Source organism: Danaus plexippus (assembly GCF_018135715.1).
Source record: "Danaus plexippus chromosome 3 unlocalized genomic scaffold, MEX_DaPlex mxdp_34, whole genome shotgun sequence".
Taxonomy (NCBI): Eukaryota; Metazoa; Arthropoda; class Insecta; order Lepidoptera; family Nymphalidae; genus Danaus; species Danaus plexippus.
This window is the reverse complement of record NW_026869846.1, coordinates 2,194,284-2,255,231: the sequence shown is the minus strand read 5'-3', so window position 1 is coordinate 2,255,231 and position 60,948 is coordinate 2,194,284. Positions and strand designations below refer to the sequence as shown.

At 32.6% G+C, this 60,948-nt stretch overlaps 4 protein-coding genes across 6 annotated transcripts; 1 reads left to right on the top strand and 3 right to left on the bottom strand.

Annotated features, from left to right (window-relative positions):
- Window positions 1-1,980: 1,980 nt before the first annotated feature.
- Window positions 1,981-7,847, bottom strand: LOC116767726 (leucine-rich repeat-containing protein 40). Of its 2 annotated transcripts, none has more exons than XM_032658183.2 (4): window positions 7,518-7,847; window positions 3,838-3,981; window positions 3,502-3,669; window positions 1,981-3,292 (listed from the first exon to the last, which is right to left on the bottom strand). In XM_032658183.2, exons 1-4 carry the CDS (start codon window positions 7,675-7,677, stop codon window positions 3,126-3,128), a joined length of 639 nt encoding a protein of 212 aa, XP_032514074.1. In that variant the 5' UTR covers window positions 7,678-7,847; the 3' UTR covers window positions 1,981-3,125. The 2 variants fall into 2 exon arrangements, with proteins under 2 accessions (XP_032514074.1, XP_032514082.1); XM_032658191.2 differs by lacking the exon at window positions 7,518-7,847 and adding an exon at window positions 4,057-4,366.
- A 2,384-nt stretch (window positions 7,848-10,231) lies between these two features.
- On the bottom strand, window positions 10,232-25,444 carry LOC116766748 (PDZ domain-containing protein 8). 2 transcript variants are annotated; one of them, XM_061527050.1, is made up of 15 exons: window positions 25,274-25,444; window positions 22,767-22,934; window positions 19,932-20,114; window positions 19,442-19,634; window positions 19,062-19,272; window positions 18,628-18,793; window positions 18,109-18,309; window positions 17,840-18,037; window positions 17,142-17,773; window positions 16,865-17,072; window positions 16,466-16,574; window positions 13,496-13,618; window positions 11,793-11,916; window positions 11,112-11,301; window positions 10,232-10,414 (listed from the first exon to the last, which is right to left on the bottom strand). In XM_061527050.1, the coding sequence occupies exons 2-15, from the start codon at window positions 22,917-22,919 to the stop codon at window positions 10,256-10,258; spliced, it is 2,850 nt and encodes a 949-aa protein (XP_061383034.1). In that variant the 5' UTR covers window positions 22,920-22,934; window positions 25,274-25,444; the 3' UTR covers window positions 10,232-10,255. The 2 variants fall into 2 exon arrangements, 1 of the variants encoding a protein (XP_061383034.1); XR_009753554.1 differs by lacking the exons at window positions 10,232-10,414; window positions 11,112-11,301 and adding an exon at window positions 13,159-13,237.
- A 565-nt stretch (window positions 25,445-26,009) lies between these two features.
- On the bottom strand, window positions 26,010-31,651 carry LOC116766800 (phosphoglycerate kinase). Its single transcript, XM_032656912.2, has 10 exons — window positions 31,492-31,651; window positions 31,211-31,414; window positions 30,843-31,069; window positions 30,654-30,771; window positions 30,444-30,582; window positions 29,995-30,129; window positions 29,762-29,883; window positions 29,590-29,690; window positions 29,238-29,336; window positions 26,010-26,190 (listed from the first exon to the last, which is right to left on the bottom strand). The coding sequence occupies exons 1-10, from the start codon at window positions 31,551-31,553 to the stop codon at window positions 26,150-26,152; spliced, it is 1,248 nt and encodes a 415-aa protein (XP_032512803.1). The 5' UTR covers window positions 31,554-31,651; the 3' UTR covers window positions 26,010-26,149.
- Window positions 31,652-32,035: 384 nt separating this feature from the next.
- Window positions 32,036-42,151, top strand: LOC116779251 (WD repeat-containing protein 5). Its single transcript, XM_032673500.2, has 8 exons — window positions 32,036-32,384; window positions 32,510-32,606; window positions 33,133-33,278; window positions 33,828-33,972; window positions 34,277-34,379; window positions 35,576-35,807; window positions 35,889-36,085; window positions 41,851-42,151. Exons 1-7 carry the CDS (start codon window positions 32,256-32,258, stop codon window positions 36,075-36,077), a joined length of 1,041 nt encoding a protein of 346 aa, XP_032529391.1. The 5' UTR covers window positions 32,036-32,255; the 3' UTR covers window positions 36,078-36,085; window positions 41,851-42,151.
- The last annotated feature ends 18,797 nt before the right edge of the window (window positions 42,152-60,948 follow it).

Below are 60,948 nucleotides of genomic sequence, written 5' to 3'. Positions count from 1 at the left end.
AAATAATAGCAGAAGAATAAAGTCGTTATCAAATAAATATGATTTTATAATTTGTTACATAAGAAGAAATGCCAAAATATCCAAAAAAAAACGATGAAAATGTCAATTTTGTCGTTGTCCAGTAACATATTATATCATAGGTTTTACTAAATACTTTTTTTAACAACTGATAATAATATGTAGTATTAAACGTTGTAACTTTTGTCGTAAGACGTTAAAAACTTAGTTTTGAAAGATATATATTTCCTAAATATCTTACTTCTTCACCTATTGTAGGTTTTACATGTTTTATACAATATGCTGTTACTAATTGACTTTAACCTAACAGTTACCAAATTGAAATAAATATACTTTATTTTATTAACATTCTTCCTAAACCGAAAACCTTAACTTTTCACTCCTTATCTCCTGTTAAATACGACGTAAAAACGTTTATTAGCCATAATATCTAAGGTGATTACTAACGACGGTATATGGAGTAACGTGATATAATATACCATACAGCACCGTATACAGCCCAATTATTATAAAATTTTCCTTGAATTAGTGAAATTTTCCCACTATATCTTCCAATCTCAATGTTACCTTCATATTGAAGATTATCTAATAATATTAATTTGTTCACAATTTTTTTTTACAATCATTTACAGTAAATAATCTTGGTTAGGCATTGGAATCAGATTTTAAACCCTGACATAGCATAACAATGCCTTGATTAAAGGTTACGGAGGATATCACACAAGGTATTGAAGACCACCGAGTGACCAATCACATTTCGATCAACTTCAGCAATTCTTTTATTGATGCTTGATGACATATGCTACTGTAAATTACCATTATAATGTGGTGACATCTCCAAAGACGCCAACAGGTTGTTCTGATTATGGTCACTCACTTTAGTCCAATATAGTTTTTAGCGTTTCTCAGGGTAGTATAATGTATCCTCATTTTTTTTAGCTCCATTCCATCTATTGAATATTGACAATACGGAATACCATCCGCACGTCTATGACTTGCAGCTTTATAAGCAACCTGATGTCGTGAGTGTCATCTAGCGGTAGCAGTAATGAACTCAACCCTGAACATTATCTCAAACTGGACTGGCGAATGCGGTAAAAGTATTCGGGCAAGTCTAGGGTGATAACTAAGGATTAAGGTTCAGAAAACCAACTTATTTCTAATATCTGTTGTTGATTAAGGTGACGAATGACTACCGGACCTTAATGAAGCACACGGTAGTAAATATAATCATATGCTCTAAGTATTTTCTTTAGCCATATTAAGATAAAATTGGATCACATATTGTTATTTTATTTTAATAGGTAGACCTACTTATATATCTATCAATAGGTAAAAGGCATCCTATTGACCCCGATGACAATAACAACAAACGACACCACAGACATGAATGCCGCCAGTACAAACAATAACAACACCAACACACACCCTTCGCCGCCGAAGATGAGGTGACGATACATACACGTCGCTCCGGCGTTCTACTGTCGAAGGTGTCATGAAGTCCATCACCCAATGCCATCCCAACTTCAACGACATCCTAAGCCGAGGTCCGGCTTCTTAGAGGCACCGTCTGAACAGGCGGACCCCCCCGAGGCCTTTCAGGCCCGTATTTAACGGGTAGGTCCCATCGGGCCACCCACCCCTCCTGGTGACGCTGTCAAAACCATTAAGGCTAACAGCTACAGTCAAGTCGAAAGTAAAAAAATTATATACCTAATAAGTAATTGTTTATACTTGGCTTTACAACAGTTTGATTTCCATCAAAGCACTAAACTAGAGGAAGTAGTTGGCGAAAATGTAGAAAGTCTACTTGGAACTTGATAGATTCAATAATATGTTACCCATTCTAGCTTCTAAAATTGAAATAAATTAAGTATAAACATATCAACACCGCTTCTAGTTCAGGAATGAAACGTTTCGATATTGTAAAATAAGCTGTGAAAAAAAAAATAAAGTCTTCCAAATAGTGTAAAATATGTAATTGATATTAATTTTTCATACAAATTTTTAGTTTTGAAGCAAAAAAAAACTTTTTTATGCTCCTCCTTTAGACACAGCAATCATACATTTTAGAAAACGCTTAGACATTACATTTCATTTCATTCTAGAGAATTTATCAAGTTATGATTAACTCCAGAACAGAACGAAAACTTCAAAATACCCATATTGTGAATACACACACAGAATAAAAATGTAATCCTTCTTTTTAAGTTGGTATATTTTAAATAGTTCGACATTCTAATAAATAACAATATTTTTTTTAATTTGACATTTAAAAAGGTTGATAGTATCAATGTGCTCCATTATTGCTCTTACTTAAAAAAAACTTAAAGGAATTTAAATTAAAAGAAAAATTTTAAATATATTTATTATATTTTGCTGTTTTTTATCGTAACATAAATTTTATTTTGATAATTTGCTTTACTAAAGCTCTCCGAAATCGAATTAAGTAGTTGAACTCAAGATATGTTACAAAAAATCATCTTTTATATTTCATAGACAAATTCAGAGTTCAAAATATACAAAATAAGAAAATAATTATTTGCAAATAATCTTGAAAAAAAAAAAACTAAAGCACTACAATAGAAAACTATAACTTAACTATTTAAATAAAAAATATAATAAAAGTACAAAAAGTATACACATATCTATATTTTTAAAGATACAATAATTCCTATGTCAACGTTAGAATGTTAGGTTGTGGCAAACACATTAGACTAATTATAGTAATGGACTAGTATTAAAAAATATTTACGTTAATATTATTCTATTCTTTACTTGTATATCAATCAAAATTATTAATATTGATTAATGTCCTGTAACATTCACAGTTATGTATAAAAGTAATAAAAAAACCATTTCCAATTAATCGTTCAAAATTATTTATGTATATAAAAATTCTTGAGCATTAATTATTTATTCTTGATGAGGCTATATATAAATCATATAATCTCTAAGATCTCATCCATTTTTAATGTAGGTAAATAATGACCTGTACAAGGCTTCATCACAGTTAAGTTAGGACCATTAATATTTACCCCCAATATAGGTGCAGCAACAGTCTTAATACTTATGGTAACCTATTATACTTAGTCTTGTACAATTGCTTATAGTATAAGATCTTCCTCCCAATCTTCCTTTCCCCTTTCAGAAATGGATATTGTTGGTCTTGTAAGCTGCTTCAATTCTTCATAGGTTCTAGGAGGTATGGGATTTTCACTGAGGTCAACATACTCCAAAGCACGAGATCTGGCTAATCTGTCGACATCCACTTCTGTGAAGTTCAAAATGAAGTGGTTAACAAAATGTTACATTTTTCATTTCATGTAACCAAAATAACATTTAATATACTAATGATCGAGGAATTTTTAAAATGTTGTATTTATTTGTATATAGCTATTGTCTATAGTCTATACAATAGAATTCAATTAATAATTTGTCTGTAAAAAATTTACCTTTACAAAAAAATAAAAAGTCAAGTACCAATAATTTGATTGTGGTGTGCTAATAAGGTGTGCAGACTGGGGCATTGAAAGGCAATAGGTGGGAGAGCCACAAATGTGTTGTGTGAAATGTCGAGCCGCTGCAGGCAGGCCAGTGTACACATTTCATCTGGTAACCTTCCCATTTGGTTGTTAGATAAGTTTAGATCTGGAAAAGAATATAAGAGAAAACTATAGTATGATAGACAACAAAGCAATAATACACAATAATTTTAATTGTATGAACATAGAGTATATTGACACTTAATTAAGGTAAAAGCACATAATTCTAAGTACTAGGAAAGAAAACTGAAGATGTAATGACATGCATTCTTACCTGTAATTAAACTAAATTTAACTGTAAATTTAGGTGGAATTTTTGTAATGACATTGCCACTGAGATCACAGCTTTTGAGTTCTGTGTGTCGCATCAGGTGATATACCGCGTCTGGAACCTGCATTAGCTGGCACTCTGATAAATCTGAAACATGTATGTATATTATAAAACCCTTACTAATAAGATGTACTGTTCACAGCCATTAGGTTAGATCGTTACCTAATTCTTGAGTTTCTTGTGCATTTTCACATCTTAAAATCACTTTTGTCACCGCGAGGGCCATTTTTTTTAATGTTGATTTTTAAAATATAAAAAAATGTGCAAGTTAAAACTTTGAAATGGTAAAGAAATCGTAGAATTTGTACATATAATTTTAGTCTTGCTTCACAGCCCGCACAGTCCAAAATGAGTCTATTTATAGGTTGGAGCGTATATACTACGAAGTTATAAGAGAAGCGATTCTAATATAAAATATCTACACGTTTTAGTGTTCTATGATTATAGTGGTGACATGTAAATGGTAAATATATAAAATTAAACTTTTTAAAATATCTAACTTTAACTAACTAACAAAGAATAATTAATTAACGGCCTTATACTAAACATTGCATTATCACCGTGTTTACATAATAAGAATAACAATATTTTTATAATTGTCAAAAGTGACAACTTTTAAAATTTACCAAAAAAAATGTGTAGTTAAATAAGCTTTATATGTATGTGACACAGAGTCTTTTAAGCCGTTGGGTTTTAGTTCACTGACACAAATCATTTAATTATTATTATTTATCTATTCCACTAATAGGATAATTCTAAAATGTATTTTTTTTTTATTTAAAAACCTATCAGCAAAGTAATGTTATGAACTATCTATTGACATTTTATCATTTTATTTTAATCTTCTCAGTTCGTATAATGTTACAAATATATTTCTTTCACACATTTTTTAAATAAGGAAGTTAAATAGACAAGTGACCTCAGTTTAGCTTTATATGGAATAAAATAAGTTGGTAAGCCGTAAGGCCAACTCGTTCTCTGTCGTCAACTAAAGTCAGTACATTTCATGTTTGTGACTAATTCCTTACTAGTGAATAGTGATGTTCTATATCGAGCCGTCACAGTTTAAACACATGTATCGAGTAACGAGGCATATTCGATTCGAACACGTAATAAATCCAAGTGATTGAACGCCTTCCGCGTGTTAGTACATTCATTGTGCTAACTTTGTCTTCCGGGAGTCGATATGGATGTTATGTGGTATGAGGAAAACTAAAAATCTTTAGCTCGTAGCCAATTAGTTTGCTTAAAAATACATTAAATATTTATTCAAACTGCAATTGTATTTGACAATAATAGATACCTACTCTATATTATACGGATAGTAATATTTATTTAATCAAAATAAAAAAATTAATGCCAAGGATAAATTATATATTTTTTACAATTACGCTCACGCAATCGAAATCCCTAAGTTCCTTTGCATTTATTGCACAAGAGTACCTTGAGGAGCAGAATCGAGTATTGCCTAAAATTTAACAGAACCTACATAATACGTAAGTAATGTCGAAGACTAATTAGAAACATTGATGATAACTTTTTAGTGTGAATAAATTTAAACATTTCAATATCTCAAACAAAGACATTAATAAAAATGTGACGAACTGACCTCGCACAGACTACTGTTTCACAATTGGTAGGTAAGTACGCGATATCTTCGTGAAGTTTGCGAAAGATGAATGAAAGAGAAACACTTGTTGCTTTCACAACTCGAAAGCAATCGTACTTGTAGTATAGATGGTCAAATGACCGGAAGATTTAAGCTTTTTCTATAACATTTCCCAGATGAATTTTCTTGTGGTCCACTAATTATGAGCTAACTAGTAACTGACAAAAGCAAAAGCTGGTGGAAAGTCGTCGTTACGTGATTGTCGCTGTTAACAGTCATTATGGCGCAAAATGAGGAAGTCGGACTAATTTTATTCTCATTAGAAGCACTTATGTCATAAAAAAATATCTTACACAATACAATATGTTATCATAAATTATAATTTACTAATTACGTATAAGTAATATAAAAAAAATAATTACGTAAGTAATTATAATATAAAACTCCCGATTTTTTTTCATAATGTTTGTGAACAGAACCAATATTTAGAAAGTATATCAAGTGTTAAGGTCAATGACACGATATTTGAATATTAGTCACTCTTATGAGTCTCAAAAGGGAAAACCATAGTAATAAAGATTTAATTTCTTCATGACTCAGATGTTGTGGAACCACTCGCAAGACTTTCAATCTACATATAATAACGAAATCTTAACAAATTCGCTACTCATATAATACGATCGTGTGAAGTAATGTTATGGTAAACATAATGTTGTAATATTCTGTGTTTTCATCATCAAACAAATTAAATATGTAATATGCACGAGTTGCCACATTTTTCTAAAATCCATGTATAATTTATACTTTACATAACCGTGGTGGATATAATTTGGTCCACAAGATATTTTTAAACATTTCTAATAAAGCTAACAGGCGTAATAAGTATTCAAACCTTTCATATAATAGCTATATTGAAAAAGTCTTTTGTATCATTATAAAAACGAATGATATATAGTCTTAAGTAACAGAATTTTTTAATAAGTTTCTGTCAAACACTTTTATTATTATTATATATTAAAAATTTAATAATATTTTAGTTTTTTTTTTTTAATATCTTCAGATCACTCTTAGTTTCTATAAATCTACATTTATATTTCTTAATTTATTCAATTCAGAAGTAAAGGATGAATGTTAAGGAAAAGTTTAATAAAATTGCTAGTTTATTTATTAAAAAAGTTATCATATATATTACCTATATCGTTGTATTCACCGAAGACATTTACGCTTAGTCATGTTGGTTAGTTTCCTTTTGCAAAGCTTTTAAGGAACTGCGCCTTGACAGATGCTACCTTGTAATTTAACTCTATTTATATACCTACTAAGATAGAATAATAAGTTAATAAAATATATAATATACTAAATAATTAATTGATTTTAGAACTGTTGGTAAGAAAATAAGCTAGTTTTCTATTGAATGCTGATTATATGATTATTAGTGATCGTGTACCTAACGACATTTCATGGAACATATTTGATGTTATCAATAACATAGTTTTGTATATCATTATGTTGTCGAAAAGATTATTAAATTTATCATTCAAAATTCAAATATTGTAAGAGATAAAAAAAAAATATATACTTTTTTTTTTAACAAAAGTTTTATATACATTTTATAAAATATTTTTATTGTGTATGTGTTTAAAATATTATTTATCCTGTGTTCCGTTTTTTGACAATTACCTTAACATTAATATTATTGTCTTTGTTTATGTTTATCTTGGTTCAATTATAACTACGCATTTACAATGATAAGATAGCCATTTTTAGGTGGTGTTTAAAGTGGATCACTATGATTTGTTAGAACTATAACCGTGTTTTATAATGAACCTACTAAGCCCGCAAATACAGAGCAGCAGTGAATTTATTAAATTTTCTGTGAAAACTATTTAACTTAAAAGTAAATTGAATAGTTGGGTAGTTTATATTGTAAATAAAAATGTTATTGCAATGAAAATAAATTACCCAAATTATTGTGTATTTTATTTTTAACAATGAATAATGAACAAATACGAACCTAATTCTCTATTCTCTTGTGCGTCTTCACATCTTCCGACAACCCTGATAATGGCTCTTCCAGCTAATCTAGCACAAATCATCATCGCTGGTGCTCTAGGATCTCCTTCCTCAGCTTCAGCTGGCAACCTCGAGTTATCATATTCCGTGGGAGGCCTCATCACTGCACTTTTATTCACTGCACTCCTAAGTTCAGTGATCACTGTATTTCACGACCGTGTTTCAGCTTCCAGTAAGTGCACTTGTTTTTTTTATATTATATATATTTTATTATATTTCAAAATCCGCTCCGAAACGCAAAAGCGCCTGGGTGGACGGCGACACTTGAAAATTTGCACACCGCGGTCTCGGCCAGCCTTTATATCGTCGCCACAACAAAGAAGCATGGCGAGTGAACGAGACGGCAACAACAACAAACACGTCTCTCGCTCGCACCGACTGCGCAGTTGACGAAAGATTGCTTTTCTTACGGAAGCACGTGGAAAATAAATGGTTGACAGGATTTATGGTTGTACTTTCTGATAAACAAAGCTTTCCTTTTTATTTAAAATTGTGTATTATGGATTCTGATTCCAACAAGGGTATTTAAAACAGTTGGATTACAAAAGATGATAAATTGCTTCAAAATTCTATTCATTTTTAAATGTGGTCATTATAAAAGGATGAGTTGGTCAGTCGAATAATAATTTCCAGCCCAATTCACAGTGCTCCATCATGTGGATACGGACCATTGTCGTAATTCATTGCGAAATTTGCATTCAAAAATTGTTTAATTCTATAGTAGCTTCCTAATATATTAAAAAGAAGGTTGTAAATTACAAATACACGTTATATAGAAAATGCGATTTTATTCTCTGACGTTATTTTAAAACTGGGTTGGTGTTTGGCAAACATGTTTTGGTTACTTTAATAAATTACTTTACCTACATGAAGTCTTAATATCATTTGCGACCTTGTAAAAATATTATTCTTTTAAACATTCCATCATTCAATTACACTTTCGTGTCGGCAACTAATTTCTATAATTGCATCATAATTTCTCAATGTTATTTGCAACTGCTAAGTTCAAGAAAGCATTTTTCTGCAATTCGGATATATAAAACTTATTAAAAATATAATCCTTTATTGTCAGTTTGTTGTATAAATAAAAGCACATGACTTGCGTCAGTAGACTTTGACGTTGATCAGGCGTCCGTTGAACGGAGTGTTTTCAACGGTTGGCCAAACAGAGACGCAGATTTTCATACTCAATAACCTTGAACACGAGCCAAAATCATTCCCAAGTCCCGTGCCCTGATTAAAATCTATTTATTATATCAAAATAAACAGGAAAAACATTTAATTATAGATATATAATTTATTTAGTGTTTAATAATACGTAAAACAATGCAAATGATTGATTTCTTATTAAAATTATTTAAAATCAATAACTTGCGGTGAGATAGAAGGCAAGTTATAAAGAATATAAAACTACCTTACGCCGTTGTAACTTGTCATTCATGTTGTGCACATTTAACGTCTACACAGGATATTCATTTCAAAAACCTTTGTTAATAAATATTTGCATAAAAAACATTAAAATTTGATTTGATTACAGTAACAAAAGATAACCTTGTATCTATGAAAGTATCTACCCCTTCTCGTGACCCACTTAGAAACGTATTTATTAAGGAAATAAAGTATGTGCTGTCGTTTCGACATTGTTCAGAAGCACGACGAATGTTTACAACATTTTGAAATTTTGGCTCAATCTTCGTGAAAGCCGAACGTTACTCACGATAATTACTACTGTAATAGCCTAAAATATAATACAAGTTTACGGATAATTGTATTATTCCTATGTTTTTTAATTATGGTTCGAGATTTTTATTAAACGATTGTTTCATTATCAACGCTACTAGATTAAAGATAAACATAATTTATTTGTTTCAAACGCGTGTCGGGGAGTTTTTATTTAAAAACTTATATGATAATTTCACAAAAAGCTATTATAAGGGAATATTTATAATTACACACGTTCTATTAGAGTTTTGTTTGTAGCTTTGCAACAATATTGTTTAGTTGTGGCATGTTTTATTTCCGTTGTGAACGTTTCTCCGTGACCGAGCACTTTGTTAATGACGCACCAAATTTTCCGCCATACAGATGTTTCGCAGAAGTTTTTTTCATCAGTGAGGTCGATCCTTTGTGCTATTTCAGGAGATTTTGGAAAACTTCCAATATACTCTCTAAACGCATATACGACGCAGTTCAAAATTGTCTTCGGTTATACATATATCATCATGAGAACAAAAGAAAAAGAGCTTTATTAACTGTTATGAGGATTGAAATTAATTCAAAACATATTTTGGTTAGACAACGTTCAAATCGGATCACTAGCTGAAGTCCTAGCTATAAACCTTATTTATTATGATTGCTATGATAGCTATTTGGTACAGTATTTATAAACTGGTATTGTCGTGTCTAGAGCGAACAAACATGTTTATTTATCAAATTTTCCTTAAAAAAATATTAGTTTCTATGTAGATGGTATTTATCTAATAGCTATCTATTTAGGAATATCAGACACAATTGCTTTTAAAATGTTTATGTTTGAATTCTTATCGTGCATTATATATTTCAGTATAACACGAAGAGTTGGAGTGCGATATATTATATATATATATATATATGTACATAGTACTGAGTGTTATTTTTTCTGAATAAAAGTCATCATAAAGACGAATACGTTTATTAACATCAAGTGTTGAGTTGTTCAGCCGCACGTTGCTGTGCGACTTGTGCCGCGGCACAGCAGTGCAGCATGAGAGCAGTGAGGGCGCAGGCTCGACCCTCGCCGCCGTCGGGACCCTCCTCGCACGTGTCCATCGCGGACAACTCCTCGCGGACAGCTTGTAACTGATGATATATTGTCTTATCATATCATTAGTGAATTAACGTGATTGGCTGTTACATTTAGCCACATCCATATGTATATCATCTATACTACAAATTATCAACTACTCTTAATATATATCAATTAATTATTAATGATACATACATTTGCGGAGAACATTGTTACTATTTGTAATTGGTTGCTAATGGTTATGTATAACCCTTTGTATTCCACTCTTCATTGTAATAGAAAATATAGAGTAAAAAAGAGTGAATTTATTGACATATTCAAGGGGTGTATATAAATTGAGAAACTGATAATATAGAAAGTAATACATCGTTTCTCCCATTATTAACAGATGACCAAACGACTTTTGTCACAAATTTTAAATTTTACAATCAGTGCATGAACATGTTTGAAACCTCTGGCAGAATACGTTATAATGGAACGAATTTGAATTCTGAAATTTTTTATTACTACCCTACATTAATTACATTTCAAGCTATTTTTGTTTGTTTTATTATTTATTGTATAACATTTCTTTTTCTCTATAAGTCTATCTCTTTCTTCTGATATAACCGTTTATAATATGATATTATTATCAGTTTTCCTGTACATATATAAATAGAAGTAAAAATACATTGGCGGAATATTCCATACCCATTGTGAAAGTGCAAAATAAAGAAAAAATTACATGACAAGCATTATCATTTTACGTACCATCTCATGTATTTGCGTGGGCGTGAGTCGGGCCGCGAGGTCTGGTGCGGAGTCCCGAGCAGCGGCCAGCAACGCGTCGGGGGGCAGAGCACTGCGGAGCGCTGGTTGTAACATAGCGGTCACTCCGCCGCGGGACAACCACGTCGCTCCGCAACCAGCAAACGGGTTGGCCGACTCTAAAGACTGTTTTCTGTGGATGTATTTCATATATTTCTTTGGATTTCCTGACATCTGTTTAATTTAATTGAGGATTGTTTATGGAAAGGTTTTGCTATAGAAAAGAAGAATTTAACTATTCCTTAAGTGTGCTAAGTTTTGAAATATGTATTGTCAAAATAAAATTATGATGTTGGTTTAAATTGCTTGCAGGACTGGACTTTATTAGTTTCATGTACGTCGTTAATATAATATTATCATTATAATGTATTAAATATTTAAATTAAGTTTTAAATAGAAAATATCATGTCTCGGTTGTTTTGCAGAGTAAGCTATGATGTTGTATCTAGAATCGGCAAATGAAGCATTCTATGTAACTCATTACGTCAGTTATTAGGTTTTCTCACGAAACAGCTGTAACTTTTTTTGTAAGTAACGTCCATAAAGCATAATTCCTATATTTTGTAAAAAGATTAAACCTAATGCTCGCCTGATCAATTAATTTCTTTGTCTGCTTTTTTTTACCTGGGTGTGTGACTTGGAGATGGTGGTAAAGATCGTGATGAAGCATTGTTCCGTGGCGCGGACAAGGAGTGCGCGGAACCAGCTCGTCGAAGACCAGCCACCAGCGCACTCATTGGACCACCGCCTTTACAAATAACTTAAAATCACTCATTCGTTTTAGTTATTATATTATATGACTGAATACGGGATATAATCTGGTTTTGGTCTAATCTAATATGCATGTTCCGGATTTAAAGGGATTTATAATAATTTGTGCATGCGTATCTGTGTATGTTTATTTTAATCACGTTTCTCAATACACTAAATTTTTTTCATGCATAGCTTCACTCCCAAATTCATTGATCCTTAATAAAGTTCACAATTGATTTTCATATAAAAATATATAGTTAATAGTTCCCTTCATAAGGTCTCCTTTCTTTTGTTAAACATTTTAACATGGGATCTTCGTAAAGCTGGATCGTATTAAGTAAAAAAAATTCAATATACGTACAAACATTTCAAATACATATTGCATGCATTCCACACGTTAAATTGTAATAATAATACCAATGTATATACTATTGTAAGTCGAATAAAGTTGAATTTCATGTGAGAGTTTTGTGAACAGTCAAGTACGGCCTCAGCCAGATCTTAGATAAGTGCTCAAGAGCATTGCATTGTTTACTAATTACTCAATACGATAATTATCCTTGAAAATTTATCAGACCGTTCATTATATTCCGTACAGTTGTAAAAATTAAGATATTTCTCAATGCAGATTGGGGGAAAATAACGGATTACCCAAGTAGGTGTGAGGTTAAAATTGATTAATAGATGAGTATTTTAATTGGATGCGCTCAATAAATCAGGAAATTGTAGTAACAAAAGTTTCATAATCGAGACTTGCAAGCCATATTAGATTTAAAATTATTTAATAACGAATAACATAAATAAATTCATTTCTACTACCTGTACAACGTTAAGCATCTACCATATAAATAATAGATGAATTATAATAAACTCATTTGCTCAAATACACAGAATGTTTTGTTCAACCTACCGTATATCGATGTTACTTACTATATTTAAAATGTTCCTTTCGGTTCTACCAAGGAGGTTCTACATGGAATTATTTAAAACAACAAAATTTCTATCACACTGACATTTATAAACCATAAACAAAAACTAGAATGGACTATTACGAAATAAGTTGCAAAAAAATATCTCAAATGACTGACGATAACGCATGTCTGTCTTTAAAGTATAGGCATCCAACTAGCATGGCTACTATAGTGGGGAATCTAGATCGGCATAAATATTAAACACATAATATCTCAGACTGTTTCACGACGTAAAATCTGGTAAAACACTGAGTAATAACAAAAACCTGAGTATATTTGTGTCGTTACGTGTCAGGAGAGTCCGGTCGTGTTAAAAACGCTTTCGTCAGCATTCAAGGAGTTCGTCTGTACAAAAAAAAATGATATTCAAAAGTATAAATGTGATAGGTTTTATATGTAAGTATACAGATTATACTAATGGATTTAAATAATGTGCATTGAATTTAAATTATAAACTACGTACAACCTTTAATGAAGCATTAAAATTTTTATAAAATACTCCTCTGTCTAAAGCTAAACAACGATCTTACGGTATACAAAGCAAAGTGAAATGCGATATCGATCTTTTTCTATTATTCCGCCAATTCCTTTAGCAATACCTACCGTCTTCTTGAACGTCTAACGAGTCTTTCCTCTCACACTTTTCGTCCTCCTCAGAATCCGGGTCCACGTTGTCTGCTTCGGTCATTATGAGCTCTGGCGGTGGACATCCTATGCCGGATGGTTCTAGAAGAATTAATATAGTATTACTTAACATTATGAAAATGACAATTTAATAACCAATACCACTTTTTTGTATGTTTGTACCCTTAATGCTTTGCGTTTAATTAAGAGACTGAAGGAATTTCTTGATAAATTATAAGGATTTCTGCTCTTAGGACACCAGAAAATTCTTAACTATTCAATTTATTTGATGGACTTTAGAATATTCGGCAATATCAAGGTCAACAAATATTACGAGCTCACTAACGAACTCACTTGAAATAGGTTCGTCGTGGATTTATACGCGGTAGAGTATCACATATTAATTTTGTTAAAATATGTATTGAAATTTTAGCCTCAGTACATTAGCTTGGTTTAGCAATAAATAACTCGTACATTGGCTAAGCAGCGCGTGAGGCACCTAATCAATAAACCGTTTTTTCATAGTGACTATTGAATAGCCAATTACGCCTCAATTATATTGTATCATGTTTTAATTGATTTGTTAACAGTTTCTTCAATAATGCGAAGAAAAAGTACTGAAATATTGCTTTTTAATAAGAAAATATGTAACGATAAATAAAAACGATCGTCAGGCGGTTAATTTTAATTATTTTTTTTTTTGTAAATCAAATATTAGATATGTATATATATATGAAAAACGAGAAATTGTCTTTTTTGTTAATTTATGACAGCTTTATTGATCTAAAAAAGATGAGCTTTCAAATAACTTTATACATGACACGTTCTTGCTATGATTATTTTTTATTTTTTGTCATAGTTAATAGTAAACAAATTTAAAATAAGAATGAAAAAACTAATTCGAAAATAATTATTTGATTTAAAAAAAAACGTAGTATATACAAATATGAGCTTAAATTGCAACTCTAAAAATATAGAAACAAGATGAAAGTGAATTACCACAGGAAGTCTTTGTGTCGATAACAGCTGATATTAAAAACAAAATATATTACATGCAAATTTTATTTCTTTACAAAAATAAAGATATAACGATGCGATCGTTATAATTCACATTTAACTAGTTCATTGTTCACTTATAAAACATTTTCAAAGAGAATACTCTGTAGTTCATTAACCTCGTTTCTTTCTTCCCTTTCTGTTTTGGCAAATGCTTATACAAGAACATGCACTTTTGGAACAAAATATATAAACAATTTTAAATAAAGATCTCACAATGACGTTTATTAAAGTCCTGTATGTTTCTTTTTTAATTCTTCATTCTTAAATTTAAAAGTCATATATTTAATAAAGCTGATGAGAGGAGAAAATAATATAATGTTTGTAATAATTTTCTTAATTTTATATGAGTTCTATTTCTATCATCATAAAGTTTCAAAGGTCAATGTTATTTAGAAAATGATCGAAACTTCTTCCTGCTGAGTAATGCCAACATCACTTTCAGTGTATTTGTGTCCTCAAATGTGGGCATTTTTAGTTGAATAAAAAAACATTTTTACAAACCGATCCATATAATTAAGACGCTGTCGCTTTAAACAATATTTAATAATTCCTTGTCAAAACGTAATAGCAGAACAAACTACTTCACAAGACCTCCTTATCGTCCAATATACATATATTAAAACGGAAAGCTCAATTTAGTGTATAATAAATAAATTTGAGGTCGGAGGTTATACGAAAAAATAAAAAAATCGATCTTATTTCTGGGACTCATTCTCTCCGTTCCGAAGTGACGGTCCAAAATATATACATACACCTAATACATATTTCACAAAACCGGGTGAGATCACAACAGTTTGATTGACAGAGAGAATGAGGTTCGATAGCCCAGAAGTTAGATTCGAATTCTGTATGGTTACCCCAAGTTTAAGTCGACAGACTACATACGAACAGTCTTTCATGAACCGTCATACTAACGTTGATAACGGAATGAGGAACAGGAAAAGCCTAACATGTACCATTCGATACAATGTGGAAATGCGAAGAAGAAAGTTGGTCTCATTATTGACGAAAAAGTTCAAGGCATTTCATATCAGAGTCCACGTATATATATATATATATAATATATATATATATATATATATATATATATATATATATATATATACTATAACTATATTAATAACGAGAAGGAAGATTTTTTGAACAAAGAGTATACGCTGCCCAACACGACATATGAGAAAGTTGCGACGCTGACAATCAGATTCCCAGGATAATAACAGGATATTTTGTTACAACATAAATAAATTATATATTCGTAACAAGCAAGATACTTACACGAATGCATAGCTGTGGTTAATTTTTGTTAAATTCTCTACATATCTATTATTATTTTTCCCGACATCTCTAAAGAATTACAAATTATGTAATCGAAATAACAAAATGAGATTCCGAACACTGTAAAATATATAGAATGCTTTGGATTTTATAATCTTTAATATAATCGATGTACGAACCCTTATATTATTTGTAAGGTTGAAATACTTTGTACAATTTAGATTAGATTGATAATAAGATTACATCCAAAACTTCTGCAGAAGTCTGGAAATTATAACATTTAGGTCTATTTAATCTGACATTTTTATTACAAAGATAAGGAATAGTATCTTATTATTTCGTCACATTTCTACTGTAAGTGTTAACTATTCTTTTAATAGCTATGCATTTTTCAAAGAAATTATTTTTAATATTTTGTTATCAGCCGAGTTCGAAAATACGAACTGGCAACATTTTTCGTTTGTTTTTTTTTTTTATACAATGTGTATAATTTTAAATAATAAAATTTGTGTCAATATCTTAGCTTTGAAGTTGGAATTAGAAAACTAATGCTATCAAATGTAAAGAAAACAAAATATAAATTGCACTTATTACAGGGTACAAAAACGAAGTTACCTTTGTCTTGTCTTGGAACGCAGGGAGATGTTTCCTGACATTTTGTGACGCATTTCTTGTGGCAACACAGCCCACAGTTACGGCACTGCATAGCATCTTTGAGCCAGATCTAAGAGTGATATGAAATGGTAACATTTAACATTTTCGTATACCATCAAACATACTGTGTTTTAAAGTAATACAGTCACAGGAAACAATTTTTTATGTGTTATCGATGGTTTGACTTCCTGTATTACATTTTATGGAACTTTTTGCCACAATTGTCTTGCAGATTTTTGAAAAATTGTTTATCCATCTGTACTGTATACTGTTTTAGTTTAATTATACGCTTAACACTTCAGGTCAATTTTGGCTTTAAGAAGGTATTAAAAATATATTTTAAGATAACGTATATATAACCTTTTTGTTGCAGAAGTCACATTGCGTGGATCTGTGGAAGTGAGTGCGTACGAAGTCGTGCGTGGTTCGTGCAAGTGGCGCCCGGGGAGGCGCGGGACGAGGGCGGGGAGCGCGGGGAGAGCTGCCCTCCCACTCCCACCAGACCAGCGCGTCTCCGAAACATAAACACGGCTCGAAACCAGCATGGGATGACAGCTTGTGACTTTTGCTGGACATTCATGGTCATGATCAGTAAGTTATAATGTTATTATATTATATGAGCTCCGATCTTACCAACCTGAACTTTATGTCGACGTCCGGAGGCAAGAACTGATACCGCTTCATGTGATGGGGAACCGTGGAGTCCTGACATTCGCTCAACAACGCCGCTAAAGGAATATTCAGATATCCTAACAGCACTTCGTCCTTTTCACCGGGCACAGTTGCCCAGACGTTTATGTTGAGATATTTGTGATTTTCGTTTAATTTGAATTCTGTTTCCTCATCGAACGGAATGATAGGTTTTATTTGTACATTCTTTGTCCAAAACATTTGACAAATTTCCACATGCTCACTCTGTCTCGGCCCACCTGTTTCGAACAATTCCTCTTCTTCCGTTTCCGCCCTCTCTGATATCTTACACTCCGAAGAGTCCGTCCTTATGACAGGTATATCTGGATGTTTGACTGTTTTGTTTATAGCAGTAGCTTGGCGGAGAGGCGTGCTAGCACCAGAAGCTGGAGGCGTACTTCCTGCAGAACTATCCGAGGACTTATTTTCCACAGAACATCTACGTTTACGCAAGCCAAAGTTGGCAGGTCCTATAGCTTCCGACGCCTTGGAAACGGGTCGCGGCAGATCTGCTTTCTGTTTTACAGGAGTTTCTGTATCATTGGCTTGTTCTGGTGACTTTGAAGGCGATTCGGTTTCCTGAAAGAAAATGTCTTTCTCAAATCAGGTTACTAATATTTACTTATGCTAATCCATTTATCTTACAGTCAAGTTATTTTTAGAGACTGTAGCTCTCATGCCTTGAAGACGGACACCTTCCATGACCTCAGAAACTCGTCTAAATGAGAAGTTAGTTCGAAGTCTTCGAGGCTCCTCATCCCTCCTGGTTGATCCCACTAAACCGCCTCGTTTAACGCGAACCGTCACCGCACGACGTTCTACGTAACGTAGAAGTTTTCCAACCTACAAATATGTCTATGGTCATTAAAAGTCGTGAGATTAGCTAACTATCGGAATTATATATCTATATTTACCTGTGCAACGTTGTTGACAGGTTTGTTATCAATGGCTAGTACAACATCATCGCGGCGTAGATCAGCTCTGTATGCCGGTGACATTGGTACTACTGTATCGACGAGCACAGCTCCAACCCCTTGACAGCAGACTAGACCGAGTGGACCACTGACTGCTGGTAGTACTATGTCCAAAACGAGCACGCCGCGTCGAAGTGAAACCTGAACATTAACCAAAAATAATGTTTATTCTTTCAAAAATTTTATTTAAATTAATCTTATTATTGTTATGTATAGATTAGCAGAAGAAAAGGCATAAAAGTGGATGTCCAATTACTTATTTCGTGAAATTGTCTATACTTTATGTATACGAAAATGTAACAAATTTAATGAGACAAATGTTCATAACATACACTGATTCTTCTCACAATTTCACAATTTTTTTTTCACTCTGTCATATTTATTTAACTATTAATGTTGCTATTCGAAAATTATATATCATAATTAAACAAGCTTTCTCAATTTTATTTAAATGTTTACCCATCCATGCGAGTCCACAGCTAGCGCTGCGCGGACATTTCCATTGTTGCCAGTCCAATGTAAACGTGTCACTTCCACCAGTCTGACAGTCAGCCGACCGTGGGGAGTTGGCCCGTCTTCACCGTCAGCGCTGCCCGGCTCAGATTTTGGGAAGAACGGCTTATATCTAAATGAATTTCATATAAAATTCTCAGTAAAGATACTAAATTATAATCCTAAGTTCCAACTTATTTGGTATGAAAATTTTGTTCAAAAGATTTTTCTATCTCTGAATCTGCAGGAAGTCATTTAGACTACGCATCTCAAAAAAATTCAAAACACTTTTTGTTACCGTAGCAATTAAACAGTTTTACCATCACAAGCAAAAATATAATATGTAAAATAACATGCAATAAACAATAGTTTCGATCTATGATACTACAGTGAAACTTTACCGTATTTTGTAGTTTGGGAGTGTGTGTCTTTGGGCGACAGCGCGTCGTATGTGGGCAGCGACCAGCGCCGCCAACCGCGGCTTGAGCTGTCTTCCTTGGAATCGTCCTCGGACCCGAAGCTCTAAACGCGGGGGAGCCTCGAAAGCCAGTGCCCAATGCGTGTAAGGAGTCCGACGAAACATTACACGGACGTTACCACTTATACTTTCGACTGAATACAAAATATTTTTATATAATTACATTCTTATTATTATAATTAGTATAACAACAATCATAACAAAAATTTTGGGTTCAAAATATGAACTTAAATTTGGAAAAAAATATTAAATTAACTACAAGTTATAGATGAAATTTATTTAAAGTAATCTAATAAAACGTACCAGTTATGGAAATGTTAGCTACTTTTCCTAGTAACATGATCGCGTCTACTTCTATTCTAAAGCTGCCGTCGTACGCGAGGTCAAACTTCAAGTCTAAAGATCGCAACCTCGCACCATCGTCTTCAAGGTCACCATTTACAAGACGAAGGTTTGTGATGCTGGGAAACTCTGTTCCCACTTCCAACGAACGAAGCTGATAAAGTAGGAGATAGATAATTTAAATATAAAAATAATTCTGAAGTAAGCTTCCAAATATTGTCAATGAGACGAGCATTTTATTGCAAATAACAGAAATGAACTCCAAGGTAAGTGCTCCTTTAGATCAGGTTTAAATCAAAACGATTATTGTATGAAGAATAATATTTTAAAAATCAATTATAGACTGTTTCAATGGAATCGAAAAGTCCAATATGAATGTCTCGCGTAGATATTAGAAGAGAATTACATGAGATACTCCAAGTAATATATTATAATGGGTCTGGTTGGATACCGTTAGAGATTCAAATATCTTTCCCGATGAAGTCTTAGCCAGTAGTTCAGAGAGTTCAGTGGCCATTCGTCTCCTCAGCCATCGAGTATCAGCTGTACTCTGCTGGAAGATGAACTGCAGCATCGCGTTCAAAGCACCTTCAGGTGTACTTCCCGCGCCTCTTGTCAGCTCATTGAGAATTTCCTATTGAAAGTAAATATAAGGGAAACCTTTAAGATATTTTCATTTGATTAAATATTTAATATAGAACATTATTAGGCGAAACAACACATTCGCCTAATTATGGTAACAGTTAAAATAAGCATTCAACACTACGAAATATAAAATATTTTTTTGACTAATTGCGTGTTCTAATTGTGAACCCCGAATTATAGAATTAAAGAATTATTTTTTTCTACTTCAAAATGACTTCCCGTTTCGTGTTTGTTAATATCTTGTTTTGCTTCATAAGTTTTTTATTATTATAAAAAAACACTATTTTCTTTTATTCAACATATTTATATTCTTTTTTTACTGAAGTAAGCAATGTAAATTCTACCTGCGATTTCGTTCTCATTGACCATAAAATTGTTTTCAGAAAAAAGTGCATAATATGTTTTTAAAAAAGACAAGTGAACTAGACCTATAAAATATGATCATGTGACATGGCTTCGTATTTAATATTCTGTATACTGTTCCCTGTTCCATGACCACGCAGGAACTACACAAAGCTTGGCAATAAATTAAAATCTAAGTTATTTTGATATGTACATTTTCACTTTTAGTTTTATAAACATCCACTATTTAGAATCTCTGTGAAAAACAACAAGCACTCGTACAGTCACCTTTCTCTTCAATATTTATTAGATTTATTTCAATACCAACGCGTTCCTTTTAAAATTATGATACTAATATTATTTGTCATTTTTATTTTTTACTTTATACCACATAGGAATTTAAATTACGGCCACTTCTCATTTTACGCCATTATGTGAGTCGGGAGTACATTTGTTGGAAAGCATTTTTTACGACTTTCAAATAAAAATAAGTGGGAATTATTGAAATGACTCTTGTGTGAAGACAACACATTTTATGTTTTGTTTACAATCATTATTTATGGATGGATTTCTATTTCGTTTATTTTATATTTTGGTAACAAGATTTTTAAGGCAATTATTTATTAAAATGTGCGTACAGCTTGTGATTAAGAGAATTAGATGAAAATAATTTGAAAAAAAAAAACATAAAAGTAAAAAAGTGTCCTTGTATTAAATAAGTATTTACCGATAAATCTCATTTTGAAAGCGGTGTTATGTCGTGTAGGCAGAACACGATATGCCGTGATCAATGACGAAAAAGAAATTGATTAATTACGTACTACGCTTCAGTTAAACTTGTGCTATTTTTTTTTTTCATAAACTTCCTTTTCATACTTTAATTGGAAAAGAACCTTTATTGGATCTGTCTATCAATTTGTCAGGTCCTTTTTGTCTGACACACTTGGAGGCATGAAGTTTCATGATATGTTATATGTTACATCGAAACTATTATCGTCTGTAATAAAAATAATTTGATGTTACCAAAACCTTAGACTAATAAGCACAATAAAGGCATTAGATCTTGCAACTTTACATAATTTGCATCAGGTAAAATAATAAATGAGAATTTAGACATTTTTGAGAAATCAACGCTGTATTAGTAACAACGTTTTAGTGAAGTTTTTATAGCTGTAGCATAACCCGCTAATTTCGACCAATAATGTCCGCAAGCTATTACGATTGTCTACAATGAGCGTGCCACTAAGATGTTTTGAGATGGAGGAATCAAAAGATCTTTTGCTAATTGAGCAAAATTGATAATAGTTCGTTATTCTTGCTCCCGTGAAGGTTTCAAAGCTGTCCGAGAAGAAACATAAATGAAATGTTAGGAATAGGGACGAACGTTGACCTTAGATAACAATAGTATTAATTGGATTGTGTCTATGGGAACTTTTTGCAATAAGGAAGGAAAAAAAACCAAGGAGATGGATTTGTGAAACAATGAAAGGCGGGAGGAAATTAAACTGCCGATTCTTTCAACCTTAGTAGTAACATATAAACACCACAACTAACTTATTATTTATTAATATCTCAGGAAAGGAACTACTGTAACGAAACCAGAATAAATTTAGACTGTGGATTTTATAGGTTATACCGCACAGATGAAAGCAACTAATTAAATCAACGTTCTTTCAAATTTTTCAGACAGGTACGGAAAATTCATTCACATTTCGCAAATTAATTTTTTCTTGACTGAAGAAAATGGGTCATTCTACGATTCGTCTTAGTATATGGCTGTATTCAGTATGTTTTCTTTATAGTCCGTGTACTAAATGCCGAGGAGATAAAGTATATTATTTTATGTTCCTTTTATGTGAGCGTTAAATTCGTTACACACTATAAAACTAGGATCACACGCTGTCCCTCCAAAACTTTTGTTGGCAATGAGTAATTTGCTAGAATTTTTTAGATATTCCATCTACAAGTAAATAATATCAGAAAATTATACAAATACACTACGTTCAGCTATTTTCATTTACAATATATATACTTGTTTATTCTTTCTTTTTTTTAACCAGTCCCAAGAAGGGTTTTCGAAATGCAGTTGCATTTGTTTAATTGTTTAGAGACGGTTATTTCAAACAAGTATTAGAGCTAAACAAATATATATTAAACTTTTGCAAATGTGCTACTCAATAGAAAGAAAACATAGCAAGTGTTCTTGTATTATAAATCCATATATAAAGGTCATGAATTAAGACTTCAGTTGAAGAGCTCTTCCCATTAAAACGGATTATTAAGGTCATATAAAACTCACTGGAGGTAAAGTTACAGGTATGGTGAATTCCTCTTCAACGGGTTGTTTTTTCTCGAAGGGTCTTATGAAGTAAAGTACCACCACTAGTGGCACGGAAAGTGCGCTGAACGCTCCAAACAGCGCCGCCGCGACCAACCACGTCCAATCCGGCATTGCTTATTATTATTACTGCAAAATAAATTATGGTATTAGACTATACATGTAGGTACATATTTAAGTAACCTTTAATTGTTTAAACGAAAGGGTAAGATTTACCTTTGTATATAGGTACATACCTATGCTGATTAAGTGATTTACTGATTAAGTCAGAAGTATTTATATCTAAGACAATAGACAGATAAAGGACGCTTCCTCCAAACACTATTGCCGACATGTGATTTTTCCTATCTTGTTACATCAAAATTTTATATATTGCGCAGATCCTTAATGTATTTTTAACTTATTATATTTTCGCTTTATACATATTTAAAATTAGATACAATGTATTCAAACCATATTCAAACGTTTTAAAGTAAGTGTTCATAACATGGCACTCGCTTCGTGTATAATGAGGCGTTTAAAAGCAAAGGTTACAAAGGCTTTGAGAGCTTTTACGAATAAAAAACACTTGACGTCAAAGCGACATATTTATGGACCAGCAAATGCATCCTTCGTAAAAGTAATTGTTTTTAATTTGAGCCGAATTTTAGATTTTCACTTTAAAATATGATTATGAAATTAATTGTACATTTTATGCTACGTAATATGGTATACCGAGCATTATAATAGTCATAAATGAGGAATTATAATCAACAATTAAATATAACGTTTTTAAATTACTTCATCTAAATCATGTCAGTACATATGACTATTAAAATAAAATATTTTTTTACTATCCATAAAGCCATGAAGATTACAGAACGATTTTATGTTTTGGTTTTGCAATAAAAATATTTTTTTGTTTAGGGCGAAATAAGAAAATATTTCTCATACTCTCCTATTCGTTATTGTGACAGTCATATTATTTCTCCGTCAATGGCTGCCAAAGTCTATAATTTATTTTAAAGCTTTGGTATCTATTATGTAACACGGTTTAATGTTTTTCAATGCACTAAAATAGCAATTAACTGCAAACATATTAATTCTTTTAATTTTACAAATATAAAACTTTATGATCAAAAATTCATTAGATAACAATTGCATCGTATAATTTGTAAGGGAAATTCAAGTGCTTTCGAAAGACCACTAATGAGTAATGACCACAAGCACCCGAAATGCTACGATTGTTGTGATGATTGTTAGCTCCCAGCCACCTGTGGAAGTTGTTAGGTATTTAGGGCCCAGTAAAAACATTACACAGTTCTGTTGTTTTCAATTTATGAAATCTTGTTTCACATAAACGCTATACTTTAATTACTTTTTTATGAGTTGGTAGTTTAGTGATTCGTACAACTTTGTATGCATCATAATAATAGGTACTTATCTTCAAACTATCCCTCGAAATCATTTTGATAATAATATAAATGTCACAGCCTTTTTACCTACGCCTTAATTGTTTTTTTTCTTCGACACCACTAATAAATACATTATCAGACTATTTTAATTTTAATTATAAAGTACAATTAGATAGATTTTCTTCCTGGCATTGAGGATATTTTTGAAATTATAAATTTTATAAGAATTGATCAAAACAAGTCTCAGATTTCTATCAAAAAATATATTCTTACTATACAATGCTATTGTAATGGAATCCAATAAGCCTTAATCATTGTAATTATATTTATAGGGACATTTATCTTTTACATTTAACACAAGCGCATTTAAACATTGAACACGAGTATGTTATTATAGGAGAATGTAGTAAAATAATATATTACGTGTAACGCCACTGGAATAATTGATCCCTCAATATTACCTTCATAATTTATAAAGCTCTTTATGTCCTATGATTTCATATTCATTATTTGTTGATGGAAATATTATTATGATTTTTATTAATTTATAATGTCCATAAACGTTTGTCCTTTGATGTTTCTAACAGAGTGTATTTATTTTAAGACATATGTACTTTAATATCTTTTTTCCCGATAGATTAAACAATACCTGCTTCCTTTGTTTCTTTTTATTATATATTATTTACAGGCTACAAACGAAAAATGCCAGCCATCTTCCGAATATCATATACGACAGGTATTCTAAAAAATGTGTATTTTAAATATAAAATCATAATAAAAGTTAAGATAAAAGAATGACAAATATCAGATATTTCAACAGTGACAGGGGTTTTGATTAATTGAAGAGGAAAACTGTGCTGTGTATTATTCACTTTGCTCGTTTTAAGTACTTTTTTTAAAGCAATCCTACCGGCTGGCACTGGTGAATCATTTCCGTTCCCTCACATTAATGGTCGTGACAAGTTAAAAATGTCGTTTTTGCAATGACCCTAAGGTGCTCTTTACATCTACCGAGCTCATGTGAAATATAAACGTTATGCAGGAAAATAACAAGCATTCGTTGCACGGACTCACCTTAGATAATTACCTAAAACAATCTCCTCTATATATTAAAACATACTCACTAAACAACAATTGACAACAAAATTTTATTTAATCTATTTATCTTTTGCTCTCTTTATTCAATAATAACGCGTTTATAGCGATAATTGCATTTTAGCGCCTGCCGGTAAACCGGTGGCAAGCGATACCTTTTGCGTCACTGACACTTGGAAAATATTTTACGAGACACCTCCATGGTGAGCATGCGCCAACCTTGGCCAATTGGACCAAAGTTCACGTAAGATATTGGTCCAGTTATCAGTATAAAGAATTTTATTTGTTAACAAATCAGACTATCTTTTAATATACTTATTTGAATATTATAATTTAAATATTCTTACTAATCGTAAATTAAGATACCTACATGTTAAAAAAGCTAGTATTTGATATGGGTAATGTTAACAAGGACGCTTGCGCGGAGGTCAGATCGATATAGTATATTTCCAATAGGGCGACTAGATAACAGGTAGGGCGAAGCGGTGCAAGCTGTAGTCAAAGATCAACAGCGACAGACAGAACGACTAACGATCCGCTGAATGAATTTATCTTTTACAGGTCCATTCAAAAATAAAATATTTTACATACACGGACTACATAATCGACATTTGTAAAAAATAACAGGATTCATAGTATTATGAAATTTTTGGGATTAGTATTTACTAATATTAATTTTATTGATATTAGAATATGGGCCAAATAAAATAACAAATAACGTGATTCAACATTTATTCTTATAAATAAATAATCTATTCGATATACAAGAAGCTTTCTAAACACGAGTTTTACATATTTTTTATAATAATCTGTCTACTCCTTAAGAGGCAGTTACGAATTAAATCACGATCAGTTTTATGCATCAGATAGCGCGGCGACACCTGGAAGCACTTTACCTGCAAAAATATAATAGCAATGCTATAAAAATACAACAAAAGTATTAAACTACGTAAGGCAATGTTAGAGTTTTTATTTACATCCCGAAGAAATGCTAAGTAATCGTCAGCGTAACAAAAGTAATAAAAGCAAATATCTCCACCGTCGCCTAGATTCTCTCACCGACACAAACCTTTAATGAGGATCTTGGAATTTAATTTCAATATTTGTTAAAAGCAAGATGCCGCGCCGTGCCGATTTTGTAAAGATATTAAATAAATGATTTAATAAATAATTTAAAGAATACATATGTATACCTTATGAGTTAAAATGAATTATTCTTTAATGTATATATTTTTATTGCGATTACGAATTCGTACACGGAAATATTTTTTCAAACGTTTTTAAATTATCTGGATTTTTAACCGACTTCAAAAAGTAGAAGTCCTGAATTCGAAAGCCAGTTTTCTATACATAGCTGTTTATTATGATACATCAATAGTTTTTCCATATACATCTATGTCCATCACACGTGTCTTGTCTGTATGTATGTGTCGTACTAATTCTATCAAACCTCTTCCACGAGCCATATGAATTCAATTATCTTTAGCTAGTGTTGGAAGCGTAAGATAGATCCTACGTCTATTTTACCTTTAAAATCTAATAAAAAAAAAATGGACGACTCAAATTTTTATTTGCCAAATACATTATAGGTGTATGTATAAGTCTCAATTATTAATTAATATTTTTTTTTCTAGAACATCAGGCAACACGTCATTCAACGTTTTCATTATACAACGTCATTTTTGTTACGTCTTTATAAGAATGTATATTTCGAAAACTGCACGTTGCTAATCCAAAGATCATTAATCAAATCGTGTTTGCGGCTGACTTAATCGTTTCTAACCTAGGACCTGACCCACTGCAGTGTGCAGTATACGACTTTGCGGATAACTGCAGGCCTTGTACTATTTATTTACGTGCAAGAAATTTATGACGAAGATACTTCTATGTCATTAATAAAGGTATATAAAATATTAATTTTATTTATGTTACATAAAAACGGTCAAAATTTAACAAATTTTACATTTAAAACTAACAATTTAACCTTACAATGTCTATATGCGGTTAAGTCTTGTTTGTATTTATTTCAGTATTTCCATTTGTAAAACCAAAAATATTATATCACTTCGAAATATAGAAGCAACTAATAGACATACATATATATATCTTCTTGTCTTAGTTAAAATGAAGAATTCTTTGTAAGCAAAGAGTTTTGTTAATCCAATTGTTTAAAGATTTAGATTATAGTGTTCAGTATTCAATAACAATATAACGATGTATAAGCAGTCACTTACTTAAAAAAAAATATTATTTTAGGATTTTCTACGCTGTTATAACTTTACAGCAACCGTGATCATGGGCAGACGAGATGATAGCATGTAGTAGGGATGCTTAGTATGTAGTTTAAAATTCATTATTTATTATATATTAGTTTTATTTAAATGAATTCTCGCGAAAGTCCGATGTCAGCTGTCCCTTACTTACGAATATGGTTTAAAATCATACGAAGGGGAAACCTTTTAAAATTAGTCAGTATATCTGGTAGGTGTGACACACATTTCAAAATTCCTTACAAGTTGAGCGGAATATTAATTCATATAAATATTAGGCATCGAATCTAAAAAATGTTAATGTGGAGACTAGCGTCGTAACCTCTTCATTCAAATATACTTACTTAACATTTTTGTATGAAATTAGAAACATTTATAAGATACGTATAATATTTTTATAGTGTTAAATGGGTTTCAAACCGTAGTGTAAATTAAATAAGCTAAAAGTAAATATTGATAATATATGTGAGAGCGAGGGGATCCTCGTGGAACCTTGGCCAAGACCCTAGTTCTTTAAAAGGCTTTCGAGTCTGGGCGTTACGTTACGATGGACGGGCTTCCATTTTGAAGCAAAGATAGTCTTTACTCAAAATACTTGTTTATTGCTAACAAATTCTTACAATGAATGTCAAGAATTGTATAGCAGAGATTCTACCACTGTGGCTCCTAAGAGCGACCAATGTAGAATGAATTCAGTACGATTATGCTTTGACTTTTATATGGTAAATTCTATATTACAATTGTGGGTACTTGGAAAAAACTAATCACCTGATGTATTAATAAAGTTATTAACATCGGTGAAGTGGGTAATTTGAAAACAATTATAATGAACGAATACACGAAAAGGAATATTTTCGATACGAGAAGGCTGTCGGCGCGACATATATATATATATATAGAGCTTTTTAAAATTTCACTCATAACAAAATATTAATAAATAATTTATCAGATGCTCAGAATTATATGAGTAATGTGTAGTAATTACTAGCTTTACTATAAATAGGTACCTATACATGTGAATACTCGTATGTGAGAAGGCACGTGTTTTTTTTCTTTACGGATATTTTATTTATAAACTAAATTTAACGGACGAATACGCTCCAATAAGTTTTCGAGCGTATTCGTCCGTTTTGTCTGTGTATATAAGGTTAGTTATATAAGATCTGAGATCCGCAATATTTTAAACAAATGACTTATAAATAGATTTTTTTTATGTCACAATTGTATACAGTGGCCAGTGTCGCACATCAAAATCTGCTATATAATGGGAACGGCCAATGTGTCGTTGAAAATTTAAAAGAAACTTGTAGGTGGAGTGTATATATTTAAAGAAAATTCAGGATAATGGAATAAAGGTCTGTAATTGTAAGGATATGCTCTTATCAGGAATAGGGAGGATAAAGCCAATTTCCACGACGAGGGAATATGATCCACAGAGTTTAAATCCTAACATATTTTGTTCACATTCATATTCAATAGTTTTTATGTTACATACAATAAGATGACTGCCAGATAATGCAAGATGAAATTCTTTTTTAAATAAAAAGGCCAAAGAAATAAAATAATCAGCAGTTTCAGAACACTTTGAAAGAACGCCTTTTGGAAATTCGAGATTGTTTTATGTTTTCACTCTAAAATCAAAAGCATTAATATTTTGTTAACAATGAACATACCTTCAAGGAGCTCGAGTGAAGCGCCCCCACCGGTGGACACATGAGAAACCTTGTCCTCGGTGCCCCACTTGGCACAGCAGGTAGCGGTGTCACCTCCACCTATAGAATAAAACAATTAATATTCTCTCTGATCACGTTTTTTTTGTCAAAGCCAGTATTTAGTATTTAATCAAAGACTGTTTATATACAGCCAATGTTATATTAAATAGGAAACCACTTGCTAATATTTGTTCTGATCACAATTTTTTTTAATTGCCTGCATTAGGTATTTGTTGCTATAGGCTTGGTGAAATAATTTAATCCAAGACTGCTTATTTACAGCCAATGTTATATTAAATACAAAATCACTTACCAATAATTGTGACGCATCCATTAGTAGTAGCCTTCACTACTCCGTCCATAAGAGCACGAGTTCCGCCAGCAAATTTCTCAAATTCAAATACTCCTGCTGGTCTACAAGTAGCAAATATATTATTAAAAAAGTAAAAAGTATGGCAATTAATAAGTTGAGAATATTTACTTACCCATTCCATACAATGACTTTGGCTCTGGCGATTGGTTCAGCAAATAATTCTCTTGACTTGGGTCCAACATCAAGACCCATCCATCCATCAGGTATACCAGACGCAACATCGGCTGAGCCAACCTTTGAAATTATGAATTTTATTAATTATAAAAACTACTAAAATCATAACTATAATATTTGGAAATGATCCGATCACAGTATAGTTAATATTGCCATAAATAATAACAGTACCTGTGCATTCTCATCAAATTTATCAGCTGTCACAAAGTCTACAGGTAGATGTACTTTGACATTGTTTTTGGCTGCCTTTTCAAGAAGTTTTGCTACAATTTTAGCGCCATCAGCATCATAGAGAGAGTTGCCAATCTAAAAATAATGTATTATATATGGATAAGTATACATTTATGTGAGAAACATACAGATTGATGCATAAATTGAAGAAAGAAGTTTAGGACATATAGACATAAAACAAATTCTGATGTTTTGGAGATAAGTATGTATGTTTTTGTAATATAAATTAGGTCATTGACATTTTGGCCTGTGACAAAAAAATATTGAATACAATACCAACATATTAATTCAATATTATAAATGTGATATAAATTATCTGTGGCAAGCATTTTTTTACTTTTGTTTCAAATATAAGATAAACTGTTTTAAATATCCAATATACTACTAACAGCCATGCCCTGGGTTTCCTTGAGGAAGGTGTATGCCATGCCTCCACCGATGATCATCTCATTAACTTTGTCAAGCAGATTTTCTATAAGTAAAATTTTGTCTGCTACTTTTGCACCTCCCAGAATGGCAAGGAATGGTCTGTGAAACAGAAATTATTACTTACTTATTTTTATTTAAATACTTTACTTAAAAATAGTTGAAGTCACCACCTTTCTGGCTCATGAAGAGCTTTAGCAAAGTACTGGAGCTCTTTCTTCAGTAAGAAACCACTGGCTCTCTGATCAAAACCTTCTCCCATCATAGAGCTGTGTGCTCTGTGAGCAGTACCTGTTTAATATTAAAAAGTATTAAATACATTTTATTTTACTTCTAACACATTTTAATATTACTTGCCATACCAAAAGCATCATTGATGTAAACATCTCCAAGTTTGCGTAAACTAGACCTGAACTCTTTAACTTTTGCTGGGTCAGCTTTTACTTTTGCTCCACTGGCATCTACACCTTTGCCCTCCTCTTCAACATGGAAGCGAAGATTCTCTAGCAATATTACTGAACCTACTGGGGGATCAGCACAAGCCCCTTCAACTTCTGACCCTACACAGTCAGACAAGAAATTTATGTCCCTGAAATGTAACATCCATTTCAATACATCATATGTCTGTACAAAACTATGTGTAATGTAATGTCACTTGATGTTACTTAAATTGAAATAATGTTAAGCATTTAGATAAAATTTAAAAAGTTTGCTGTAAAATATGTATTACCTATTAAGAAGTTTTTTAAGCTCTTCGGCTACTGGTTTCAATGTGTACTTGAGGTTTGCTTGTCCATCAGGTCTTCCAAGATGTGACATAAGTACTACTGATTTAGCTCCCTTGTCTAAGGCATACTTAATGGAATCCAACGCAGCCACAATACGCTGATTATTAGTAATAACACCATCCTTTAAGGGAACATTAAAATCCACCCTAAAAATTTTAATATCACTTTATTAATGCCTTGCCTTGTGAAAATCATAAGTATTTTGAAAAATTTTAATTCTCACCTCATTAAAACTCGTTTTCCACTTAAATTTAAAGCATCGATACTGAGTTTGTTCAGAGCCATTTTTATTTAAAGATAATTAATAGAAAATTGTTTAGTTCAAATAAGTTAAGTGTCGGCAAATCAAATTTTGTATAAATTTAACCTTGTATATGTCAAAAGGGTCAAATGTTCCTTGCCATAATAAAATACTAATGTTTTAACTTTAAATTTAAAAGAAATGTTACTTCTTAAAATAAAATAAAATAATTCCGTAATAGAAGAAAATTATTTCTATAAATTAAAAATATGATAAAGAAATAATTTATTTATTTATATACCACATCACCCATTCTTTATGTATATAAAATTTGATTTTAACTTTGAATAGACATTACATGTATAAAAATTTATCATCGGCATTTTTTAAAAACGTTTTAATATTATCAAATAATGTTGGAAATGTTACCCACCCATTACTCATAAGCAAAACTATGTGTAAATTGTAATGTAATGTTGGCAGTTGGGTGTTGTAAGAGGAACGCGGGAGGGATTTTGTTATTAGGTTGGCATCTCTGTTCGTTCTTCGCGAAATGCACGCATTGGGACGCTCGGATTTAGAATGTTCCTTGAAAATTTACGTTGAAATAAATGAAACTGCTTTAGTGAGTGATAAGTTTTGTCGTTCTTTTATTGAAAACTCTCGTTTAGTTTCTTGTTCAGTTCGTATAAGTGATTGTTTTGGTTGAGAAACAAAGTTTAAACAAGTGCGTCGAAAGTTGAAACATGGTGCCGCTAGGACCCGGGCCAGGCCATCCTACCGCACACCAAACACACGGCGGGCCATCAACTAACTTATCCGGTCCAAATTCGTTATCACAAAGTTCCTCGCAATCGAACAAGTCGTCAGTAGCAGTAAGTTTTTTGAAATATTGCTCAACATTAAACCGTTTTACATCAATCTGGCGGCTCGCACATGTTTATGTAACTTTTAGTTTGAGCACGTGCGATTTGGCGCTAATTTTAATATTGGTTTTCAGAAGCCGAATTACACTCTTAAATTTACTCTCGCGGGGCACACAAAGGCCGTATCGTCCGTTAAATTCAGTCCTAATGGAGAATGGCTCGCGAGCTCCTGTGAGTACTAGCTACAATAGATAAACTTAATTTATAAAATAATAAAAGTTTAAGTGTATGTTTAAATAAAGTTTGTCTATCTATGTTATAAGATAATTTTATATTTCGTATTGTTCAAATTTATAAAATATTAACAACAAAAACTGCTTTCAATAGGATCAAAAATATTTTAATATTTTTGAATATAAAATACCTTTTACCTATTTGTAAATCGAAGATTTAATGATATTCAATTAAGTGTATCCAGTTTGTATACTTTTTCATATTTAGAAAGTTTTAAATGTGTGGTAGATGTACTATTTAATATGTAACATATCAACACAAATTTACACTTTGCATCTGGGTCATGGCATTTGAGGCAAGTTAAATTAGTACTTCATGTATTGTTACTATTAGAAAGCAAACCTATGTATATATAGTTTTTATGACATGAAATAATATCCAAAATTGTATTTTTTTTAAAATTTAAGTTTACTTTTTAGTTTTCATCATCTATTATAGATATTTTTTGTTTTTTTTTTTTCAGCTGCTGACAAACTTATTAAGGTGTGGGGGGCTTATGATGGCAAATTTGAGAAGACAATATCTGGACACAAAATGGGCATCAGTGATGTTGCATGGTCCTCCGATAGCAGGCTGATTGTCAGCGCAAGTGACGACAAAACCTTGAAGGTAATATAATTCTTTAAATGTGTGCTCTTTATCTTAAAAATATTCTGTTTAGTTCAAATTTGTACAAGCAACTTTGTCCTTCCTTTATAAGGAAAGCATATTACATTTGATAGTATTTTTATTGAATATTTTTCATAATTTAAAGTAGTTTCAAAAAGATTTTTTGAGAATATATATTTTGAGAATTTTAATATAAATGTCTATGATGTATGAAATTTTATCTTGAAAGAGATAGGCCTCAATGCACATAAATTTGTTAACCGGGTCAACATTACAGATAAGCTTTAAGGATTACCTACAATTTCAGTGGTGCTGAGAAATACTGAATAAATTTGATATATGTATAGACATACTAATGAATATTCACAAAATATTCATAAAATTCCAGCTCATGTTATGGACATTGCACATATACATAAATCACATATTCCTTTATTTAGTTTACAAGTAATGAAAAATTAATAAATATATATATATATATATATATATATTAAAGTTGTGACAAAAAAGATTGGTTCATTATAAAATTTATTTTGTATTTTATTTCAGGTTTGGGAGTTGAGTTCAGGGAAATGTTTGAAGACATTAAAAGGACATAGTAATTATGTATTTTGTTGTAATTTTAATCCCCAAAGTAATCTTATTGTATCTGGAAGTTTTGACGAGAGTGTTCGGATATGGGATGTAAGAACAGGTAAATAATTTCTTATTTATAAAAGTTATCTTATATTTCTTATATATAATAATTAACAATTATTATTACAATAATAGTAGCAAATTAATGGTTTTGGATTAACCATGTGATTTTTTTGTACTACATATTACCATGATCATGGCAGACAAGATGAAGGTCAGCTAGTAAAGTCAAAAATCATAGCTTTTATTAAATGTGCTCTTGTGAAAGTCTCAGATATCAATGCCTTGAAGCTTGTGTGAAAATTCGAAGACTAAATATTTGTTTTGTATCGAAGTTTTAAAACAATTATTCTTATTTCCAGGAAAATGTTTAAAGACATTACCAGCACATTCAGATCCAGTCTCAGCGGTGCATTTTAATAGAGATGGCAGCCTTATTGTGTCCTCAAGTTATGATGGCTTATGGTATGATAAATTTCATACAATTATAGAATATAATTATATGGATAATATTAGTATGATTCATGTTAAAGACATCAAATTGATAGGAAACTAGGTTTATAACAAATCCTAGTGCTTTCATTATGACAAGTTTGGTCTAACTAAATTAGTCCATATTGAATTCTCTATTAATCTCAACTATATGTTTCCATTTTTTAACCCATACATTTTTCTGGGGTGCAACTGGATTTCATCTTAGTCTGCTACTCTGAGACTCAATCAGTAATGTGAGGTTGAGAATTATTATGCATTAAATATTAGTAATTTCAACTAAAAGAAGAAAACTGGATCAGAATTCATTTAAAAATTCACATACTGTCTTGCCATTATCAAGGATCCTTGTTTTTGTATGTGGGTTTATAGTAGCTCATTAGTAAACTACACTTCTGTGAGACTCTTTAATAACATGACATAATACAAAACTTTCAAAATTGGGTGTATTTCTCGCCAAGTAGTCTTCACACCTTGTCATTTGTATAATTTGATGTATGACAATTTTGACTAAATAGCAAAGAAATATTTTTCATCAAGTTCAATTATGTCAATATTATCTTATAATACTTGTATATATGACTAATAAAGTAATAAGAAATTATATATTCTACCTTTTGCCTCACCAACCATGTTCAGTATACTTCCCACATTGCCTTTGAAGGATTCATGTTTGAGAATGCATACCAAATATATTTTTTGTAGTCATTGCTGAAGTTAAAAACATACTTACTCATTACTTGTTGTTCAATTATGTTCAAGGAAATTTCAAACAAATTATTTTAATATTTTTCATATTGAATGTTACACATCCTCCTTTTAGCTACTGCTTTTGTATGGGTAAAAAAGTACAGTATTGATAACATATGTTACCAGAAATAGGCATGCACTAATATATTTTTAATAGGTCGTTAATATTTACGTGTATCCGTCGTAAAATTTTTGTATATATGAGTGCGTAAATTTATTCTTGGAATTTTTTATTAGCCTTGTCATAAAGTCCGATAAAGTTAAAGCGTAATATGGCGTCATCGTTTAACGAATATATAATACAATTTGATTTTTAGGATTTATTTTTTAATTCTATTAATTGATTACTTTAGACACAATGTGATGTTTTAATTTTGTGATTCGTTTTTTTCTCAATTTCTTATCTTTTTTACTTCCAGTCGAATCTGGGACACAGCGTCCGGCCAGTGCCTTAAAACTCTAATAGATGACGACAATCCACCTGTATCTTTTGTAAAATTTTCTCCAAATGGAAAATATATTCTTGCTGCGACACTTGACAACACACTCAAATTGTGGGACTACAGCAGAGGCAAATGTTTAAAAACTTACACAGGACATAAAAATGAGAAATATTGTATTTTTGCCAACTTCAGTGTGACTGGTGGAAAGGTAATATAATAATTATATTAAAATTATATATGTTTCATGAATATTTTTTTTGCATTTTTAAAATAACTATAACTTTTACAGTGGATTGTATCTGGCTCAGAAGACAATCTAGTATACATTTGGAACCTACAATCAAAAGAAATTGTTCAAAGGCTGTCAGGTCACACTGACACAGTACTGTGCACTGCCTGTCATCCCACTGAGAACATCATCGCCTCGGCAGCGCTCGAAAATGACAAGACTATCAAGTTATGGAAGAGCGATACGTAATATTAATGGTAGGTTGTTTATAATCTACTTCCTACACCCGGCTTCACCTCTATAAGATTTTAAATCACATTCAGAATAAAGTCTTGTCCATATAATTTGATGAACCTTTTTATAGTGTTATTGTATTAAGTTGAATAATAATACTATTAAATAGAAATCTATTTTATTATTAGGTATTATAATTTATTATATTTAGTCTGTGCATGTGGTTGGTGGTTTAGAAATATAATGTTATACAGTCAGACTGAGTAACTTGGAGCTGTAATTCAATGATTTTTGCTTATAAAATCAAAAACAATCAATTGCGTTTTTGGTGCTATCTGGGGTTAGTTATAAATAAATACACTCAATTTCAATAAACCAGAATAACAATAAAGAAATACTGACGAAAATGTTGAGGGCTAAAATGACATGGTTGCTAAATCTATAGAAGGAATTGTGGAACTTTTCAATTAATCTCCACCCGCAAACCTTTTGGAAGTATTAAACTTATTTTTGATGTCATGAGAAAGTTTGTTTTCTAACAAATTTAGGATTTAGCGGATTCCCAATCCTTGCAAATCGTTTATCCGCGAAACTAAATATTTTTCCTAATTATTCGTTAAAATAGACTTTTTCCTCAAAGTTTAAATTTTTCACCTGTATTTAATTGATTTCTCAAAGTTCTTCGCGGAATATTATATCTTGCTGGTGCTGATCGCTGAGTCTAATGGCCTTGTTCCACAGCATTATTAGCGGCTTTTATATCTCCTTCAGACCACGATTCCGCACTTTTCTTGCGTGCGGAATCGGAGTAATTTTCCCGATTTGTAAAATTAAGTTAAGTGGGACCTGGATAAGTGAGAAACCTCTATTATTGAGATGTCCAAAGAGGTCCCAGTACTTTTTCATCAAATTACGTCTGTTAATGGGAGTTTTCGAGCCTGGATAAATGAGATGTGATTTCTAGTTTTTCGAATTTTACCTCTATAATTCGGACGTGTAGTTCAATCACCTGCTTAAGGGGGACATTTTATCAGGTTTGGATAGGTTTCGACTCGTTTGTTTGCAAACATTTGAATTTCTTTTGCACGTGTTTTATTTGTCAGTACTATCTCAGGTTTTGACTTACAAACAAGGGAGTTAAATTGTTAATAATCTCTAAATGTGAATATAGTACATTATCAGCAATTCAAAAATTAAAGCTTTTATCAGAATATGATTGTGGAAAGTCGCGTGATGAACTATGTAAGGAGTATAAGTAGGGTTGCAGACTTTCTTTACAAGAAATAAAGTATATTCAGGTCTTTAAAGATTATTAACCCTTAACTACTCGCACGAATAAAATCGCTTAACTGCACGCACGGGGTCCGTGGTGACCCTAATTTGTATATATGAAATTTGATGATTCCTTTTTTTAAATGAAACAAGCGAATAGTAATTATGAAAGTACTTTATTTAATCTATAAGGCATAAAAACCACAACTTAAAATAAAATCTTCTAAGACATAAAAATAACTAAAATATAAACTTCTACAATAAGGAACATTTTTGGCACAACATGATATCATGCATTAAAATTTCATGAATATTTAGAAACTATGGCAATCATCGTTATTGCAGTTTTGGTAGTAACCAATGAAGTGCTCATAATACAAAATCATTTTGTGGATACTTTTCGGTCACTCTTTCTCGGGCAATATAGCACCGCCCTCGTCAGTGGTAGGTGGAGCAGGCGGGGTTTACAAACCATGTTCTTCCAATAGCCGCCTTTTTACTATTTTTGGAGTTGCGTTGACGTTGGTTCGACGTTTTTGATGACTTCCGACAAGTTCCGTTGCAAGTTGTCGCAAGAATAGACGCCTCACGTGATTACGTACATTTTTTGTGTTTGCTTTGTGAACAACCAATGCATTTATGCATGTAACATTCAAAAAATGAAAAAATAATGCTTATGGCCAACGTTTGGTTCTCCTTCCAACATTATATGTCCCACACAATTGGTCATAAGTATCTACTCCACCCTTTGTGCTATTATAATAAGTAATTATAGCAGGCTTGTTCTTATCAGTAAAACGATAGAAATCATCATTCACTATAATATTTCATTTAAAGTTATATCAATATCTCAATAAAAACAATAGAATATAAAAAGCTTACCTTTCTCAAAAAAGTTACGTAAGTACTCGCACGGGGTCACGGCTCAAGAGAGCAGCGGTGTGGCCTTCACCTGCAAGGGCCTAAACGGTACTAAAGTATGTTCTTTAGCGCATATTAAGATGCTAGCGGGCGCGCGGGGAGGTTTCAACCGTTGCAAGTGCATTTTTTCGATACGCGAAAGTGCGTTGACCCCATGCGAGCAGTTAAGGGTTAAACTTCACATTTCAATAGAAAATACAGTAGAATCTGGATATAAAGACCTTCAAGCAACCGGAGATACTATGTCGTACTAACCGGACGACGCACAAAACGTCAAAATTATTTCTTAGGTAAATACATATGTTGTACATGTATAATATGTAAGTATGTATGTAATACATACATACATATTATAAATGCGAAAGTTTGATGTTCTTATTGAATAAAATATAACAATTAGTAAGAATCACAAACGCTTTATTTTAATACATATTTACATAGTTCTTAAACATTTTAAATTACAGTCGTTGGTACATAATGTACTGTAATACAAATAATGTACATAAAATACACAAGCAATACACGAAAAAGTTCTGTGTAGCAACTAACGTAGAAAGTCTGTTATTTGAGTTTATTTTTGACAAACTTATGTTCGGTAATAAGAGCTTAGTATGACATTGTGGTTTCCTGACATCATCGTTTTCATAATATCATCATCAAAGTTAGTCTGAACAAACAGATTGAGCATTTCTGCAGCCTCAAGAGCATCAGATACACTCAAGGTTGGATGAACCTCCTCTGGTTCGTCATCATCGCCGTCGCTTTCTTGGCTATTCGCGTCGCTGGCAATGATATTTTCCACGATGTTTTCATCACACTTTTCTTCTCACGTGGCGACAGCATCATCGACACAGGTGAATTGTTCAAAGTCCTCGTTTGTTATGGGTAACTGATGCTTATCAATAGCTGTTGCCCAAACGCTCAGTGGTACGTCGTCTTTGTTAAAATCCTCTGTATTTGAAGTTACTACTATGTTACATTCTACATCGCTTCGGACAAAACCAGCGTGTTTGAAACAGTTAAAAATTGTTCCTTGCTTGAGTTGGGTCCAGGCAGCTTGAAGAATTAGAATAGCATCAAGAACATTGATTTTTGGGTATTCAACACTACAGCTTCGGCAGCCATCTAGAAGTTCGATCATTTTCAGGACTTTCAGGATTTTCAGGACAGCATATTTTTCTTTTAAAGTCGCCGAATGTGCTATAGGTATAGATCCGTACCTATTGCGTTGTTAAGCAAAACAAACTTTAAACTTCTTTTGCTGCTATCTATGAAAAGACGCCTGTCACTAGGATGGTACTTTTTTAATCTCATCTGTTGCAAAATACCACCAACATCGTTACAAAAAACTAAATCCTTCTCTGGAGAAAAATACGGTAACAATTTTTTTTTCTCTGGTACGATAAAATGTAATGTTTGTTTCCGGAGTAAGCAATTTTTTTTTCTTTTCAAAGAGATGTTAATATTTCAGAAGCTTCTTTCGGTAAGTTCAGATCTCTTACGAAGTCATTTAGTTCTTTCTGATTAAAAGGTTGAGGTTCTTGGCTAAATTTGTAGTCTGAATCAGAATCTTCACTTAGTGTATTTCGTTCGGGTTCATAGGGATTTGGATCATCAGAAGATTTAGATGTTCCGGGTGATGTGCCTCTCGTGATATTAATTGGCATCGTTGAGTAGAACGTTAGTTAGGATATGGCCACTTATTTTGATTGCCAGGGTTAATTCCGTTTATTTTCACAACGCAGAAGTTGCAGTAGTCATGATGATTTCGTGGTTCTCACCAAATCATGGGTGTTTCGAATATAACTGCCTCTCTTGTTCCACTGGACCACAATCGTAGACATACGACATATTTTTGGCATACATTATGAGGAACCCACGGCATGTCCTGATTACACAATTTTATTTTAAATTATTGATGATACGCAGTTTTCACAAAGTCCGATATGGGTTATGAATACTTTGCAAATATATATTCACCTCAAATATAGCAAAAAGAGCTGGGATTAAGCACACAACATCTTAACGAAGCCATATCGAAAACAGCAACAAAATATATTACAGTGTCGAATAAAAAACGCAAATGTAGATGAAAGTACTAGGGGAGACTTCTTGCTTTTTTTTCTTTTTAGGTATCTTCTGCTTTACTTTCCTCATTTTTTGTTGTTCTGCTAATTCATTTTTTACTGGAGTGTCAGTCAAGATAGCACTTTTTATTTTTCTCTTATTCAACACAGTTTTTTTCTCAACTGTGATTTATGCGCGCCAATAACGAGAAGTGAAGCGTGCGGGGTCGCGGGGTGGGGGGCTCAGCCGAGGTGTAGGTGCGTAGGCATAAACAAAACATTGCGCGTCGTTTTAACCGGACGTAATTTAATAAATAACGGTCGCTATAAGCAGTTTGTCGCTTAAACCAGAGTCGCACTAAACGGTTGTATTTTCGTAGTAACTAACTATGGAACCTAACTTAGTAAACATTGTCGTAGCTAAAACCGGGTACCTAACCTCAACAGGGCGTCCAGAACGTTCAGCGTCACTTGTGCCCATATGGCCACTCCGAAAATTTTGAAACCACTTATAAACTGTTCTAATTGAAGGTGCAGAGTCACCATAATGTTTATCAAGCTTTTCTTTAGCCTCCTGAGGCGTTTTGCCTTTCATAAAATAGTGTTCAATCAACATCAACAAATCATTTTTCGTCCAATTTTTGAAAATCACTCGACTTACTCGTTTCAAACGAATGCCAGACACAAAGAAATAGACCGATCTGGCTGAAAATTGGTGTGTTCTTCCAAGAGATGCTACTAAGTAAACATAACCTTGATACGCGCCAGTAGTGCTATCTCTCTGACTTTGCACGGACTTTTCAAAGGACCCTCGTAAATTTACTTCATGTATGAATTGTATTGTTTGATGTACACTCAAAAAAAAAAAATGGTTTTGGTATTTTAGTAATTTTATTTCTTCATTTAAGATTTAAGACATAATTAGCTGGCAAAGCCAATTCTGCACCTTGATGATTTTGAGTCATATACTCGTACGTATCGGAACAGGGAACAGTGGTTCAGTCAGTCAGTCCATGTTTCCTGCTGCTGTTCTTCACGAAGATCCCGCTTTTACATCATGACAAGCTTGTTGTACGTTCATAAGTCTGCCCGAACTAAGATAATTAAATAAATAAACCAATTCAACCGTACCCACAAATAAGATTTCAACTGTCCCCAAACCCCGCTCTTGGTATGAAAAGGTCACTGTAAGAATAACAATAAATTTAAATAAAAATTAATCACACTGCGATATTCTACAAACTTCAATTAAAACGGAACAAAACTCTCAATAATCTAACTTTGAACAAAATCTTTATAATTGTAAAAAAAAATGTAGTTACAAGAATATTTACATTTAAAGGCAAAAGTTACCCAGTCTGACAGTAATGTTTGTGTGTAAAACTTATTATATGTGAATTTGACTGAAATCCTATACTTACAGGAAAATTTTCGTCGAGAGTTTTTTTGTTGAGATATCCGTAAATAAACAAATATGCTGACTGGATTATATTTAAAACATGCAATTATTTGTATGTATTTTGTTTCAGATAAATGCACATGCAGTGATCTGTATATTGTGACTATATTGAGGGCCTCTGGCTTGTGAATAGTTTTGTAGACTTAGTTATGACGGACAATCAGAAAGGCGTGTTTCATCTCTAAGATTTAGTCAAATCACAGTTGAATGTGTGAATTTTCATTTGTTATAAGATATTAAAATATTTTTGTATCTGATGTGCAAATGAAGAGGATATGAAGTGTTTTAGCCATTATGTTTTAGTTTATATGAGTTATTAAGGATCTTGCTTAATAATAACTTGTTGGATGCAATTAAATATTTAGAAGTTACTTGTACGTTTATTTCTTCCTACATGAATTCTGCTATAATATTGTTAAGGGCCATCATAACATACAGAAGTTATTTATTAGTTTGTTGTTTAATGGAGAAGAGTCGAAGTCTCGACAAGATTAATGATTTCTAATATTTAACATATTATATTCATAATGTGTTAAGAACACTTCCACTGGCTCAATAAAATTTCACAAATTTTTAAACCAACTATGTGGTGTTATCAAATTATAGTAGTTTATAAAACAATTGACCAATTTGTTTTATAAATTTACATGTTGATAATTATGTCATATTAGAAATCAGAATTTTTTATTTCAATTATTAATTCCAAATATTAATATAGGATGTGTATTTTTTGCAGGTTATCTTATTTTGCTATAATTGTAATAAATTTTGAGGAATATTTTAATTGCATTTTTTATTTATGTTAGCCACCTTAAAAATGAGACGAAACCTCTCAGTATTCCATGGATTCACCGTGCGGGTGCGGGTGCTGGGTCCATCGCGTTGCAGGGAGACGAGCTTCATCAGTGCCTGGGACTTGCGATCCAGGTGTAGGTTTAAGGGGCCCCTGTCTTACGCGCGTTAATTGCTCACCTCCACCGTCCAGGCTCCTTTCTCTACCTAACCAAATTTGAAAAGAACCTACTAAGGCTGTCTTAAAATATGTTCCAAGAATGAATTGATATTAGTTCTGGGCAGGCCCAAGTCTTTTAGTAGGTTGTAGAGAGATTGTGCCATTATATCTCTCGCTCCCACTTACAGTAGTGCTCAAGTATTTTGACAAATATGTTTAATGGTTTAATTAAAAATAAATATGAAACACAATTATCATTATTTTTTTTTTTAACACCTTTAGAATAAACTACTGAATAGTGTCAAAATGGTCCTTATTCATAAAAAAAAGAAAGTTTAGTTTTTAAAATAGGTATTAGAAAAATGCTGGCTTAAAAGCATTTTGACATTTAAAAAAAAAAACTAATTTAACACAATTATTATTTACAGTAATAAATATATTAGTATTTAGTAGAGGAAAGTGACCAAACATGGAATACCATTTTTATTTCGAATATAGAAAAAAACTACATAATAATTAAATCAATTTATGTTTTTACTAATCAGTCATACATTTATATGTAGTAATTTATATTTATTTGTAGCCCTTAATCAAATATATTAGTTATCAAATTTAAATCTAACACGAAAACACAATCACAAATGCGTAACCAAATATGAAATAGATACCCATATATGGAATATAAGCATAAATCAACATAACAATGACGAAAATGGACATTACTATCTTTGTATATTTTAAATGAATATAACATATTGTGATAAATGAAAGAAGTTACATAATTACTTGCAAAAGTGACAGATCCAAGTCTCAAACTCTGGACCAGCACAATCATAATGTGCCCAGAGCCCACACATCAAGCATTTAATCCAGCTTTCTCCACTTTTATCCATACAAAAAAGTTGAATAGAACACACATTCTGCATCAGCAGACAGGTCAGGTCCCAACGTCGGACCACACATTTCGTTAATGACTCGTTAGAAGATACGGGAGCTCGGATGGGAGGTTTTATTGCATCCACAGTATAGCCCGGGCATAGCGCCATATGATAACCACCGGGTTCTGTCCATAGCGAACGCCCTTGGTGGTGTAATGTTGAACTCAAAAGAGGCTTGTGGAAAGGGGCTGTCCGAGTTCTTCGCAAATAAGGCTTCTACGAAAGGGGTATTATGAAAACGGTACATATTTGAATTAAATCCGATCACTGTAACACTTTTTATAAAGCATAAAATAAAGAGCAAAAAAGTGGAAGGGAGATATTTGACAACCTAATATTTACAACGTGGATGAATCAGGCCTCACAACAGTCCAAAGAAAATACCACAAAGCATCCGCCACAAAGGTAAACGACAGGTAGCTGCACTGACTTCAGCAGAAAGAGGATCTCAGATGACAATAGTTGTTTGCATGAATGCTTCTGGTAATTTTGTTCCACCGTTCATTATTTTTCCCAGAAAAAATATGAGTGCTCAGCTAATGAAACGCTGTCCTCTAGGATCAGTCGCAGTTGACCATCCATCAGGGTGGATTCAAATGCATATCTTTATATAGGGTTTTCCATTAAGGGCGCTTGATCTTTGAAATGCAAAAAAAAATACATGTAGGAAAGATATTTGCGAAATTTTTTTTTTATTTGGAAGGTCTATCGACCCCATTATGTATGGAATATGACATCATTCAAATGACCGCCACGGCTTCGGTTGGTGGCGCGCACACGAAAGGTCCAATTTTCGATGACTCTGGCGCACAAATCGGGCTGTATTTGATCGATGGCGTGGCGTATGTTGACTTTGAGGGCATCGGTGGTTTGCGGCTTGTTGGCATAGACCTGCGACTTAAGAAAACCCCACAAGAAAAAGTCCAGCGGGGTCAAATCGCACGATCTCGGTGGCCAGTTCACGTCGCCTCCGCGCGAGATGACCATGTCCAGAAATTGCTCGTGCAGAACTTCCATCGTAGCGTGTGCTGTGTGGCACGTAGCGCCGTCCTGTTGAAACCACATGTTGTCCAGATCCATATTCTCGATTTCAGGCCAAAAGAAGTTGGTTATCATCGACCGGTATCGCTCACCATTGACGGTGACGGCCACACCATTATCGTTTTCGAAAAAATACGGACCAATCACGCCTCCGGCCCAAAATCCGCACCAAACAGTCACTTTCTGCGGGTGCATTGCCACTTGGTGAACCTCGTGTGGATTGGTCTCGTCCCAAATACGGCAATTTTGCTTGTTGACATAGCCATTCATCCAAAAATGCGCCTCGTCGCTGAAGATGATTTTTTTGCCAAAATCGGCGTCAACTTCCAACTGCTCTAATGCCCAGTCAGCGAACACACGGTTTTCGAGGACACTGTCGCGCACAGCGGCGATATTCTCGGCAGATCTCGCGTTACGTTGACGCACGGGAACCGGCTGATTGTTAACTGACCCGGTTGACTCGAATTTGTCCACCAATCGACGGATAGTCGACTCGGCAGGACGATCATCGCGACCGTAAAACGGGCTAAGTGCGCGGAACGTTGCTCGAACTGAAGACCCATTTTCATAAAACAATTTTATGATTTGCACGTGCTGCTCGACACTGTAACCTGCCATGGTGGTTTGGGAGGACGGTATGAATATAACACACTGCATTTGACAGCTGTCACTCAAACAACATGGCCGCAATCAGCTGTCAAAGTTCAAGCGTCCCTATTGGAAAACCCCATAGATTGGTTCAAGCACTTTATTTAACACACCAACCCGACTTCTGACTCGAGGGTTTTACTGATACTAGATGGACACTATAGTCATACCCACAATATCGATATGATAGATATTGCTGGGGAAAATAACGTGGACATAGTTTCGTTACCTCCTCATACGACTCATAAATTGCAGCCGTTAGATAAACTTTAATGAGGGCTTTAAAAACATACTATAGTGAAGAAATACGCATGTGGATTAGAGACAACAAAAGACCTCTAAGTCCACATGATACTGTGGAGCTGCTTGGCATATCCTATTTGAACGTATAAACAGGCGAAATTGCAGCCAACGGTTTCAAAATCACTGGATTCAGTGATGTGGACTTTATTGCTGTGCAACAAAATGCTGTAATAGACGGCTGTACAACCAATATCCCTCCGCTGGAAGCGAGATCTGAAACTGGTCAAGTTCTGGTAGAAATACCTGCACCAAACACAACTGCTAATTTACAACCTAAACCTGTACCTTCGACTGCTGGGCTTAATCACTACAGTTTGGGTCTGGTATCTCCGCATGCCATAAGTGCAGTGCCAGAGAAACGAAGAAAAGTATCTAGGAGAGGAAGAAAAGCTGCTGTAGCATCAGTAATAACATCTTTTCCATAAAATAAGAATTATGAAAATAAAATAAAAAGAGACAATAAAAACAAAGTAAATCAGTCAAGACAAAGAATTAGCAGAAAACTGCGAAGAGAAACAAACAAACGAAGAAAAATAAGGATGATAGTGAAGAAGAAAACTCTGAGGAACTAGATGTTATCCAGTTTGATGAAGGTAGTGAACACGATGAGTTGATGAACCAAGTCCGAAGTGGCATCGTCAATTTCATCCGAACTCAGATATATACCTTTAAATCTTGAATCCAGTAATGTTGAAGTTATTAGAGCATGTCCTTTGACGTATGCAAATCGTCGACTCGTTGAATCATGCAACCGTGTTTTCATGTTTCTCATTATTTCGCTTTCATTTGCATCTCTAGTTTGCAGCTTCCTATTCAAAAAAGGTATCAAAGGAATTGCGAGGGATATGGCAGATCAAGATCGTTATCATATATGGCAGATCAAGGGTAGCTTCATAAAAAAACTTTAGAACCTCCGCAAGATTTTTAATAATTTCCCAGTATGAAGGCGAAAGATTTTCAATACGGCCATGTTCAAAGCTGTACACATTTATGGCAATTTTTTGTTCAAATAATCTTGCTAACATGTTGTAAATACTTTTCCATCTAACTTCAACATCTTGAATTAATGCGTGTACAGGTAATTCGCATTGATTTTGACATTAAGTCAATTTTCTACAAGCCTGCTCGCTTCGTTTAAAGTGACCTACAATATGTCTGCAAGTTTTAATGACTTTTTCATGTTCTTCCTCTGAAAACAATGCATCTTTTACTATCAACTGTAATGTGTGTGACATGCAACCTAAAGATTCAATTTGACCCCGCTTAGCGGTGACCATGTTATTTGCATTGTTACGAAAAAGTAGAAATAGTTCACTACCGATATTCCATTTGTCTATCATTTTTCGTAATTTTTCTTCAATGTAAGGTCCGGTGTGGTCGTCTTCGAGTGCTTGAGCACCTAGTATAACTTTAAGCCGTTTTGGTCCAACAATAAAATGGCCAGTGAGACTTAAAAGTGAGCATGTTTTGGGAGGATTTGTCCATATTATCATAAGTTCCACCGATCCACTCACATTTATCAATCAAATTTTGTACTTTTCTTGTAACCTTTTCGTAAGTTTGTGGCATTAAAGTGGTTCGAAAATATTTTTCTGATTAAAAATTGTACCTTTGGGGACCAAGAGGATCTGTAAAATTAAGTCTTTTGAATGCCTCACTATTTATTAAAGAGTATGGAAGCATATCGACGATTATGAAATCCATGATACTTTTATCAATTCTACGTGATATTTCGTTATCATCTGGCCATTTTAATGTCTTTGAAGCCTGCGTGTGCGTTATGTTAGGGATTGTGGTCTGCACCAGTTTACTACCACTATCAATAATGGTGGTTAATGAGTTTTGTGAATCATGTCGTTTTAATTTAGCTTCAGATTTGTGCTCGTCGATTTCCAACTGACATTTTACATATTGCCTATTTTCTGTTTCATGGTATTTAGACAAATATACTTTCAAACCATATTAGTTTCCCTTCTAGGCTCGGAACTTCCTAGTGAATATAATTTATTGCACTGAGCTTTAGATAAATCAGATCGAATTTTTTCAAAAAATTGCCATGTACTGTTTTTTAACGACGTTGTTTTTTTTTTCATCGATGATTGAAGAATACTAAAACAAAGGAAGATTGTCTGTTAGGTATAATCTATACTTAATGTAAGGGGATCTTGCATATTAATAAGAAGATATTAGGTCATTAACACGGTTAAACTAGCAAGAATTGCCACAAAATTCGTAGATTTTTTCCGGTAAAATAATAATTATATATTATAAATAAAAATAAGATAATAAATAATAAAACGGCAACTTTCATACAAAAATGCAAGAGCCTCTGACATTCATATTCTACTATTCTATTTACTAAAGGTAAGCTATTACATAATGCATTAAAATTGAACTTATAAAGCGCCTTTTTATTGTAAAAGGTGTCAAATTATGTATTAAAAAAGAAAAAGAAGGATTTATTGTCTAGATTTCTTTTAATTACTGAATATTTTTTTGATGTTTACTACCCGCTCTTATGTAATAACGACATAAAACGAGATAAAACTTACCAAAATCAAAATAAATCACTCGAAAACTCGCCACCACAACAAAACAAAACGAACAGCAAACAAACAAGCGAGGGGATCACGACATTGGCTCCGATCGGATTCATTCACTCATTCAACGCGCCGAACATGACCGATAACAGCGCGGAAACTCCCAAATGCACATTCGGTTTCGGTCGTAGTTTCGGCAAGTGTGCCGCCGAAAACGAAAGTAAACCGAAACTCGTATTTTTAGCGAAACTCAACCGAAAACGAAACCGAAACCGAACATTCGGTCGGACACTAATATTAAGACCTAATTATTGAATATTCCATAATTAGACACCGACAACTGTCCATGTTTGGATTTTAATACTAGTTCAAACTTTTCTAAATATTTTTTCAAGCCACAATATTTTAATGACAAGATATCACAAATGGTGGAATAAACGTAATACCGATATACTAAATAGTATAACACTTATGTATACAAACAAAACAGCTGGTAATACTCATATATTACTCACCTTTAAAGTTTTCTTCATGCCAACAAAACAAATACCTTTGTCTTTTGGGAGCGATGTAATGACTTCAACATGGGATTTACCCAGGATATATCTCCTGGAAACTCTTAGGTGCTTATAGCGCTCCGATGGCCTTTCTAGACTCATGCCAAAACTGTTGCGATCCCTGAATAAAGCTGATGAATCAGCTGTCAGCGCGAGTCTGAGCCACAACTTCAATATCTTTACGACGCCCGTATCTAATTTTGACAAAAGGGTTTTATTAAAATCATAGACCAGGAAAGGCCAATTTAAACGTGAAGTTAGGTTATTGTCGTAGATCAAAGCTTTTTTGACGTTACTGATCTATTGGCTATCTACCTTGTTAAGATCGTTTAAAAGGCGTCTCACTTGGCAAAAACATATATTTAATGCTCCTTGGTTTGTCACAAATGAATTACAACTTAACGACCTACATCTGGCAACAGTCAAACAAGAACTTTTGCATCATACAAGAAATTTCGAAGACAGCATCAAAGAACACCCTAACAGCTTAGTTAGTGTCTTGATGGAAGAAGAGCCAATAATGCAAGACTGAAACGGAAGGTGCCCCTGGACATACTGAAATAAAATATGATATAAAGTAGGATGCGATGAAGGTCGCATGCCGAGCATGACATCTACGAACCTCGCCACACCCACTGTTTTATGTTTCAGAGAGCGAAAGATCACAGTGAAATCTGAGACAAAAAATAAATAAATAGTAATAATAACAATAAACTACTCACCATTTCCTCTGAAACTGTTCACTCTGACACTGTTCCTCTTGGATTAAAGGCCGCCAAATTAAAAATAACTCGCCTGTGTAATTTTGTACATATATGTATGTCATTTAGTACGTATTTGCCCTATGCATATCACGTAATAAAGTAATTTTAAATGTTAAATGGAAATAAAATAAATAACTTTAATTTTCTACATACAATAATAATAATAATTGCGGACACTTTTGTCATCTGTCAAAGTAGGTCTCAGTATTTCTTTTAAATTAGTTACTCTCAATAACTTTCCCCCTCTAATACGAATTGTTTGTTTTGGTATTATGTTTATTAATTGCAACAATAAAACAAACATATTTTGTACAGTGATTTTATTACATTTTCCGAACATAAATATCAATTTACCGTCGGGGGTAATATACTGATGGTAATGATATTCAGGCTCCATTACTGAGGCTTAAACGAAAAAAAAATAGGTCAGAGAGCTCTTGGGATTAGAGTAGATCCTTGCATCCTCTGGTTGTGTTGAGATGTAATTATGTAATTAGTGAATTGGGTACGTTAGACCTTTGTAAGGATAGTTTAAATGTTCCTCGGTTGCTGATTGGACATAAAATATACTAAGGACAATGCAAAAAATATTTATATCAAAGAAAAAAGTCTGAATTTAAAGTAAATCTAATAATAATTATTTTTTTTATGTGAAAAATGGCAAACAAGCAGATGGCCTACTTGATGGGCAGTAGTGGCCGTCGCTCATGGACATCCGCAACGTAGATGCTGTGGATGAGTTGCCAACCTTGGTTGTTGAGGAAAGTGAGGGGTGGGAATAAGGAGATAGCAGGTAAGGGTGGGAACAGTTAAAGGACAGCCGGCTCTCACTCAGACGTAACGCAGCGATTAGAGGCTACATCACGTCGATCTTCTCTGAGAGGTTGGTACTTCCACGGTCGAGCCAGCCCATGTTCGAACTATAGCAACTGGACCACAGCTAGTCTCTACCACCTAAAAAAATATTTATGGTGTATATTTAAAATAAAGTATGAGAAAATAATAATATTATCGCAATTAGTTAGCGAGGAATTAAATAGAGCGGCCGCGTGGGATTTTTAGGGTGTCGTAGGTAATCGACCCTTATAATCTCGCCGTGTTCGAGGGACGTGAGCCTATTTGTTTAATCCCTTCAGTTCCTTTGGTTTTACTTACCAACAAGTAGCAAGTTACTAATTGTTAAAACGAGTTACACATAAGTTCTCACAAGTTTAAAGGTTTACAATAAACAAAATGACCAGAATGTATTCAATAATTAAACAGAATAAAACTTACCACAACATTTCAAAGTTTTTAAAATGTTTTTATTTAAATATTCATAATGATTTACGATTACATTGTTTCATAAACCTTGATGACTGGAAAACAAAAGAAATAACCTCAGTACAAATTTACACCGATAACCTAAACCTTTTTCCGTTTTTATTACTGAACTGTCGAATGTATTCGTGTTAGCAACGATTTATTAATGGAAAGCAGTCTACGTCCGTACCTAGAGTAGAACCCATATTTAGGTCGCGGACAGCTGAACGTTACAAGCTTTAAATGTAATTAATCATATTTACATTATTACTAATTATGTCCTTTTATTAATATGCATTGCCTTTAGTGTTGCCCAAAATCTTCTTGGTCTTGTAGTATTTCTGTATGACCGCCTAATTTTAGCTAGAACAAAACCAAGCCTGCGAGACTCTTGCGTCTTGCAGTTAGGACTGAGTGTCGTTTTAGGGAGTATGTATAGATCGGAGTATAGGCTTAGGGACTCTATGAGACAAAAAAATATGTATTTTTTTTTAAATTGATCTTATGCGAATTACGAACACTAGGTACCATAAACAAACGTACATAGCGAATGAAAATATCCATTAAAAGAAAAAAAGGAGTGCATCCCTAGTTTTGACCATCGGCATTGTGTGTGATAGTGAGTGGTGCCTTGTCGGCATCATCAATGGTCGGGTATTGACCTCTCATGGAAATTTTGCAGCTATTCGGAAGTACAAGGTATACAAGGTATAAAGATACACGAACCGGCCGGGAGGCCGGCGGTGGCGGATTCTATTTCGCAAGCAAACAATCGTTGCCGCCGCGCCGCATACACTATATTTGACACTGTTTGATTACCGCCACAGAGTACAAATATTCCAAAGAATAAAATAAGTTTTCGGGTGCTTAAAATAGACACAGATATATTATGCTGATCTGTTCTGTGTGGTTTTAAAACACAAAGTGCTCGTTACCCATTTAATAAATATTGTAGACACTTTAATACACTTCAAACGTGTATAAATTTTCTATAATAGTAATCGAATAATATAAAAAGCGTGCAATTTTCTATATGTTTAAACCATGTTTTAGTACATTGAAGATTATTTAAGGTAAACGTTTATTAAGAAACAGACTGACTCCCGCGGGACACAGCTGATAGCTCAGTTGGTTAGTTAGAGCATCGGCACTGATTGCTTAGGTCGTTGGTTCAAACCCCAACCGGTGTCAGTTGATTTTTTTGAATTTCTTATGGAATGTTTAGACTTTATTAATTTGCTGGATCTTAATCATTGCTATGTTAATTCAAGCTCATAATGAATCTACTCTGTTGGGTTGCTCTAATATCTAAAGTAACGTTATATAGATAGCGACAGGCTAATAGGTAATTCTAAGACTTGCGAGACTCTTGCTGCAAGTCCAAGACTGGGTGAGCAATACCAAGAACAAGACTAGCCAAGTCTAGTGTTGTTCTTGCACTAGGGCAACATTATTTGCCTTGTTATTATTTGTTTCAATTGATATTGATTTAATTTGATCTAAACTCAGGTTGGCTGTAAAGATTATGCCAATCACATATTGTCAGTAAGATGCGTATTGTCATCAAGATTGTTTTTAAAATGAGTTTCATTCGTTCAGTTGCCATGTGCAAAAAAAAAAGTATTAATTAGATGAAAAATTTCGTCGCTAGGTTCTAACTTATTAAACATTCATTCGAAAACTTCGAAATTATTAGTTAGAAACTTATTCACTTTCGGGTTAGGTTTTATTTAAGTTTTTGTATCGGAATTTATTTGCAAATAACGAAATCCCATATAAGGCGATTTGAATTGAACCTATTTACAACAGATACTTATCTTCAGATTAGTTCGGCTTATCCAATATAGCATTATTTACACTTGGATATTTTTCAAATAAATTTAGGTGATAATTTTATTAATATTTTGAAATGTGTTTATAAAATTTATATCCTTAAGGACAGAGAAAGCTTTAATGAGTTTTTGGGTCAGTCCCCGTTCTATTTTCGTCGCAATATCGTAACTTGTTGGTGAATTTTATTTTATAGCTCAAGGATAATATTGATTTTGTTTTAAAGATGATTAAATATTTGCTAATATGTAAATATTTGTGTTCTGTAGTTTTATAAATAAAATTATTTTTTTAAAATTGAGATTCTTAGTTAGTCCTTCGTGAAAATAAATTTTAACAGAGTGAAGGCCAAATTTATATTGTATGATCTATGCGCAAAAAAACTTTTTAAATATTTAATGTCGAAGTACTTTTTTTTATGTAGGCGGGATTTTTGGTTCATTTTATTATGCCTACAGATAATATTCGTTACAGTGAAAATTTACTACTTCATTTAAGGATCTTAATTATTATAAAACCTTTATTTTATAATAAAAATTAATTTTGAGAATTTTAGGGAATTTTTTGAAATTTTAGGGAAAATCTTTCTGGTCTATGTATTCTAAATTCTGACCACCGAAAGAGGAAAAAATAAATCTATCCATGTTACTTTGAACTTAAAATTCAAATATCCAGAAGACGTAATAAATTAAATTCTTAAAGTATTTAACTGAAGCTGTAACAACATCGGCACGTTTTCATGTTATTTTCAAGCAACATGTGATTGAATTTCTCTCGAACTTCACGTCTCCTTAAGAAAATAATATGAAAATTGACAACAGCAACTTTAGCCTGTTACGGCGCGGCGTTGTGTCTACCTGGTGATTAAAAATTTAAATATATTTAAAGTTAATGAGAAGTTCTTTATATCTTGTTATAACTGAAAATTAACAGTAATATTCGTATAGATTTCGTTGTTATCGAAGCAGTTTTTAGTTAATACCCAATATGTAAAGTTAATAGTTGTTATTTGTTTGATGAAACTTTGAAACTTCTCAGCATTCCATGGATTCACCTTGCAGGTGCTGGGTCCATCACGTTGCAGGGAGAAGAGCTTGAACTATGAATGCGATTTGCGATTCAGGTGTAGGTTTAAGGGGCCTCTATCTAACGCGCGTTAAACGCTCACCTCTATCGTGCAAGCTCCTCTCTACTTAACCAAATTTGAAAAGAACCTACTAGGGCTGCCTTCAAAGTACGTTCCAAGAATAGATTATGGTAGTTCAGGACGGGCCCAAATCTTTTAGTAAGTTGTAGAGAGATTTAGAACCTATTCCTAGTGAGGTCGTTAGTGAGCTAGTATTATTTATTGACCTTGATGGCCTTTGGGATGTTGTTGTCCTAAGGAACCATAACCATAACACAACGCACTTTTAAATTCGCGAACACACAAATAAGTCTGGTCTGTATTTTGTATTATTAAATAAATGTACGAGATATATTTGAAAAAAATTGTCATGTCGGCATAAAGGATTCAAGTTCTAATAAGGGCGAAGTGGACCTTGATTACCCTTTTGGACATGAATGTTAGGTCGTTATATATTAACAGTTACCGAAATCCAATCGTCCTTCTCCTTGCTCCTTAAACATGGAGTCCCGACATGTATGTGTGGAGTGTGGAGGTGACACCAGCCACATGAAATCTAGTCGACGGTCTGCTAAGTAACATAATACACATTACACGCAATTGAATAAGCAATTGCTTTTGGACATAAAAAACGCGAAATTATTAAAGATGTTTCATTTCCTAATAACATTTAAATGTTGATTTCAATTATTGCATCTGAATTCACACCTGGTTACTGTTCTAGAACTATATATCTAACGTTGTTTAGATGAAAAATTCAAATTATGTTATCTACATCTATCGTATCTATGTTATTGGCTATGTGGGAAAAACAAATAATAATAAAATATGCAGTATATAAATCTTATAATTCTAGATTGTGTTGTTTAAAACTATTGATTTGAGTTTGATGTCTGCGCCTTATGGCTTGCGTCGTCACCGTAAACAGCGACGAACTAACGAGTAAGGCATTATTGATTTGAATTTATGAATGATTTACTCCTGTGACTGTTTGTGACGATGACTTCATCTCGAGCTAGGTGTACTGCAAGCTTCAATACTTCAATAGCTTATTTTAATTTTTTTTTGTATGTAAAAATGTCAGAAGTGAAGAACTATTAATTTTATATGTTGTAAATCAATAAATTATTATGACAACAACGTCTGTCAACATTTATTAAATATGATATATAATAATACCACATTTAAGCGTCAGTTATATCAATGTAAGGATCAACAGCAAGCGTTTATGTCTTGCATATATTATTGGAAGTGCAGGTAGGTCGCTTGTAAACCGGACGGGTGTCATAAACGTGAGCTTTATGCTCACAAATGGAATGGCTGATTTACAACTTAAGTGGTGGCGTTGGAAACGTTGTAAACAGAAAACATTGCGCTATTTAATACCAACAATGCGAACGAATTCCAGAATACTGTTTGTCATAACAATGTTTCGCAAATAATTTACGTGACCACACACTATCTAAACAAAAACAATTTTAAAGATAATTTAAAAGCAGGAGGAGTAATTGAAGTGTATAATTGATTATATTACTACTCACAAAAAAGTAAATGAATGTTTGTTTTTGTTGCGCTCTCTTGCGATACCTAGAAATAAACTAGATTGCAGCTAAGAAAAAAGAAATACGTAAGTAAAAGTTTTTCAAATAAAAATCATGGAACAAGTTGTGCGGTATTCGATTCTATTTTGCTTATTTTCAGAATGACTTGGAAGTTATATTCAGTTTTATTTACATTTTGTTTAAGCAAGACCGGTTCGAGTTATAAAGGTGCTATTTTATTGACCCTCAATCATGGTTGTTTATTATGTAAATGGAACATAAATCGGTATACATTAACGTTTTAATTATGGACTGATTGAAATCCGGACACCGGTAAAGTTAATTTATAAAAAGTTTCATTAATTTTATATATATCGTTCATCTAATATTGCATTGAATATCGCATTAAACTGCCTATGATTTTAATAACTTTTGCTGGTTATAATGAACTAATAAAAAAACTGCTAATTTTATTTTTAATTAAATGATAACTCTGGACATATTTGGAGCTTCAATTTAAATCTAATCTGGGTTATATTTATGTTAATTGATTCTAGAGTCCATTCAGCTTTAATATAAATTGAAACTGACATTTAAAAAGTACACACATCATTCAAATTTGACATCACACTTCATCTGGAACATATTTTTGAAACTCTCAAAGACAAGATGAGCTCAGAAATCAAAAATAAAAAGATTCCCTGAACGTAACGTTACGGGCATCTCGTGAAATATTCATGAGCAAAGCTTGGAATCTATTAAGTGTTTTTGTTCGTTTTAAAAGAAATTGTATTTTCATGGAAGGTCTTAACAATTTGTGTCCGCACTGAAATGTTTTTCAAACGGCTGTAATAATTTACTGCGTGAGATGTTGAATTACTTTCAATATTTTGGATTTATTTGTGTTATAAATATATTCTTTATCTCTTAGTTATATTAAAGTCAGCTTTATCATACTGAAAAAACCTTAACTTCAGTGAACTTATTAAAACGTTTATATGACCCTAGAGGGTTCCTAGCGTTAATTAAAATATTATCATAGGTAATGACTATTCATAAGTTTTTAATCGACTTCAAAAAGGACTATATATTTGTCTTTTTTTGATTCTGCGCGGATAGCTTCGTCGTTTATGAACCGATTTTTATGATTGTTTTCTTATTAGAAAGTTGATATTTAGAAGGTGGTACCATGATAAGGAAACCAGGGTCTGATGGTGGCAGACCAGAGAAATCGAGGGGAACTTGCAAAAATTGTGGGGGCAACTAGTACGTTTGTAAGTTTTTTCATAAAGTATTTTAAAACAATACCGTTTGATGAAGGTCTGGGGTAGATCTTAGGATGGAGATGAGAGACGGTCGAGGGAACTCTTCAACGATTAGTAGCAGATACTTAGTGTTTCAGTTTCATTAATTTGTGTATTGATCAGAACTTTACAGATAAATAGACACTGACTGTCATTAGGGATCATATGATGAAGACGAATAATAGTGCGGGGAACTCCTTAACGGTTTACAGTAGTTACCTCGTGTTTGGACTTAATTCATTTATATTGATGAGAACTTTGCACTGGTATGGATTATAATGAAGCTCGGCAGTGTATCTGATGATGGAAACCATTGCTCGGTCTACACGTCACTTAAAATCGATTAATATTTTATTTTTCTAATACTATTGTTGTTTTGTAATTTCTTTAGTTAATATATTCAATTATTATTGTGTGTTCTTAGTAATTTGTTATTTTAGTAAAGTTGTTGTAGCATTTCTCGGAACCGACTTCAAATTCATAAAATAATTATTTAATATTATTTTCTATTTAACTAAATGAAAATACGTATTACTTTGTAGGGAGTAAATTTATTTTTTGCTTGTTATTTCACTGCTTGAAGTCGGTTTTATTTTTAGTCAATAATTTATAATTATACATGAGTAGGTACCTACTATTTTATTCATTTAATACGAATGTAATTTAGAAGAAGAAGTTTTAGAAGTAACACCTAACAGATTCAAATAAATTAAAAGCAGCAAATATAATTCTAAAAATGATGTATGGGTAAAGTTTTAATTAGGGACAAATATTTTGACGGGAGAAGAAAACCACTTTTGTGCTACTGTTTGTACTAAGTTCCATCGAAGTGCTCGTCGAAGTATCTAAACTTATTTTGAATGTTCAAATGCTGTGAACTAGTACAGTCATTTGCTTATAATTAGGTACATATAAAATTTTGCAATAGTATAATTTTTATTATTGTTGACAAGTATAGGATTGAAAAAAGGGAAATTGTGTTATGTAGAAGTTAGAACTATAATAAATATTATGCATGTGGTTTATGTACTAGATAAAAAAAGTATTTTGTAAATCTGCATTCTAGGCTGTATACATGAGCTTCAACTTTCTGGTACGGCTATTGTCTATTGACTGTAGTTTATATATGAGCTGACTCGACGGAAGAAGCTGGCTTTCACTGAAAATGGTTGTAAAGCAGCTTTTCACTAAAGCTACCATTCGTTCCCCGAGAAAGAGAGCCCAGAGTTCCTTTGCGTTCCAATTATTAATTTCCATTTATCCCATTTTCCTTGAAATCCATTCTTCAATTCCTTCGTTTTGTAGGGAAGGTGCGACCCAATTACCATATAGTTTAGCTGTTTTTTGCTTACGCCTAAAATATATTCAAAGACGACTCAAGATGAGCTTCTGATAGAAAAAGTTTAATGTAACTTACAAGAAAAAAGTATGTAAATAATTTGAAAAGAAAGTATATCCGATCGCTAGACATGTGTGATTGGATGTAAAATGATTTATAAAAAATATACATTCATCAAACCTAACAGAGATAATCAGTTTGTAACATAACCAGAGATTATAATGATAACAGGAATTTAAATTTTATAATTTGTAATTTAGTCCAAATATCTCCATAAGGAGTATTTATTTAAAAAAAAATCGCAAGAAATAATAGCTATAACTAATATTTAAGCTGCTTGCGAAGAAACAAATGGCAACACTTAAAATCATATCCAGGCTTCTTACTCCTGCATAGCTTTTTCTAGGTTAACAGGGAATTCGTGGACGACACTGGAATTCGGAAGGAACTAACAACTTCTGTCGTGAATTCTTTGCGGCCTGTTAACGCAAACGAGCAACACGGCTTGTCTGAGAAATGTTTTATTTCTTTCTCTAAAACTATGTATAAATTCTATATATTTTAAATTCATAATCTGTGAATGAAATAGATAGTTATATTATATATTTACAAAAATGTATTGTCATATAACCTTTGGAAAACCTTCGGAAGATCAATTTCTTTAGGTTTTTGTAACCCTTCCATTTTTCTTTAATTTAGGTAACAAAACCGGCTGTAACAAATGAATTGTAACCAAGGAGAAATAAAAAGGCCCGATCCTATGTATATTAAGCGTTGTGTCAAATTTTAAGTTAATAATACAGGTATATATATATATATATATATATATATATATATATATATATATATATATATATATATATATATATATATATATAATTACTGCTATAGGTTTTCTATTTCATCATTTGTGTGAATTTTTTTAATAATACAAAAAGCACTAAATGCAAGGGTCGGGACGTTAACGTTTTTCATAACAAAAAAAAATAAGAGAGTGAAAATTTTAATAGAGTTGGGCTGGCTGGATGTGTGTTACCCTTTGCCGAGAAAAAAAGAGGAAGGGATTTATATGAAACTTACAAATGTCATATGACAAAATTAATAAATAAAAATTTCCCTTGGCTGGTATTTTTTTTTTACGTTTAACGAAAAGATATCACATATTTACAATCATTTAATATTTTAAACGAAACCCGTGGGATGGTGATATATTGAATGAGCAACAGTTAAAAGATGTAGGGAGTTTCAGAGGTGCACATAAATCGATTCAGCTGGGGAACAATTTGAGGTTGGCTTCGTAGAGTTTTAACACCCGACATTTTCAATTGCCGATGATGCAGTAAACAAGGTAATGAATTCTGAAACAGATATTGTGTTATAAATAAATTAATAAGATTGCACGTGTTGTTCTCACGATCTTTATATTATTTTATTGTTCGCCGTATTGGGCAATAGTTATATTTAATTCGGCCTTAATAATATAATATGTACATTTAGTTAATGTACGTATGATGAGTGACATGCTAAATATACATACAAATATAATTATTAGTTGATATAAAACAGATTACATACATAATAATTATATATGTTCAGCTATTTTTGAATCATTATTTAAAGAACGAATGAGTTATCGATTTGGCTTAAACATTCATATTTTTTTATCCACCCAAAGAGACATCGAATTAAAAAAGAATGGGCCTTAATGGATGTTCGTATGTGACAAAGGGCTTAAATAATTTTGTCCTAAATACACAAAGAGTAACTGACCTATAGCAGAATACATAATTACGTATATTACGTTTCAATTAGCTCCGCAGGTTGTGAGTACGGATAAATATCCGTGGCTCGGATAAAATTTTTGTTACGTGCCTACATAATCTACATGATTTAAATATTTCACGTGAAAGATGATCATTTTGTTATAATGTTATTAAGGTGCTCTGTGTATACTTTACGCTTTTCTTGTTTAATACGGAACAAATTAAAATTGATTATACCAATTAAAATTTTATTTCGTACGCCCTTTGATACTCTTTTGTTTACATCAAACAAACGTTCAGATTTCTAAGATAATTTTTTCGTATAATTTTTTATGAAACGAAAAACATTTAATTATAATTTTGATTGGATAATTTTTAATACATTTTTCGACCACAAGATACTAATATATATCTTCGATATACACATATTAGTATCTTCGATATATATTAGTATCTTATAGTAGTACGATACTAAAATCGAAAGCAGCCCTAGTAGGTTCTTTTCAAATATGGTTAGGTAGGGAGAGGAGCTTGGACAGTGGAGGTGAGCGTTTAACGCGCTTTAGTCAGGGGCACCTTAAACCTACACCTGGATCGCAAGTCCCAGGCACTGTTGAAGCTCCTCTCCCTGAAACGCGATGGACCCGGCACCCGCACGGTCAATACATGGAATGCTAAGAGGTTTCGTCGTCTTATGGTTCTCAAATATTGCAAACTAATAATCTATTTTTTTTTTTTGCTTAATACTATTTTGATGTCAAAGCTTTTCCTTTTCATCGCACAATTATTCGAGCGTTATGATGTATCAGACCATTTAAATATAATTCTAACAATTTGGTAAAAAACCTTTTTTCTATCATTTTTTGTAACCAAACAAAATTTTTTTATTTGTTGTTATTTTTAATTGTTGGATGCATCAACCAAGAGCGTTTTAAAAATGTCTATAGAGTTAATGGTAACAATTTTTAAACAAAATAATATATATATAAGTAAAATAACATTTGTCAACAGTTTAGAAACGTACCCTAGAAACTCAATTCCTAATAAAAAGAATCACTAAATGTGAGTAAATAAATTAAATATTAAATTATGAATAAAATCTTTGTTTTCCAAATAGTATGCCACAAAGTAAAAACTTTTTTACGCTAAATCTAATACTGCCTAGAATTTAGAACTTAAAAAAATTTACGACATTAGCAGGGAATGGATACAAATAAAAC

What these genes read in the sequence shown, in the direction of transcription:
- LOC116767726 (XM_032658183.2), bottom strand. Translation starts at nt 7,677, where the DNA reads ATGAGGCCTCCCACGGAATATGATAACTCGAGGTTGCCAGCTGAAGCT. An exon ending in ACAAGAGAATAGAGAATTAG is followed by an intron (nt 3,982 to 7,517) that starts GTTCGTATTTGT and finishes TACATGTTTCAG; the next exon opens with ATTTATCAGAGTGCCAGCTA. An exon ending in ACACCACAATCAAATTATTG is followed by an intron (nt 3,293 to 3,501) that starts GTACTTGACTTT and finishes TGAACTTCACAG; the next exon opens with AAGTGGATGTCGACAGATTA.
- LOC116766748 (XM_061527050.1), bottom strand. Translation starts at nt 22,919, where the DNA reads ATGCCGGATTGGACGTGGTTGGTCGCGGCGGCGCTGTTTGGAGCGTTC. An exon ending in CTGTGGACTCGCATGGATGG is followed by an intron (nt 18,310 to 18,627) that starts GTAAACATTTAA and finishes GTTAATGTTCAG; the next exon opens with GTTTCACTTCGACGCGGCGT. An exon ending in TCTCTAAAAATAACTTGACT is followed by an intron (nt 17,774 to 17,839) that starts GTAAGATAAATG and finishes ATTTTCTTTCAG; the next exon opens with GAAACCGAATCGCCTTCAAA.
- LOC116766800 (XM_032656912.2), bottom strand. Translation starts at nt 31,553, where the DNA reads ATGGCTCTGAACAAACTCAGTATCGATGCTTTAAATTTAAGTGGAAAA. An exon ending in CTTAAAAAACTTCTTAATAG is followed by an intron (nt 31,070 to 31,210) that starts GTAATACATATT and finishes GTTACATTTCAG; the next exon opens with GGACATAAATTTCTTGTCTG. An exon ending in TTACATCAATGATGCTTTTG is followed by an intron (nt 30,772 to 30,842) that starts GTATGGCAAGTA and finishes AATATTAAACAG; the next exon opens with GTACTGCTCACAGAGCACAC.
- LOC116779251 (XM_032673500.2), top strand. Translation starts at nt 32,256, where the DNA reads ATGGTGCCGCTAGGACCCGGGCCAGGCCATCCTACCGCACACCAAACA. An exon ending in GATATGGGATGTAAGAACAG is followed by an intron (nt 33,973 to 34,276) that starts GTAAATAATTTC and finishes TCTTATTTCCAG; the next exon opens with GAAAATGTTTAAAGACATTA. An exon ending in TCAGTGTGACTGGTGGAAAG is followed by an intron (nt 35,808 to 35,888) that starts GTAATATAATAA and finishes TAACTTTTACAG; the next exon opens with TGGATTGTATCTGGCTCAGA.